This window comes from Arvicola amphibius, chromosome 2 (assembly GCF_903992535.2).
Source record: "Arvicola amphibius chromosome 2, mArvAmp1.2, whole genome shotgun sequence".
NCBI classification, from domain to species: Eukaryota; Metazoa; Chordata; class Mammalia; order Rodentia; family Cricetidae; genus Arvicola; species Arvicola amphibius.
The window spans coordinates 75,488,729-75,553,475 of NC_052048.2; the positions used below are offsets into that span (position 1 = coordinate 75,488,729).

General features: G+C 51.2%; 1 protein-coding gene across 1 annotated transcript; it reads left to right on the top strand.

The window, feature by feature from the left end:
* The first annotated feature begins 9,355 nt into the window (after positions 1 to 9,355).
* Atoh8 (atonal bHLH transcription factor 8) lies at positions 9,356 to 39,589 on the top strand. Its single transcript, XM_038318496.1, has 3 exons — positions 9,356 to 10,912; positions 20,461 to 20,652; positions 38,591 to 39,589. Exons 1-3 carry the CDS (start codon positions 10,148 to 10,150, stop codon positions 38,594 to 38,596), a joined length of 963 nt encoding a protein of 320 aa, XP_038174424.1. The 5' UTR covers positions 9,356 to 10,147; the 3' UTR covers positions 38,597 to 39,589.
* Positions 39,590 to 64,747: the final 25,158 nt, after the last annotated feature.

The window sequence follows — 64,747 nt, forward strand, 5'->3', positions numbered from 1 at the left end:
TGTGTGAAATCAGGTGAATTCTTTCCTTTCTCAGGTCCCGGGGTCCCCAGTTTCAAAAATGGAAAGTAGCCTGGTTAGTGTTTGTGCTGTGGCCGACTTCGGGTAGCGGAACTGATCAGCAGGTGTGGCAGGGCCAGGAAGGCTTGTCTAAGGAACCCAGTACACCACAGAAGGCCTCTCTGCCAAGAGACGCGAGGTCAGGCTTCAGAGAGAAGGAAATGAACTGGGTTGGCAGGGCTCGAGGAGATGGCACAGAAGAGGTGAGGTTGTGGGTAGAGCCGCTGGGCCAGCTCAGCCCAAATATGCTGGACAGTGATTCATCCTATGTGGGCAACTCCACTGACTATTTGGGGGATTTGATTGTCCTGTGCCCAAATATTTAGCTAATCTCACCCACAGGTCCTCTTCTGAGCAAACTGAGCACTAGTCTCAGGGTGACTGTGAAGGTCTGCCATGTCACCTGCTTCAGTTACGCCAACCGGCCAGTCCAAGGTGATAACTGCATCTATCAGCTGTCTTCAGGAAACGAGCCACTAACCCAGCTAACCCACACCAGTGGCTGCCTTGCTTCTTGGAAACTGCCCTTGGATCTGACACATACTGGGTGCCATTTAGCCAAAGCAACTGGCTTCCTGAGAAGACTGGGGAGGAACCCCTACACACGCCGGGCTCTGGGACTCAGTCTCCCCCATTGGTAATGGGGGAGGGCTGGACTACAGCAGGCGTGGCCAGCACGTGGTACCAAAAGCGCCACTCCTCGGCTTTCACCCACGGCAGACACCTGCCAATCAATTATAGCCCTCCTCCCCCCAGGGACCAAGATATCTCAGAATCGTTTCCAACACAGAGCTTCAGGCTACCCCTACCAATCAATTAGATCTGGCATGCATGATAAAAAGCGTTTGTCCTTGGGATATTAGACGATGGCCACGGATAAGCCTCGTTCGAGTTGTGGCGATCTAGGACGGTGGCTGATGGGGTACTCTGCAGACTCGGCCAGGGTGGAGACCACCGGCTCTCCCACTGTTCCTGGGGCTTCCCGGGCCAATGGAGTGGGCCTTACACTGCTGATCCTTATTAATTTTTCTTACTGCTCGTAACTGTAGATGGTGTCAGTTCTCTTCTGCCCCCTCACGTTCTCCGACTGCTGCCATCAGCAGAGACTTTTTTAGAAGTTTCACTGAAGGCACCGCCAAGCCCCCTCCCTTCTTTCTGAGAGACTCGGGAGATGGGTTTGGGAAGACTTCACAGTGGAGGAATGCATTCCACGGGGAGTTGGAAGTTGTTTTCCTTGAGAAAGGAGATGAAAAGGAAGGAGTCATCGTTGTAGTTTCCCATCCAGCCCTGAGCACAGCAGTGGGGACTGGGAACCAATCCCGGGAGGAAAGCGGCTGAAGCCTAGCCTTGTTAGGCTGCTGACAACTAGGCCCTGAAGCTCACAGCCTTAAGGAACCACTTGCTAGCTCCCTGGCTGCCTCCTTGGCTGATCTGCTCTATTTCCAAGGGGCCAGAGCCTTCCCTGCCATGGAGCGGTTACTTGGGCTTCTGTCTGCAGAGTGGAGGTTTTGCTTTCCCCAGTGCTGTGCTCTCGGGTGGGTGTATGTTTAGCACAGATCTGAATTTGCTGGATCTGGCAGTTTGAGGTCTGTGGTTCTGCATTCTCCTGCTTCTCAGTTTACAGATGAGCTGAGCCTTGCAGGGGGCCTGGGCAGGGTGCAGACCTGTCTTGGGAAGAGGATGCAGCTCAGAGCTGTAGGAAACTCAGACATTGTCCAAGCCCAGAGCCTCTTGGACTTTAATGACACCCATGAAAACAGTGTCCCAAACCCCTGGATTTGAATTAGACTTTTACTTCTTTTAAAAAGATTTTATTTAGAAATTATGTTTTAGGTTTAGGAGGTCACATTTATGTATTTTTCCCCAGTGTCTGTGCTACTGGTGTTATATTTAGGAAGTGGATTCCTGTACCCATGCAATGAAGGATACTTCCCACTTTCTCTTCTATAAGGTTCAGTGTGGTCAGATTTATATCGAGGTCTTTAATCCATTTGGACTTGAGTTTTGTGCATAGGGATGGATATGGATCTATTTTCATTCTTCTACAGGTTGACAACCAACTGATACCAACACCATTTGTTGAAGAGGCTTTCTTTTTTCCATTGTATAATTTTAACTTCTTTGTCAAAGTCAGGTATTCATAGGTGTGTGGATTAACATCAGGTCTTCGATTCAATTCCATTGGTCAACCTCTCTGTTTTTATGCCAATACCAGGATGTTTTCATTACCGTAGCTCTGTAATAGAGTTTAATGTCAGGTATGGTGATGCCTCTGGAAGTTCTTTTATTGTAGAGGATTGTTTTGGCTATCCTGGTTTTTTTGTTTTTGTTTTTCCATATGAAGTTGAGTATTGTGCTTTCAAGGTCTGCGAAGAACTGTGTTGGATTTTGATGGGGATTGCATTAAATCTATAAATTGCTTTTGGTAGGATTGCCATTTTTACTATGTTGATCCTATCTATCCAAGAGCATAGAAGATTTTTCCATTTTCTGGTAACTTCTTCAGTTTCTTTCTTCAAAGACTTAAAGTTCTTGCTGAACAGTCTTTCTTTCACTTCTTTAGTTAGTGTTACCCCAAGATATTTTATTTGTGGCTATTGTGAAGGGTGATGTTTCTATGATGTCTTTCTCAGCTTCTGTAAAGCAAAGGACATGGTCAATAAGATAAAAAAGGCAGCCTACTGAATGGGAAAAGATCTTCACCAACCTCACATCAGACAGGAGACTGATCTCCAAAATATATAAAAAAACTCAAGAAACTAGACAGCAAAATACCAAGTAATCAAATAAAAAATGCGTACAGATCTAAACAGAGAATTCTCAACAGAAGAATCTCAAATGGCTGAAAAACACTTAAGGAAATGTTCAACATCCTTAGCCATCAGGGAAATGCAAATCAAAATGACTCTTAGATACCACCTGTCAGAATGGCTAAGATCAAAAACACCAATGATAGCTTATGCTGGAGAGGATGTGGAATAAAGGGAACACTCATTCATTGCTGGTGGGAATGTAAACTGTACAACTGCTCTGGAAATCAGTATGGCAGTTTCTCAGAAAATTAGGAATCAACCTACCTCAAGACCCAGTGGTACCACTCTTGGGCATATACCCACAGGATACTCAATCATACTACAAGGACATTTGTTCAGTTATGTTCATAGCAGCATTATTTGTAAGAACCAGAACCTGGAAATAACCTAGATGCCCCTCAACTGAAGAATGGATAAAGAAAATGTGGTACATTTACACAATGGAGTATTACTCAGTGTTTAAAAAAATGACATCTTGAAATTTGCATGCAAATGGATGGAATTAGAAAAAAAGACATTCTGAGTGAGGTAACTCAGACCCTGAAAGATGAGCATGGTATGCACTCACTCATAGATGAATACTAGCTGTAATGCAAAGGATGACGAGCCTATAGTTCATGACCCTACAGAAGCTAAGTAACAAGGAGAACCCTAAAAGAAACATATATAGATCCCCCTGGGAAGGGAAAATGGACAAGATCTCCTGAGAAAATTGGGAGCTTTGGGATGGGGAAGAAGGGAGGTTAGAAGGGGAGGAGGAGGGGAGGGGAAGGAAAACTTGAGGGAACGGGATGGTCGAGATGGGGGAAGGACAGAAACGGAGGGCAATGAAAGAGATATCTTGATTGAGGGAGCCGTTATGGAGCTAGCAAGAAACCTGGCACTAGCTAATTCCCAGGAATCAACAAGGATGACCCCAGCTAAGTCCCTAAGCAACAATGGAGAGGGTGCCCGAACTGGCCTTGCCCTGTAATCAGATTGATGACTATCTTAATTGTCACCATGGAACCTTCATCCAGCAACTGATGGAAACAGAGGGAGAGACCTGCACCGGAGCACTTGACTGGGCTCTCAAAGTCCAGTCGTAGAGTGGGAGGACTGAGAATATGAACAAAGAGGTCAAGACCATGATGGGGACATCCACTGAAACAGCTTACCTGTGCTAATAGGAGCCCACCAGCTTGGGCTTGGGAAGGAATCAGCATAAGACCAAACTAGGCCCTCTGAATGTGGGTGATAGTTGTTTGGCTGGGGCAGGCTGAGGGGCCACTGCAGTAGGATCAGGATTTATCCCTACTGCTTGTACTGCCTTTTTGGAACCCATTTTCTCTGGAGGGATAGCTTGCTCAGCCTAGATACAGTATGTGTAGGTATGTACTGTATGTGTGCCTCATGCCCATGGATGCAGGAGAGTGAGAGAGCTGGGTCCTCTGGTACTAGAGCTACAGATGGATGTGAGTCACCACGAAGGTGCTGGAAACCCAGGACCACTTCATGAGCAGCAAGCGTTCGTAACCTCTGAGCCACCTCTCTAGTCCCTATTTTTAAAAATTATATTATGTTTATATGTGTGTGGGGAGCGCATGAGTGTAGCGGTCCGATTCCCTGAAGCTGCTGTGACCAGCGGTAGTGCTGAGATCTGAACCCAGGTCCTCTGCAAGCTCAGCATGTGCTCCTAACTGCTGAGCCATCTTCCCAGGTCTCACGTATTCCAGTTCGGCTTCCAGCGCCCTAGGTAGCTGAGAATGCCTTTGTGCTTTTGATCTTCCTCCGTCCACCTCCTGAGCTGGGATTACAGATGTGCACCCCCCTTGCCGAGTTTATGCAGTAAACTTTATTATTTTTCTAATGGGCTGGAACTAGGCGCTGCATGCACTAGAGGCTCTCTATCAGCTTAGCCAACCCCACCCCTGGATTGCATAGTCCGTCCTTCCTTCCTTGCTTGCTTGCTTGCTTGCTTCCTTGCTTCCTTCCTTCCTTTTTCTTTTCTTTCTCTCTTTCCTTTCCTTTTTTTTCTCTTAAAATATTTATTGCTTTACCTGTATGTGTACATGCCTGAGTATATGTATATATGCACTATATCTGTGCAGTTTCCTGAGATGACCAGAGAGGTCCTTGGATGCCCAGGAACTGGAATTGTAGGAGGTGCTGAACAACACAATGTGGGTGCTTAGAACTGAACATGGGTCCTCTGGAAGAGCAGCAAATGCTCTTAGCCACGGATCCAGCACCTCTCCAGCCCCCCTTTCTCTCTTATATAACCACAAACCCCCAAACAAACCAATATATGAACACAGGCATAGATGTTCAGTATTCCTACTGGCTGCATGAGTGACTACGGTAACTCATACCGACCATAGGCAAACACCTAGGGAGAGCAGACAGCCTTTCTGCCTGTGCCCCTCAGAGCTTCTCCATTGTTGGCCCCTAGAGAGACGAATGCAGAACGAGTCCTACACTTCAGCAATGAGGTCAGGAGAGGATGAGGGCAGGGCGTGCCAGGGAAACTGGGTGCCTGGAGACCTGGTGGCTCTCCATTCATCTGCCAAATGTCCTCTTGGCTGACAGTGTGTCAGCCTTGGACAAAGATCCCTGCAGCTGAAGCCATCCCATCACTTCTTAGCAAAGCTCTATTGTTCGAGTAGCACCATGCCACCTGCCTTGGAAGTTGTTGGCCCCAGACAGTGCTCCTATCTGCTTTTCCTACTGCTGACCAAGGGGTGCAGACGATGAAATGTGATGTAAAGGAAGAGCATGAGCTGAAGCAGGCTACAGGCTGAGCAGGGCCAGGGCTCCAGCGGCAAACAGAGAGGAAGCCTCTGCTCATGGGCTAGAACAGCACAGGCAGGAAGGATGAGAGGGAGCAGGCCAGGGGTATGGATCCTCTAGGCAAATCCTGCTGCCTTCCAGCCCGATTCAAATGTCCCTGAGTTGAAGAAGTGCCCCAGAGCTGCTCCACCATGCTCTATTTCCTGCACTCTTCTGGGAGCATGCCATTTTGCAGAAGGTCAAACTCAGCCTTTCTCCAGGACTCTGTAGTTCTACTGAGGTCAAGGGTTTGTCTCTATTCACTGCTGTATCCCCAGCCTTAGTCACAACATCCCAGGACTACAGATGCTCAGAGAAATGGATGGGAACTACCTGCCCTTAGGATGTTGACTCCCCATCAAATTCCTCCTGCTAGTCTGCGCCATCATGGCACCTGGCTGAATCTGTCCATGCTATGAATGGCCACTGATTTTCATCGTTGTCCCCTCCTCAACTTATCCCAGCAGGAGAACATCTCAGAGGCTCCACAGTTCCCCGCAACCCCCAGCAGAATCATAGGGGCCTCTACTAAAGGCTCCAACTGGCAGGAAGCTGACACAGCCAGTCCAGTCCCTGTAAAGCACACAGCCACTTCCAAGGCTACATCAGCAGCCCAGAGCCACTGCTCTCTCCACGGATACACAGAGAGACGGATTCCATGGAAGCCCTCAAGACACCGGAGCAAAGTGAAGTCACTGGCATGATGATACATGCTACCCCTCCTGCCTTTCCCTCACGCTAAGAATCAAACTCAGAGCCTTGTGCGTGCTAAACAGTCCCTCTGCTAAGAATGACACCCCACTCCTCTCGGTCCTCTTCTTTCCTCCTTTTCCTTTGAATTTGAGCGACAGGAGAAAGCCCTCCACCCCCACCCCACAGACAGTGCCCTTCTCCAGAGAGTCTGCTCTACTAAGGGCAGAGAACACTCAGGACAAAGCTAGACCCACAAAGTCTAAGAGAATGGCTCCTTTCCCCTCTCCTGAAGAGCCCCAGCACCCTGTCCTAGCCCCGAGACCCTCGGTTTTCTATGGCTGTATGACACTGTGGTGCAGCAAGGTAGAAAGAACATAGCTCATCCCTGGATCCAGTGTCCTATTGGTTAACAGTGGTTCCGGGGCTATGGCAGAGAGGGGCTTACATGGACCCAGGGTAATCTTGTTCTTGCTCTCCAGTCCCCGGCTGGTCCTAGGCAGGGCTGATATGAGACAAAGGGCACTATTCGCATTGAATTCTATTTGCACCTGGCTGTCTAATTCTCGCTCTTCCCCAATTTCTCTAACAGGCACTCTGGAACCATCTAAACAGCCAGAGATAGACTCCGTGTTGAGGAACGTAGAGCTTCGTGCAACAAGTATTTAAGATTCTTTCTCATCTGGCCAAGAAGACAGAAATCACGGAACCCCGTCATGAAGCACTATCCTGTCCTCACAGGCTGTGCTTGTGTGCCAAGGACCCTTGGGACAGGTTCCACTAGGCAGCACAGAGGACAGTAGTGTATGGCTATTATGATTCCAGGCTTTTTGAGCTGGAGACTCCCGACTGTCCAAGGTAGCCCTCATGCCATTTGACTCTGACCTGGAAGGAGCCAGGCAGACATCAGGTGGGGCTAAAGGAGACCTGTGGCTCCAGCTTCTACTCAGACTAGAAGCACAAGCTGAGATAGGTGGCTGTCAAAGAGACCAGTTCCACCGAGGGACCAGCCCCTCACTTCCAGGTGCTGGTCACAGGCTCTCAAGGGGCAGGGGATGTTCAGAGCGCAGGTTTCAGGGTCAGTTGGTCTGGATTCAATAGCCTTTCTCTCGCGCCCTTTCTGCTGGCGACTTCTTCCTCCAGAAGCCTTGTTTCTTGTGAGTAGAGTGGGTTTGCCCCCCTGTGCCGTGAAGAAGAGGGGCATAAAACCTATGCTCTTGCTCCCTACGTGGTGGTAATTATCAGCTAGCATGTGTCTCCTGTGGTGTAAGCCCTAAGCATTTTCCTTCCATTCCTTCTCCAGCTTCACTCCTGTGTCATGGAACAACCATTTAAAGGACATGGAACCTTCCAGAGGTACCGCTGCGTTCTTCCAGTGTAACCTCAAAAGCTTGTCTCAGCGGGGGGAGGTTTTACTAAAGGATATAGATTTTCTTGGAGGGTATCTGTGTCATTTCATATAAAGCGAGGATGGAGAACTGAGAGCCTCTTTATCTCCGCACCTCTTTGGATTTGTGAAATTCTGTCTTTACAGGGCCACTCTTCTTGAGAGCCTTCAGCAGTGTGGTGAGTCTTCTAAGTTTTACACCACCAGGGGGCGCTGTTCAGCTGGTTTCTGTCCAGCTTCTCAAGGAAGCCTATGGGAACTACGAGTACTGTGAGTACGTACTTACTGGGAAGGGACAGGTTTTCGCTCAGGGATGTGTGCAGCTGCCCTCATCCTGCAGTCTGTCCCCTGGTGGGCTGAGAAAGGCACTCTTGCCATCGGTTAGGTCACTTACATTTTCTCTTTTTCCTTCCAGTACCCTTCTATACTGTGACCGATGAGACAGTGTTAGCTAAGGAAGGGACACTTGCCTGTTGCCAACTCCAGATCCTCAAGTTGACCAGAAGGAGAGGTGGCAGAGTGAGGGGTGGAGGAGGAAAGATCTACCCAGCATTGCTGTCCTTCCTATCCTTCCATCCCAAAGGATGGCCGTGGTCTCTCCCTCCTCTTGGGGGACATCAGGAAAGGGCTAGGGGTTGAGCTTTCATGTAGCTCAACCAAAGATGTATGTTCCGTGAACACTAGCTGCCTCTTTAGGAATGATACCGTACCACATGGAAGCTTCCAACACACTCCAAACTGCCACGGGCAACCCATTCTGCAAGTCTGCCCAACTCTGGCTGGATCCTGAGATGGTTTCACCACACCAGTGAATCCCAGGCCACTATTCACTTGACTCTGGGCATCATTCAAGCTAGAGGCAAGCCTCCTCTAATCCCTTTAATGACAGCTTGCCTCAAGGAAGAAGGATGCCGGAAAGCTCGGTGAGGAGAGGAACCCTGTGTGTTAGACAGCACACGGAAAGAAGGCCTTTGGAGAGGACCCGTGAGAGCCTCCTAATTGGCCTCTTTTTTTTCTAGAAGGATCTCCAGTGGAATGGAGGACTGGGGATCTGGAGAGTGGATGCAGCCCCTTACCACTGACATTAGGGTCCAGATTATGGCCCCATCCTAGCCACAAGGAGAGGGAGGAGCAGAGGGGGTTACGTTACTGTGCCAAGATCATTCAGTAAAGTTTCAGCTGAGCTCTGAAACTAAGAACTTTGTCTTAGCTGTCCTGCCGTGGTCAACCAGCATCAGGACAGCTACTGTTGAACGGGCACCCATGCATCTGGGTCCCTAAGTCTTCACAGCCAGGCTGTGACAAGCATGGATGTTCTCCGGATTTCTCATTTCATAGATGAGTAAACCTGGGTTTAGCAGGGCGCCTCGGGTGAGATGACTTCACATCGTCACAGATGTTAGGTCTGCTAAATCAGAAACTTCCACCCTCCGCGGCCTCCCGTGTACTTTGGTGCCTCCGTTTCCTAATGTCAATGTGTCCTCTTCTGTTCCTGGGATCTTTGCTCCAGCTAGTGGGAGAAGGGAGAAGGCCTTGCAGTGGGATGACAATGTCCAGTCACTCTGGGGTTCTAGACTCCCACTTATCTTCCCCTCCCAGAAGAAGTCACAACTCTGAGATTTCTCCCTCTGTTGGATAGTTTGGGTGGGAGGTAGACAGGAAGGTTCTGGGTGGGGAAGGTTGGCGCTGCGTCACCCCCAGAACAAGAAGGCAGGGCAGTGAGGGGTCAGAGCGATCAACAGCCACGTGCTTAGGACAGTAGTGGAGAAAGCCGACAGTATTTGGGGAGAGGAGGCGCGCCCCTAACAAGAGTAGGGGGCGGGGAGGAAGAGCAGGAGGAGGCCGGTTCCGGCAGAAGGCATGGGGTAGGGGGAGGCCGAGAGCACGCGGACAAAGGAGGCGGCCCTCAACCCAGCTGTTTTGAAAAATGCTTCCTGTTTCTTTAAAGGCGCTCGCGGCTCGGGCTGCCTGGGCTAGGGAGGCGGCAGCGGCGGCGGCGGCTGCGGGAGCTGCCTCCTCTCCGGGCGGGCGGCGCTGAGTGATCTTGCGAACTGGGCTTCTGTGTAAACTGAGGCTAAACAAACACAGATGGAGCACAGCGGGCGTTCTGCTGAAATGCTGGCAGGGCGGCAGCGACTTCTGATGACACTCTGAGCTCTCACAGAGAGAACGGGCAGCCTCCGAGCCTTCACCCAGCCGGAGGCGCAGCTGCCCCGGGAGTGGGGGAGCGAGGGAGGGACCCGGGGAGGGAGGGTAGGAGGAGAGAACGAGGCGACAAGGCGGCGCTGAGCACCGCGGCCACCGGGCGCAGCCAGGCGCTCAGCGTGCAGAGCGATCGCAGCGGGCGCGCGTCCCTGGAAGTCCCACGCCCCTGCCTGGCTCCGTCCGCACCATGAAGCACATCCCGGTCCTCGAGGACGGGCCGTGGAAGACTGTGTGCGTGAAAGAGCTGAACGGCCTCAAGAAACTCAAGCGGAAAGGCAAGGAGCCGGTGCGGCGCGCGAACGGCTATAAAACTTTCCGATTGGACTTGGAAGCACCCGAGCCCGGCGCCACGGCCAGCGCCACCGCTGCCACCAACGGGCTCCGGGACAGGACACAGCCGTTCCCAATCGCAACCCCAGTGCCAGCCTCAGTGGCGCCGGCGGTTCTTCCAGGTGGGGGCACGGACACAGCCAAGGAGCTCAGGGGCATCCGAGCGCCTGAAGTCTCAGAGGCGCGCAAACGCGGTTTCGCCCTAGGCACAGTGGGACCGCGACTACCCACGCCGCCACCGTCGTCCCAGAGCTTGGCACTGGGGCGTCCCGAGGCGCAGCCCTACCGTGAGCCGTCTCTGCGTCCCCGCATCTTGCTGTGCGCCCCTCCCGCATGCCCCACGCCGTCTGTGCCTCCTGAACCCCCAGCGGCGCCACGAGAATCCCCAGTGAGCCCTGCGCCCCCCACGCGCTCGGGGGAAAGTTCCTACTCGTCAATTTCACACGTAATTTACAATAACCACCCGGATTCTTCTGCGTCGCCTAGGAAACGGCCAGGCGAAGCGACCGCCGCCTCCACGGAGATCAAAGCCCTGCAGCAGACCCGGAGGCTCCTGGCCAACGCCAGGGAGCGGACGCGGGTGCACACCATCAGCGCAGCCTTCGAGGCGCTCAGGAAGCAGGTATCCCCTCTCCGCCGCGGGGCAACAGTGGTAGGAGTGGGTGGATGAGTGGCCCTAGGATTGGAGTCAGGATAAAGGGGATCCTGCAACGCAGGCAGGTTTGCGTTATCAAACTGAGATTTGGCCACAGACCTTAGTTTGCAAAGTGGACCAAAGCTAAGGATCTCTAGCCCAGACGCATCCCGGTGTTCCCGAGGGCTAACCTTGTCCGCGGGTCTGACTTGTATGGCAGCGAGTATCTGTCTTCTGGAATTCCTTGGGCTGGGTGGGGAATACAGAGGGGAATATGGTAATCTTCCCCTGCGCCCCCCTCCCCAGCCCGGGAGAGGAGGAGAACATGACCTTTCAGCCCTGCGCACTTGGCATACTTGGGGTCTTGGCCCCTGTGGATGACACCCAAGAACCTCAACACTAGAAAGGTTTGTTCCTGCGGGGGTGTCCTGAAATACAAAGGGCCGTCAGGGGAGCTTGTCAGCCTCTCTTAGGTCCTGGCTTCCATGTTCATTCAGTTTGCTTGTGGGATCTCTGCGCTTGCCTGGTGTCTGGTGTCCCTAAGGACCCGCTGCAAGCTGTGGTCCCTCCAAGGACAGCTTCAGGAACTGATCTGTGGGAACTTTCCCAGGAGACCCTGCCCGCCACTGCCCTTCCTCTTCTGGTCACATCAGTCACCTCTGCCTAGGAGACTGCTGCTTCGGGCTTTCCCTCAAGGGAGGTCTGGAGAAGTCACAGGCTCCTCATGGGGTTGGGGAGGGGGAGGCGTTGGTGGGGACTGCTGTTACCTGGCAGCCCCTGTTGGGGAAGCAAAAGAATACTTAACTTGAGAATTACTCATGGAGGAGGGGGGCAGTTGACAATTCCATTTGGGATAAGCTTGGTACTCCCCTGGGACGCATCGTCTTAGGGAAGAGTGACTCTAAAAAGGGTGTGGCGCGGGCCTTCCCATCCAGGTCATATAAGGGGTTGGAGTCGGTGGTGGATGTAACAGCTTTAATGGATGAAGTTTTTGTTTGTTCTGCCACTGATTAGCTGTTTGTCTCCTGGAAAGTTACTCAACCTCTCTGGGCTTTGGCCAGTCACAAACCATTTCAGAAAACATCCTCTTTTTGGCTTATACTCTCGTTTTCCTTCTGTGGGTATGGTCAGGCAATGGAGACCTAGTCCATCACTGAACTGGACATGGAGCCCCTGGGAAGAAGTGGCCCTCGTGGCTTTTCAGCCTGAGGGTCTCATCTGAGTTTGGGAGCAATGTTTGATCAATGAGGTGAGGTGGCGGTCACTGCCTGCAAATGCATCCGCTGTCACCCTGGGCTGTGGAGCCACCATTCTGACCTAGCCAGCTGCTGTGTGCCTGCATGTCTGGGCAGTGACAGCCTGTGTGACCTCTCAGGACAGGAGGATGACGGAAGGGCGGGAATTGCCTGTGTGTCTGCTCCTCGTGTGGCGAGGTGAGTCTTTCCTGAACTGGGAAGTCACATGCCCAGAATCTCCCTTTGTCTGCATCCAGCCACCTTCCTCAGCCTTTCCCACAGAGAGCGTTCATTCCTGTGTCTTCGTCTGTGTCTCTCGTGTCCTGTGACTTTTGTGACTTTCAACAAGGAATCCTGTTCTACTTAGTCTTAATGTCCCAGTCAGGCAGGATTGGATAGACCCATTTTATAGTAAGCAATGCTGAGACCAGGAGAAGGTAGGAGACTTAGCCAAGATCGTCTTGTGGTAAGTGAGGGGTTAGATGGCAGCAGTTTCTGGAGAGTGTCTCTGACTAAAATCTTTCTGCTGGGTGGTACCGTTAGCAACTCTCACTGATGAGGGTGTTACTCCTGTCTCCTTTCTGTTATCTGTGAGACAGGTTCTGCACTAAAGAGTCTGTTCCATGTGTCTCTGCAGAGGGTGAGCCCATGCATTCTCAGAGAGGTGTGTGTGTGTGCACACATGCAGCTCAGTGCATGTCTGTATGTTCAGTGCATGAACCCAAAGAACACATGAACTCCCCCTCCCCCCGTTGCCTTTTCGTAGTCCTAGCCATCTGCCCTGTCCCTAGAAGGACTGCTGGGCTCTACTGCACACCCTACTTGTTGTGTGAGGACAGAAACATAGCCAGGGACTGAGACTGTACGTACCAGGTCCCTGCCACCATAGCACTTATGGTCTGTGTTGCCACAGGGATCGCCTTCCTCTTCTGGGCCTCAGCCTCCCACCTGTTGTACCTCACTGTCTTTCTGTATTGCTGTGGACAGTCCCCTGTCCTCTGTGGGCTTCAGCTGCTAAGGTTCATTGTGATGTTATCCCTGACCTCACAGGTACAAAGGGAACGAAGTAAGGCAGGGGCGGTAAGGAAGAGGAGCATTTTTCAACCATTGGTAGCGCCTCCGTCTCCGTAAGACGAGAGCATGGATTCCTTATTATTTTAACCGGCTCCCTGTTTTAGACAGGGTCTCTTTATGTAGCCGTGGTTGGCCTACATCTTGTTAGGCTAGCCTGGAATTTATAGAGATCTGCCTGCCTCTGCCCCCTAAGTGCATAAAGGCACACTCTCCAGCTCATTTGAAAATTTTAAGTTGTATTGGTGTGTGTGTGGTGTGTGTGTGTGTGCATGCATGTGTGAGCATGTGCTTGCGTGCGTGTAGGTTAGAGGACAACTGAGAAGTTGGTTCTCCCCGTCTACCCCATGGGCCTTGGGAATCCAACTCAGGCTGTTGGTCTTAACAGCAGGCACGCACTGAGCCATCTCACGAGTCCTTTTATCATTTGACAGTAAGCACAGAAAGTGCCAGGCTCTGTGCTTAGCATCGTCTGTGTTCTAGCTGGTTTTGTGAAGCAGGTGTTGTTGTCATAAGGTGATTCCAGGGTCTCAGGAAGCTCGTGTGAGCTGGCTGAGGTCCTGCAGCGTTGCTGGTGGCCTCACAGGCTTTGTGTGGCACCGTCTCCACGTGTCACTCTTCGGTTCCCAGGTTGGCAGTGTACCCATGGCTTTGTGCAGTGGCAGAGCTGTGTGGTCACCACAGAGCCTGGAATGAATCAGGGCTGGTGAGTCTTTCCAGTGGCCAGTGCTTAACGGCTTTGCTTCTTGGCTATCCACCCCAAGCACCAGGGAACCTGTCAGGCCTCTGACTGTTGCTGTGACCCTCCCAGCCAGGAAGAAGCAGCGGAGGGGGCTGTGTGGCTGCTGGCCCGGCTTCAGGTGGGACAGAGTCCCTCTGGTCTGAGGAGAGGGCTATGGGGCAGATGGTCAGGCTACCGCACTTGCCACCAGCCCAGCTGCACCCGAGCCCTCTTCGCTGCCTCATATGAAGGCCATGTGTGTGCAGCTGGGTCTGGCCACGTGCAGGCTGCTCCCTGCCAGGTGGGAGGGGTCCACAGGAAAGGCCAGCTGTGCTGGGGAGAGGACCGAAGGGCCTGAGCTGTGGGACTCCGTTTCCTGGCGGGACTCACCAGCTGTGCTCACCTTGAGGATGTCTAGCCTGTGGGTGGCTTTGTTTTCTCCCTGGAAGCCCCTTGATGTCCCTGGAGAAGTGGCAGCAGTGGGCCGTGTGGGGCCCTTAGAAGCTGCATCTCCCCCACAAAGGAGGCATTGAGCAAGTGGAGCCCAGGCTACCTACCCCAGTGTGTCTTGGGAGTCTCCAGGGGTCCCACCTGGTTAATCCAAAGTGATCCCAGAAGGGTATGGGGAGGATGGTCTCATCTTAGCCTCTCTTGGACTCCCAAATCCTCTGAGGTGATAGAGGCACAGGGGACCCCCAGCTGTGTCTGTGCATTCCCCCAGACGGTAATGTGTGGGGAGGGGGCAGCTGCTTACACTGGAAGCTCCACACAGCTGGAGAGGGTGACAGGACTCTCCCCTGCCCCCAAGCTCACACTTCCGAGGGAGACTGATTATTGAGATTCCTGTGACATGGATATATAGCTTTGGTCATAAGTTTGCAGGGCTACTTGTCATTGTACTGATAAGGACACTTACAGAAAGTGGTCAGGGTCTGTCCTCAGGTTTGTCAGACCCTGGGGTGAATGGTTGGTCTTGTTTCTGACTTTACTTTGTAGAGACTGTGGGTTTTAAAGGATATTTCTAAGTAGACCTGGCAGGGATGTTGAACAGGAGGTTTCAAGAATCCTCTCCCGTAGACACAGGAGAACAGCTTCATAGAGAAGGAAACTAGAACGTCACTGTATGCAGGGACATTGTGTGCTTGCAGCTCTGGAGGGGTCTCTAAGGACTGCCCCTGAGGGACCCACAGAGGGCAAAGGGCTTTAAAGGCTGTCCTGCATGTTCTGGTAGATTCCTGGTTTTGTTTTTGTTGTTTTTTTCTCCACTTATCCACTGTGACCCCATTTTGAGAAGCAGCTGTTGGAATGCCCACGTTTCTGGTGAAGAAACGGGTCCTGTTAGGCCAAGGACCTCCTTAAAGTTGGGAAGATGTCCAAGGGACAGCCAGGCCCTCAGGCTGCCCAGTCAGTATTTGCTGGAGCCAAGGGAGGGTCTGGCTTGGGCAGTGGAGGAGGAGTGGAATGTTTGGGGGCCTATAGGACCTTGTGAAAATGCGGAAAGCTGACTCTTTGAGAAGTTTAAAATCCAGGAGCAGGGGTGAGAGCTCAGTCAGTAAGATGCTTGCCATACAAACGTGAAGTCCTGAGTTCAAACCCCCACCTACAAAGGCAGGCATGCTGGCGCGTGTCTGTCATCTGGCACTGGGGAGGTAGAAACATGAGGCCCTCTGGGGCTTGCCAGCCTGTCCCGTTCTGCTGAACCAGTGAGCTCCAGGTTCGGGGGAGACTTTGTCTCAGAAGTCAAGATGGAGAGTGATGGAGGACAGCTGACATTGTTTCCTGCCTCCACGCGCATGCTCGAACACGTGTGTGTGCACCTGCACAGATGTGTGCAGGTACAGCCAGTCCGTATGGAGAAACACGAGGGAGGTCCCCCTTTCCATTCTAGAAGCTGGGAAGTGGAGATGAAGAGTGGGAGCCAAGTGGCCCTGCCTACTCCTTCAGCTCCAGGCTCCTGACCAGGATCCTGGGATCCTGTGCAGACAGTGGGGTGAATAGATGGGACCTGTGACTGGCTGTGGTTGCTCACAGAGGTAATGTGCAAGGGTGGGGTCTTCTGGGGTTTCCAGCCCAAAACTCTTTATCCAAAGCTATCCCCACCCTCACCTTAAGCTGAGTGAGAGGAGCAGAATCTTCTAGACTCTTACTCTTGTGGTAGCAGTCAGGCCAGGTTGTTGTTGAGGCTGAGCTGTTGAGGGCCAAAGGCTGCATAGGTACCAGGAAAATGCATGGTGGTGGTTTTATGGGTTTTGTTGTTGTGAATGGTATGTCTGTTCTATATGTTTGTAATGATGTCTAATGTACCCGAGGCTAACCTCAAACTTCTGATCCTCCTGCTTCTACCTCTCACGTGCTGGGATTACACAGGTGTGCACCCCTACTCCTGGCTTGTGCAGTGTGGGGGACTGAACCCAGGGTATCAAGGTATGCTAGGCCAACACTCTACCGCCTGAGTTATCTCTCTAGTTCAGGATAGCCTAGAAGGAGCCAGCTAATCCTGAGAGCCAGCCTTGCGGGAGGGGAGGAGAAAGGGCAAGTCACCTGACTGTTACTGTTGCCTCACGTGGCCACCTTGGTGGCAGAGGAGTGTCCTGTTGTATGTGACGAGCTGCTGGCTCCATCCAGGTCTCGGCTGGCCGATCTGAGGCTCAGAATGTCACCTGTTTTCCTCGTGTGTATGTGGGACATTCCTCTTTACTTGGGGCAGATTTCAGATAGGATAATGTCCATCAGATGGACGAGGGCTCAATCCATGGTTGGCTTTCAGTTTGACCAGGACGTTGACCCAAGCGATGGTACAAAGTGACAAGTCTAGGACAGACTGATCCAGAACCTGGCATGGTGTTCCTGGCTTGGCCTTGGCCTCACCTGTCGTTCTGGGTCCCAGCACAGAGACCTTTCTTGAAGTCTCGCTTCTTCCTAGAAGCCTGGCTATTTGGGGGCCCCGGTGTAGAGCTGGCCGTTGAAGGGAGACGTCCAGAGTGATCTGTAAGTGACAGTAGTCCCGGGTTCCCAGATTCCACCCTGCAGGCAAACATCACCTCCTGGGTCGAGGGGCAGGCAGAGGTGCTGGGCCTGCCCCTGAGACCCTCTTCTCTGGCCCAGACTGTGTTTATTTGTTCAAACTGATAAAAGTGTTTTCTGGACTGAGAAAGCAGGCACATCGCATTGTTCTGCCAGCTTTTCTTGGATGGGTCTGGTGATGTGGCCCTGGGGAGGATGGGTGTGCTGGTGGGGGCTGGGAGTTCAGGAGAGGTAGCGTGCGTTGTTGTCTTCCCTGCCCTTTTGCTCTGGTTTTCTAGTCTCTGGTTCCTGTAGGCTGAAAGGTGGTTAGCTACTGTGCCCAGGTTTCTCACCCTCTCTGGAGCCTGCCTTGGGACCTTCTGCAATACTGAATGTTGTCATTTATGTTGACCTTTGCTAGGTTTGCTGTGTACAGTGCCTATATCACCCACTGAATCCCTGTGAGGTCAGTCTTGTTCCTAGTACACAAAGGCACCAAGGTTCAGAGTGAGTATGGCATTCACTCGGTCTTATGTTGGGCAGTTGGAGCCAGGTGTTGAATCCGTGTGCATGTGTGTGTGTGTGTGTGTGTGTGTGCATGTGTGTGAGCGTGAGTGCATGTGTGTGCATAGGTATGTGTGTGTGTGGCACTCTGTGTGGAGGTCAGAGGACAGCTTCTGCTGGGCCTCTTTTTTAATGTTCTCTCCTCTTACTGGTCTGACTGTAGTCTAGGCAGGCCAGCCAACGAGCTCCACGATGCTCCTGATTCTGCCTTCCCAGTGCTGAGATTGCAAGCACATGCTGCCATGCTGGATGTTTTTAATATGTGTTCCAGGACATCATTTTTGCAAGGCATACTGATGAAACTATCTCCCAACCCAGATAAAGTTCTTTTTAGTTCTGTCTTTTTAGAAAAGACATGTTTGTTTTACGGATGTGAGCATTTTGCCTGCGTATGTGCCTGCACACCCCGTGAGTGCCAGGTACTGAAGAGGCTGAAAGGTTCCTGGAGCCCCTAGAACTGGAGTTTCGTGTGACTGTGAGCTGCTGCGTGGGTGCTCGGAGTCAGACCCAGGTCCTCTGGAGGAGCTGTCTCTCCAACCCCTTATCACTTCATTTTATTCTTCATTATGTGTCTGTGTGTCCGAGTGTGGGTTTGTACACAAGTGCAGTATCTGAGGAGACCAGAAGAGGTCTTGGCTTCCATGCTACTGGAGTTATAGACAGTTGTGAATTGCCCTGTTTGGCTGCTAGGAACCAAATTCTGGTTTTCTGGGAGATTAGTATACTGTTTTAACTGCGAACCTTCTCTCCAGCCTCCAACTAGTGTTTTTGAATTAGATTCAAGATATTTTGGAGCTAATTCACTCATTGCCTTATTTAGTCAGCCCCTTGGAAGTCTGCTCCGGGCAGAACTTGGAGAATACTCCACAGCTGGGAGCCTTCCCCCAGCATATGGGGACACTGGTCACTAAGGATGGGGGCCAAATGAGGACTTAAAGACAGAAAGGTTCCATTACAACACCATTAAGCAAGGCTGCCCCTTAGTATAAGGTAGGCATGAGAAATTAGAGAAGGTTCTAGATGAAGTGAGTGATATATTTAGGGGACAGTCAGAGGTCTTGCTCATACTTAGTTCTGGGGCGTCCAGTGGGGATTTTCATGTTTGGCATTGCTGAGCTTTGGGGCTGAGGAGTTCTTTGTTGTGGAGGGCACTGAGGATCCTGCACATGGTGTGAGCAGCACAAACCCTCCAAACTGCTGCTCCTCTGTTGTGACAACTAGGAATGTCCCCAGGCCTTGCCATCTGTCCCTTGAGGGATAAAATCATTCCTGGTTCAAAACTATTGACTTCAAAGAGCCGCTGCCCCCTAAATACTACAACAGCGGTTCTGTGTGGGTCCCATACTCGGTGGAGTAATGCGGATACAGATGCTGTGTTTAGATGCCAAAGAGTTATGGATAGTACCAGAGCCTTGGCTGCTGGTGGGACATTTCAACCGTTTGTGTGAACGGTGAAGAGGAGGGACAGGTCCATTGGTTAGTAGCTGTCGGGTAGATTCTGAGGAGTTACATCCATGTTACAATGCCATGTTCAGTTCCATGTCTGGTGGTCTGAGCTCTATGACAGCTCACATAGTACAAGTAGAGGGTGGAAGAAGTCAGAGGCTCCGCCCCCTCTCTTAGCACACACCCCTTTATAATTAGTGAGTGATTAGCTGCTGCTGAATCCCAGACTAATGAGTCAAGTCTGGTTGGGGCTGTTGGCATTTATTACGCACCTGTTGTGTGCTGTGCTTGGCAGTAACCCAGGTCCAGAGGGCATGGGAAAACTGAAGAAAGAAGAAAACACATCACAGTTTCGTGTCTGCGTATCTTCACTGTCCCCCTGAACATCTCCAGGGTCCCAGGAGAATGTATGATGTGTTTAAAATGTTATTTATTACGAAGTGTGCGCGTGAGTGGTGTGTGCATGTGGGCATATTGCCATGGCACACATGTGAGGGGCAGAAGACAGACAGCCTGGGTACATGGGGCCCCAGGATGGGCCTCTGGTCGGGAGGTTTGCATGGCTCCAGCTTTCATCTGTCTCCTTGGATCTAAATTCTTTGAAGGCAGGAGTTGAGGTTTGTCTATTTGCTTGTTTGTTTTCAGGCAGGATCTTGCTCTGGAGCCCTGGCTAGTCTGATACTCACTGTGTAGCCCAGGGCAGCTTCCAGCTCATAGTAGTCCTCCTGCCACAGCTTCCCAAATGCTGTGCACCTCCACACTTGGCTGGGAGTTGTGTGTTTCTTTTAAATTTATTTTTTTAAGTTGTTTTGAGACATGACCACTTGTGACTTTCTGTGAACTTATGGAGCAGGCTGATTTTGAATTCTTGATCCTCCTGCTTCTACCTCCCAAGTGCTGGGATCGTAGGCATACACTACCAGACCCACGGGAGTCGAGTTTTTGCAGAGCATGGTGGCACACGCCTTTAATGCCAGCACTCGGGAGGCAGAGGCAGGCGGATCTCTGTGAGTTGGAGGCCAGCCTGGTCTCCATCACAGGTCCAGCACACCCAGGACTGCATAGTGAGACTTTATCTTGAAATTTTTTTTTAGTTGTTGAGGCGTCAAGTGTCCAACAGAGTAAGTGTCAGTGGATGAGTGAGCATGTGAGAAAAAGCATTAGAAGTGGAAAGAATATCTGCCCCCTCAGAGGGAGGGTAGGATGGGGTTCTGTCAGGGCAGAAATCTGTGGTACTTCATCTGCGTTGGGCCTCATCGTCTTCCCCTGTCAAATGGGAATTCGGGCACACCCCGGAGTGTGGGAGTGGATGAGCTGGGATGTGGGAGTGTAAACTTCAGACACTTAGCACAGGTTGTAAATTCATGTGTCAGACCCGGACACGCAGTAGACAGGCTGCCTCTACCCCCTGCCAGCCTAGGGGCGTACTGAGGGGGGTGCACGTTCAGCAGAAGTCTTTGCAGCTGCTCCTGATGCCTCCCCCCTGCCATTCTCAGGTGCCATGCTACTCCTATGGGCAGAAGCTGTCCAAACTGGCCATCCTGAGGATCGCCTGTAACTACATCCTGTCCCTGGCACGGCTGGCTGACCTGGACTACAGCGCCGACCACAGCAACCTCAGCTTCTCCGAGTGTGTGCAGCGCTGCACCCGCACCCTGCAGGCAGAAGGACGTGCCAAGAAGCGCAAGGTATGCACCTGCACTCAGGCAGCAGCCTTAGGGGGGCGGGGACCGTGAGGTGGCAATACACTGTGTGTGCCCAGGATTCCCAAGCAGCTGGGGGAGATCAACCTCTTGGTATGTCCTGGTAGACACCTCGGACTCAAGAATCCCCACATCCCTGGGATCAGGGGTGGGATTGTGGGCTTAAAGCTGCTGGGTGACGTTGGATAGCCTGGAGTCCCTAGGTTTGGGTTTGCTTGTTGCTTAAGTAAAGACAGTGGTCCACCTTTGAAGCCCTTCCCGCCCTTGTGTGATCTGAGGCCGAATTATCCATATGGCCCGGACAGACGATGTATCAGGATGAGATTGTCCTGAATAGGCGGCAGCCCAGGAGATGCCTTCTGCGGGTTTGGGGAAGGTGATTTCGTCCAGGGAGTGGGATGAAACTGCGTGGGGGTTGATGATATCTGTTCATTCATTGATTTCATGTATTCTTCCTGGAGCGATTCACTGAGCAGCTTGGATAGGACTATGAACTCCCTATGCAGCGATGGGGTGGGTGGTCAGAGAGATAGATGTCCCTGGTGGAGAACAGACAGCATGGCCCATCCTGGGGCAGGGGAAGGCCAGATGGAAGAGTCGCAGAGTAACTCTCCTGTCCAAGAGAGCTGGGCAGACATCTTACAGGAAATGACATTTGAGCTGGGAACAGCAAAGAGGCCACCAGGCAGTTGACACAGTGGACAGCTCTGGAGGCAGAGTGGACAGCCTGTGCTAGACCTGATGCATTTAAGGAAATCTGTGGAGGAGGAAAAGGATTGGGCACAACCATAGCCCATGCTTGATGCTTCAGGACATCCAGTCAGGGGCTAGGATTTAGCAGAGTTTCTGTAGCTGCCTGGGTCTCTGGTCCCCTGTTGTGCATGGAGAAAGACAGAGAGTGGGACCCAGTCTGTCTGTGAGATGCCCTGGAGGTCCTGGGAACAGGAGCTGGGGACTCTGGTATCCTCATCCAATCCCCTGCTTCCATCCTCTTGGCATGCCCCTCCCCCAGGCTCTTTTTAGGTGGGGAACCTATAGCTTGCCCTGATTTCCCAAAGGCTGCAGAGGCCCCAGCCAGGGAGGCCCTCTTCAGGGGGTGCTACCAGCCCTAATTGTACATTGCATTCCTGGGAGTGATTTAGCAGGGCCAATTAGGAGAGGCCCTCATCAAGTGGGTGAGAGAGGAAGCCCCACTGGCCACTCTGGGGCCAGCTTTCCTGCCTTCCTCGGGAGAGTGACATGGGTAAATGAAGGTGTGATTGATGGCTCCATGCTGCGTGCTCGGTGATAAAGGAAGTTGGTAAACTCTTGGTGAACTCCTGTGGCATTCAGCTGTTGGTGTGTGTCCCTCGGTGGTGCAGATAGGCAGCCTGGGCAAGCTCCCTACTTTCCCCTCTCCTCTCTGACTCCTCCCTGCCTCTTTATACCCCCCCCCATTCCAAGCAGCACGAGCCCCCCCCCCCCCAGCCTTTTGATTGGAGTAGACAGTGCACTGCAACTCCAGCAAGGGGGAAAAGGCCAGTAGAGAGAGGATGCCCCTCCGAGCCTTGCTTTGGGAGTCCTGTGACATCACAGAGCCCTCCCTGCAGCACGGATGGGGAGATGAAGCGGTAGGTTATGGATGAGGAACACTTCAGCTTTGGCTATTACCTACATGCTGAGAGCTGTTTCCTAACCCCTCAAGTTTCTTGATATTTGGAACTAGTCACTCACTCAAAGATAAAATGTGTTCTCTCAAAAGAGAACGAGGAGACAGTCCTGCCTGCTTGGTGATTAGTTCAAGGATGCCTTCCCTATGTTCTGGAGTAGGGGATTTTTGTAGGAAGCACATATTTAGATATGTCCCATCCACTCAAAGTAGAGCCTGGACCTCACTGTTCCCCTTGGCTCTTGTAGCCTCCCAGGCCCTGTTTCTGCTCAGGGTTCTCCTTCTTATGTAGAGAACTACCTCTTTGAGAAGTCTCATGAGGCAAGAGGGGATGGAGGGTGTACTCTAGCTCCAGGGCTCAGCATTGCCATGGCACAGTCTGAGACACTGGCAGGGTCCAGATGACACCACCTCAGCAGGTGTCTGCCCCTTATAGGGCATGCGACCACTGCAGGAGTCCTTAAGCAGGTGATAGAAGGGGGTCTTGAAGTTCCCCTCTGTACACCTACTCCATGTATGGTACCCTCTTTGTGACAGCCATGAGGGTACAGATAAGAAACAGTTTGCCACGTTGTCCCTGCCACCTAGTGGCAACAGGACATTGTGGTTGGAGGATTTGGAAGCCAAGCATAATCAGAGCGGAAAAGACAAAATCTCATGAAGAATTCTTGTTCTTCACATGGGTCTGCAGCCACCAGAAGCCACCAGAAAGCCATGGATAGAGTCTGCTCTGCCGTTGGGAGGACCGGGCAGATTTTTCCAGAGCCCTGTTGGGCCCTAGAGAGTATAAAAAAGAAAGAACTAGAACCTTCCATGCAGGTGTCTACTTTGCACTTTCTGGGTCTAGAGTAGCTTGGTAGATCCATGCCCTGGGCTTGTCGTTAACAACACTCTCAAGGAGGCTCTGGAATAGGGCACATGGTTCTTAGCGAGCTCTGAATGACATCGTGAGTATGTGCCCTCCACTTGGCTTCTGAGCAACTCAGGAGCACTAGGGGCCCTGGCTGTTCTTCCATGGAAAATGGGATGACTGTCCCAGGCTATACTCACCTCCCTTCCTGGTTCCCCTCTGCCTTTGTTCCTTTCTGTCACTGTAACAGAATACCACAGCTTGGGTATTTTGTGAAGAACAGAGGTTTATTAACTCTTGGATCTGGGCTTGGCAGTAGTCCAGTGTGGGCTTCTGATAAGGGCTTTCTTTGCTTTATCTAACCTGGCCAAGGGCATCACACAGTCAGACAGCAAGCGTGCTAGCTCAGGTTTCTCTTTCACTGACAAAGCTAGTACTGTCGCACAGGGCCCCACCTTGGTGACCTCATCTCATGTAATTAACTCCTAGAAGTCCCTGCCCCCATGTTATTGACATCATGAGTTCTGGAGTTGAGTTTCCAATACATGTAATTAGGGCACGTGTGTTGTGAAATTGAAACCCCATTACAACTCATTTATATTAAAATTTTAATTCCTGGAGGCGGGTCGGGACGTGTGCCGAGCTTGTGGAGGTCATCAGAGGAAAACTTGTTGGTTCTCTCTTTTCTACCACGTAGGATCCAGGGATAACCTCAGTTCATCGGGCTTGGCGGATGGCATGTTTACACGCTGAGCCATCTCAAGGGCCACCTGACTCTGCTCATTTTAACGGAAGTTTAAAAACTTAAGCAGTGCCTAGTAAGATAGCTCATACCTGTAATTTCAGCATTCTGGGAGCTGAGGCAGGAAGATTGCCAAGAGTTCCAGGCCGGTTCTGGCTACAGAGCGAGCCCCTCTGAAAAGCCCTAAGTGGAAAGAGTAGTTCTGACTTGAGACCACCAGGAAGGGTGGCGAGAGGCTGGGGGCAAAGACTGCTGTCTATGAACAGATGTCTGCTCTGCCTCTGATGCTGGTGGTCCTGGCCACTGTGGTGACAGTTGAGCTGGCAGATTGCTGCATGAGCGACCATGTCCCGGAGAAGCTGGGTAACCCTCCTTCAGGATATCTGTTTGAGAGCCTGAGTCCAGTGACTCCTGACCCCTGACCCCGTGAGCCACCCTGCCCTTCAGGTCTGCACTAGGGAGAGTCAGCACTGAATTTGGTCCACCCCCAAGCCTCAGGTGCACCACTCTGCCCATCACAGCCCTTCATCAGCCACCCTCCTTTACTAGTTGTGAGTTTCCCCCGCTCATACGCACTAGCAATGCAGAGAGCCCCGTGAGAGGCCCCTCAGTAGTAGCAGGGCAGGACGGGAGGAGGGAAGGCCCCAGGGAGGGCTGGCCCAACTCTGTGTGCTGGAGAGAGAGCAGCTAAGCATCTGGCCCTGCACCTTGCTCCTGCAGCTTCAGCTTTTATGGTGGCGGCTGCTGGGAGCCTCTCAGAAGGAGGAGGAAGACAGAGAACCAGAAGGAGGACCGACCTGTTCCTTCATACCTGGGCTCTGTGCGACTTGCCCAACCTATGGAATAGGAGAGCTAGTACCCCCAGTCTAGAGCACCCCCTTCCAGGGATTTCAGGTAGCTCAGTTACTTCTCCTGCTGACATCAGTAGAGTTCTTTGAGTCTTGGGAATGGATGGTCATTAAGCCCCTGCTGTAGCTGCTCCCAGACAGTGGGGTGGGGTGGGAGGGCAGGATAAGCAGCAATCCATTGAGGAAGCCAGGGTACCAGCCTGCCTGTGTGGCCTGCGGGGCTAGGAAGTGAAGAAGCAGCCCCCCTTGGTGTGGGTGCCTGGGAGTCTGAGACCTCTCAGGCATGTGAAGCTTTTCAGACAGCCCTCTCTGTCTGCTGCCACCTGAGGGAGCTTTTTAAGGTGATGTCAGGCAGGTGGGATAACAGACCGTCAGTTCTGGCAATGGGACCAAAGGCAGACTGGTGTGGAGTGGTCGTCAGTGCTGGAGAGGGGAAAGTCAGTATGAGCTTTGGGTGTTCAGGGCTGCTTCCTATCTAGGTGGCTGAGCCCTGGACAGTCCTTCTGTGGGCTGCTTACAGAGCCTGGGTGCATGTGGCATAGTCTCAAGAGACCCTCACTGACAGGGTTCAACTCCCCCAACTCTGTGTGGGTCCAAGCATCCACTGAGGGCCCTGTCCTAGTCTTGGCCCCAGCCTGCCTCAGAAGTGGTCACTCCACAGTGCCTGACTCTACCCTTCTGTGAGGCCTGCCTCCAGGCACTGACTACTTCCCACGTGAAACTCAGGCAGGCCAGAGTGGCTCTCAAATCCAAATCCTCTAGGATAAGTCATTGAGTTAAATGAAGCCCGTGGAGCCCCTCTAGGCTGGGGAAAGGGGAGATGTGGGAAAGCACCCTCCAGTTCCCCTCCAGTCATAAAAATGGATGCAATTTATTTTTTCTGGCATTCCAATTACATAGATGTTTGTCGCCAGCTGTTCCAACACGGAGCGTTCTTTCAGCTGCCATTTCTTCTCTCACATTTGACACTGTCGGGCCACAAGTCTGGCAGGGCCCGGGTTAGAGGGATCGTTAGCTGGGGGGCCTCCCAGGTGAGCGGGGCTGGCTTTCCTTGCCGTGATCTGTGATGTTCCCTGGGTGGTCTTAGTGAAGCAGAGGCTGGGGTGCTGCTGTCCCAGCCCCGTGGATCAGAACTCTGCCTTTCACCCCGCTGTGTCGGATATGAGTGAAGACTCAGGAGGCTTGGTGTAGTGAGACGGCAGCAACTACCCCGCATGCGCAGACAGCATGCGCAGACATGAAAGCGGTCTCCGCTGTACGAACTCGCCACGCTTCGGACTTGGATACAGAAAGATGTCTGTAGAGCAGGGATGAGCCCCTGGAGCCCTACACCTCTCAGGAGTGCTGCCGTCCCCAGCATGTTTGTGTTTAACCGTGAAGTAAACAAAACGTAGGACTTGGGGGGCTAGACCAGGTTTTAAGCCCTGGAAGTGGCACTTCTTTCTTGGTGCCCCTGGAATTGTTACTTAACCTTTCTGATCCTGAGGTCTCTTCACCACGAAGCAAGAACAGCATAGCTTTCCTATTCTGATGGGAATAAACAAAGCTGTGTATCAGAAAGGAGCTGCCCTTGTCTCTAAAGGGGAATCTCTGAATTTAGAGCTACAGGGTGACAAGTTCATATCCAGCCCTAGGAAGGACCATCTCCGGAAAGGGCAGGACCCAGGGCCAGCAGATGAGGACTCGTCCCTTCGAGTTAGAGATTCTGCCTTCTCTAGCACTTGACGGAAACATTGGTTCTGTCCTTTAAAGTAAGGCCAGCAAGCAGTCAGTCCATAAATCCTAGATTTCAAAGGGCATGGATCTATACCAAGACACCTAGGCAACATTTGGTGCTGAAGAACGCCAATAAACAGACGACCATCAACAGACACCAGCCATATGGTGAGGACCACTGTGCACCAGGCACTGCACCTACCATTTCTACCCCTTGTTAATAATACTCGGAGTCAGGGGCATTGCCCCTACTGCACAGAGTGGAAACTGAGGCCAAGAGAACGCCCCTGGCCATCTGAGAAGTAGGTTTTCTTTCTTTGGTTGAAAACTGCAAGCTCTTTCACTCCTTAAGTTTTCCCAGGAGCATCAACTGCCCCCCCCCACCCCCATGTCCTGTGCCCTACCCACTTGGAGCCCTTGTGGAAATAGGCATCTGTAGCACGTGGAGGTTTCATTTAGCTACAGGGAGCCAATAGCCCGCTGGTGGTGGCAAGGAGTGGGGTGGGCCGGGAATCGGGGGCGGGGGGTGTCATCAGCTCCAAGCACCCCCAGGGCTGCGCCGCCAGTGAGGCCTGACACCGGGTTAAGTCGCCTGGCGGCCTTCGGCTGCAGCTGGGAGCGCCGCCTGGTTCCCATTCGGTGCTGTGGTTTTGATTAGCTGCTGGGAGAGGCGGGCCTGGCTGCAAGTCTATGGGAGCTCCGCAGGAACAGCGGGTCCCCCCCCAGGCCGCCCGCCCCCCCTCCTGGCAACCCCAGACTCCAGATGTTCCGAGCGCTCGCTGGGAAGGCCTGCTGGCGCCACGGAGGGCAGAGGGCAGGGAAAGCACGCGAGCTGGAAGCCCAAGAACTCAGTCACCGCAGGCCTTGGCAGCCCGCCCGGCCCTCCGCTGGCACATTCCCCAGCTCTCCCCTGGCCATCTGTTCCCAAAAAGCCCTTTCAGAACCTCATCATCACTCAGGATACAACAGCGCGAGCAGCTGGTTTGGAGGCAGCAGCGAAAACCGTGCAAAAGGTTCTTTGTGAGAGAGGAAACTCGCTTATGAATAACAGGGCTGGATGCCGTAAAAGTTGGCGGCTGCAGTCCGTGTTTCTCAGGCGCCGCTGTTTGCTCTTGACTTTTTATCTCTGGTTTTTATTCCTCCCCACCCCCACGCCCTTGTTTGCTTTCAGAGTTTTTCTTCCTTTTCTGACACCAGGTGTCAGTTCTTCCTCCTTGGAGTACCTGACGGCCACCTAATAAGTTCTTAGGATTCTGTCAACTGTTTTTGGTCTCAAAGCTGTTAACCCCCGAGGCTAGTGGGAAGTGACTGCTTTCCCCTGGCTAGGAAGAGACTGGCAAGCAAGAAGGTCAGGGTGTCTAATGGGAGGGTAGCAGCTGGAGAGACAGCTCAGAGGTCCAGAGTTCCCACCGCAGCATGGTCATTAAAAGCTGAGTGCGGCCACCATGCCGTGGTAAGGCTCAGGGAGAGACCCTGTCTCAAAAAAGAAAGGAAAATTATGTGCAGAAGTGGGGGACATGTCCTGATGTTAACCTTTGTCCTTCACGTCCCCACCATGGGTGAGTGCACACACACACCTGGATCAGCGTGGCTAGGTCCTGGCCTGTTCATAGCTGAGGTGTCTCAAGAAGTCCTGGTCCTAACTTGTCGTCCTTGGAGTTCTAACTAAACAGTGGCATTGAGGTGGAAAGTCATTCCATTGTCACCCCGACTGACCCCAGATTGGCCTGTGCCCGCAGGGGCTGAGTTGAGACCACCATGGGCTTGTCAGAAAGCAGCACAGAGGAGCCTTTGGGAGAACGGTGGTAGCCATAAACACCCCAGTGCCTGGGCCCCCACAGCTGACTGCAGTGTGACGTGAGGGCCTTTTTAAAGAACCGGCTGCTGCCACTGTCGTCGCCAAACGCTTCTGGGACATGTCTGCTCAGAATCTGGGCACCTTCTGGGAACAGTCACCAGGTGGCCTGTCCTGGCGGTGGGGTCCTGGGCAGGGCTGGCAGCTGGGATGAAAAGAGAGAAGAGCAGTACTTGTCTCCCTGGCACCCCTTGGGACAGGGACCCGGTCAAGGCTGCCGGGTGGGGGTGGAGCCAGGGACTTCTGGTGTCAGTGCAGTGATGGGGTGGGGGGAGGGCAGGGCTGGAGTTCCCTTTGCTTCCTCAGTTCCTGACTGCTTCCCTGCTTCAAGAGCTCAGAACCTGTCAGCCCCTCACTCAGCGGCATGAAGTGATTGCCTGTGGCCTGTTTCCCCAAGTCCAGCATTCAGGTCTTCGGAGAGCCTGTTGTGTTTCTTCTGAGCTTTCTTCAGACCTCTCACCTCTTTCCTCCTGCCTTACCCTCTGCTTTCCTCCCACCTACAGTGGGGCAGATAGGGCAGGACCAAAGGTTTATTTTATCATAATTTCTGGACCATTAATCTCATGTCCAGAGGGGCTTGGCGCCAGCCGTTGGTCCTCCCTGTGTGGCCACTATGGGGGTGGGGTGTCTGAGTCTTCAGTCTGGACTCGTCTTAGTGGTGCTTTGGGGACCATGAGACCTTGTTCAAGAGTCTCAGGCTTGACTGGAAAGAGGGTTCAGAGGTTAAGAGTGCTGGCTCATCCTCCAAAGAACCAGGATTCAATTCTCAGCACCCAGGTTCCGAGCTCACAACTGTCTGTAATACTCCAGTCCCAGGGGTTCCACAGCCCTCTTCTGGCCTCTGGGTGCACTTCACACATGTGGTGCACAGACGTACATAAGACAAACATTTAAAAAAAATGTCTGTGGCTCATGCTGGGAGATGCTCCAGGGGCTGACCAGGGATGGACAGTTGAAAGGATATAAATTTGGCTTGTAAATTCTGTTCCTCCCCCACATTTTCCACATGAGGATTCAGTTTTCCTGCGGCCAAAGGTATGGAGGACCTAGGACAGAAGAGTGACTGCTCATCTTATGTCCCTGGGGAAAAGGTGGCACTGGCCCCGTGACCAGGAATTGATTTCAGTTCTAGCTTTTCCAGAGGACAAGGTTTGGGGAGGGTTTCCTGCTCATTGCATAGTCCTGATGGCCCTCAGTGGAGGCCTAGGGAAGGGCGGGTTGACTGGCACTGGCCCTGGTTGCCCCCTTAAATCCACCCCAGGCATGATAAGAGATTCTAGGAGAAAACACAAGCCCTTCCCTCCTTGATTTCCCGGTATAAGTGTTTCTAAATGACAAAGCTAGGAGCCAGTCCCTCCTTGAAGACACTATGCATGGCTGCCCCAATCCTGGGCCAGCAGTCCAACAGCTCCAACTCCAACAGACTCCTCATGAGCCCACCCCAGACATTCTGCTGGAGGCTTACCAGTTCAGGGTTCCCAGGCATTCTCCACAGGAAAGACAATGTCAGACTCAGCAGGACTCCTGACTGTCCCCTACTGCCACCCCTACCCCTGATGACCCAGCCCCAGTTTGCTAGGAGCTCCTGGACTGCTCTGTGTATATGCTAACCTTGTGTAACCTTCCCAGCCATCTGATCTAGCTCTGCCTCCCTCCCACTTCCTCCAGGAAACCCTCCTGGATTCCTACTCTGGTTTACTCATGGGGCCTGTAGGACAGCTTTGGGGATCCAGGCTTCTTTTTCTCTCTTCCTCATGACTATACCGGGGCTGCCATAGGGCCGAATACTTCAGCCTCAAAGTACATCCAGAATCTGGGTGAGGACAAGACCAAGATGAAGGCTTCTTTGCAGTGGGTTCTGCCTAGTTACTGCCTACCTCCCTGAGGAGTGGCTCTCCTTGAACCTGAGAAAACCATCAGGGCCTGTCCAGGGAGCAGGGAGTAGCTCCTCCACAGGTCAACCCAGCAGAGTTGACCCCAACTGGGACAGGGCTGGTGTTCTGTCCTTGACCACCGGGGCAGAAATCTGTTTCCCTAGCTTACCTAATACTAACCACATCCTTACAAAGCTGGTGCCCCACGTCGGCGGCCAGCTCCTCAGTGCCCTTACACCTCCGTACAGTTACTAGGTGTTCTGTGGTTCACAGAATCTCTCACATGATTTCCGGATCCCACAACCTTTGGGGATCTCTGTTATTTAGGAGTATGAGACGGCACAGGCCAGAGCAAGGCAGGACTGGGCAGAACCCATCAGGCTATGACCACTGCCCTTTGGCAAACCCCTCCCTTTGGGCTCTGGGGACGGGAGTCTGCACTTCAGCACAGCTTGGGTATTGCCTTCAGCAAGCAGAATCTTCCTCCTGAGATGGGGGTAGGGGCTGGAGGGTACAGTGGCTATAAAAAGGTTTTCTCAACTGCAAGTCAGAAGGGGTCCTGGAGGACAGGGCTGGCTCATCTGAAAAGTGACCAGGAGAAGCCAAGTGTCATCCTAGCCTGGGGTGTTCCCAAGAATTGACTCTAATGCAGGGAGAGAACTCAAGTCTGTTGAGTGTATGTGTGTGTGTATGTGTGTGCGCGCACGCGTGTAGGCGTGTACACTGTGCACATCTGTCGGGATCAGATGGAGGTCTCCTGCAGATTATACCATTTTTTAAAGGTGGGAACAAGGTTCATTTCAGAATGCAGTTAGTTAATGGTTTGAAACACTGCCTTCAGAGATCAGGAGTCACTAGAGGTGGCCCTGTGGTGGCAGGGAAGGCAGAGACAGCTGGGCCCGTGGAGCTGCTCAGAGCCCACCAAGAAAGGGGGTGGGGTGATAGGCATTTCTGGGAATCAGCTTCCCATCACAGTAGCAAAACTCCACACCTCCCTTTCCTGTTCTCCTACTCCTAAAACCTTGAACAGGAAGGACACGAATAGGCACCAAAAGGTTATTTACAAAAGGTGGGCCACTTTGTACCTTCCCCAACATACATACATTAACCTTTATATATATATATATATACACACACACACATACATACATTAACCTTTATATATACACTACACACATACATGCATGCACATACATATATTTTTGGTCCATGTAACTCAAGATGTCTCTAAACTTCTATCTAGTAGAGTATAACCTTGAACTTTTGCTCCTCCTGCCTCTGTCTCCCCAGAGCTGAGATTACAGACATGCTCCATCCCAGCCGCTTCCTCAGTGCTGGGATAGGACCAGGGCTTTGTGCATGCGAGGCAAGCGCTGTGCCACCTGAACTACACCCCCCCAGTCCATAAAATTGTACTTCTTCGGTCTTTTTCGATCCCTGAGTAGAAGATGATGAAGATGACCCAAAGGGCCCTGCACTTTTATTGAAGACTAAGTGAGTCTCAGGCTCACTCAGGCTTCGTCCTAGGTCCTAATATTACTTCAAAGAATAAAACAGAGGCCTCACCCTGGAGATCAGAGCTAAACGACACCAACGTGATAACTGAAAATGCAGAGAGGGCCCTGTGAGGACAGGAGTAGGCCATACTTAATGTGAGTGTGGCCCTTAACACTTTGACTCCCAGGTGCCCGGGGTCTGAGTAGCCAAACAGAAACAACCTGTTGGAGCAAGGCTATCTCTGGGAGCCGGTGCAGAGCTGGCCAGTGGTCACAACACCGGGGAGAAGCAGAAAGGTAACGGTGAAGAGCCCAGAAGCAGAAGCCATTTCGTGCTGGAGCAAAGGGCTCTGTGAGTGGCAGGGGCCATGAGTGGCAGGGGCCCAGGGACTTGTGCAGCAGGTGATTCTCCTGGGCTTGACCCTCTTATCCAGGAAGAAGTTAACTGATGCTCAGGTCATACAGCTAGATCTCAGACTCAGAACGCAGACGCCCTGACGCCATGGGTTGGCACCTTTAATCGCTATACTGGATTGCTTGCTGGGCGGGTGGCACTCCATGTGTGGACGTCTATGAAAGGAAGGAAAGAGTCATTTCCCTCAGCTCATTCTTAGCCTTTCCTTAGCATAGCTAGAACCTCCTTTTATGGTGTAATTGATAGGGTGTCAGGGAATAATGAGCCCTGAAGAAATGTCCCCACCTGTACCCACATCCTACAGTGCTCCAGATTCTAGCTAAGGCATGGGCTTAAGGATATTAGAAGAGACAAGGGAAGCAGGTCTCTCCCTCATGTTAAAACTGCATTTGCAGGCTAGGGATAGTTCAGTTGGTAATGCTTGCCTAATGTGTGAAGCCCTGAATTTGACCCCAGTATCCCATAAACCACAAGTATTGACTTATGCCTTCAACCCCAGCATTTAGGAGGTAGAGGCAGGAGAAACAGAAGTTCAGGGTTATTCTCTAGTATATAGCAAGTTTGAGACTACCCTAGGCTACTAGTGAGATCTTATTCTCAATAAGTAAGTAAATAAATAAGGAAACAAAACAAAACTCCATGTTTTTGTGGAGCTCTAACTGGCTTTTGCTGAAATCACTTATTTGGGCTACACACACGCACGCACGCACGGTCCACTCATGTCAGGCTCTCTTGTGTCTTCTGGGTACAGATAGGAATATTTACAAGGGCCTCCTGTTCAGCACAACAGGTTTATCTGTGTTGCCCGGCTTTGCCCCCAGCTGTCACTTTGCTGGAAGGATTGGGAAGGGAGGTGGTGCTGAGATGCAGAAAAACAGAGTAGCTGCCCTCTCGGGACAGATCGCTCAGGGTCTTGAAGTCCTGGCCACTCTAGAAGAGGTGAGCATCTGAAGGTCAAAGCCGGGGTCTGCCTTGCTCTGCTGTTCTCTAGAAATGTGTGAAGCAAGAGCCGTAGCCAGCCTGGCGAGGATGGGTGTCTCCAGGGAGATGCTGTGCCCCTCCCTTTGTCTGTCAGATTATTTAAGCACTGAGCCCCGAGAGATTGGAATTTCCCCAGGGACAGGGTGTGTACACACATAGGGTGTCTCTGAGGTCAGGTCCACTTGGGAAGACGGAGGAGTGGGGCTTTTCTACTTGGCTGGCTCTGTCCACCCAGCCTGGTGCTGCAGAGTAAAGTCCTTTGGGGGGCTGTTGGGAGTGAGCCCGCAGGATTGGAGGCAGCCGGGAAGCTGTGGCTACTGTGCCCTATAGCACTGCCTGGGCCAGCCCTGCCCTTACAGGGCGTCCGACCAAGAAAGACAGATAGACTGACAGACCCAGAGAGACAAACACAGAAGAGGCCAAGAAAGAGTTGGCTCGGGGAGATATCAGCAGAGCTCTGAGAAACAGATCGGCAGCCAGAGAGAAGGCGTCAGCATGGCGTGGCAGTCCCCTGCAGACCCTGGGGGCTCCTTGTAGGCTGCGGTCCTAGCCGTGGGCGTGCCAGGTCTCCTGCCATCAGCCAGGAGAAGGAAAAGGCTGAAGCCTTGTCTCCCAGGAAGAGATTTCACACAGCTTGTCAGACCACTTCTCAGGAGAGACCAGAGCTGAGGTGGTGATGAAGGGCTGGACCACACCTTAACAGAACTGCTGGTATACTTACCTCCGGTCCTCTCTGTTTAATAGATTTGGGGGTCCCTGGACCTCTTTCTTCGTTCCTCTTCCTACCCTGGCCACATTTAATAAGTTGTTCTCTGTTCTTCACGGTCACTATCTGTTTAATTGGCCCAGTGATGGCAGACAGCGGGAGTTAGTTTGTTGGGACTGCCAGGGTCCAGGCTCTGCCCGCAGCAGCTCCAGCAACAGGGTGGTGATGCAGGACTCCACAGTAATACCCACTTCCCAAGGGTTGTCTCAGTCAGTGTGGTCCAGGACTGAAACGAGAGGCTCCTGGCACGTGGCCATGCTTCTAAAAAGATAGCACTGATTCCCAGTCCCTCACTTCCCTGCCTGGCCATGGGAAGATCAGGGTGCCTAGGGCCATGCCCATTGGGAGTTCAGTGGAGGGGTGGGCAGAGTGAGCAGCTCCACTAACAGTATCGTGGGCTACAGAAAAATGGAGGGACTGGGAAGTAAAGGGCTTTGGGGGTTGGGAGCAACATCTCATTCTTTCCGAGTGGGAACTGGTGGGCATGAGGGGGTGATTTGAGCAGACCCCCAATATCCTCTCCAGGGCAGTGCCAGCAAAAACACAAGCCATAGTCCCCACTGGAGTTGGCATGTCTATGGGTAGGATATTCCCACCAGTCTCCAGAGCCAGTGGTCAGAGTGCTGGTCCAGGTCACCTGGGACTCAGCTCTACCTCTGACACATCAGCACGGTGAGGGATCTTATGCCCACCTGCTCTCAGCTTCCAGCACTGGTTTAACAACTGTTGCTCCTTACTGATGGGAAAGTCCACCTCTCTACCGTTCCCTGGCCTGAGTCATTGGCTTCAGCAAAGGAAGGGTTTGGCTTGTTGGATCCAGTAGTCTCGGTCTCGGGACCTAGGACCTGTGGGTCACATACACTAGCTTCACAGACAGTCCTGGACAATGTCTTCCCCGGGGAATAGAGGGTACTGAACAGGGTTGACAGCTCTTCTGTGAGGAGAGACAGGAAGCAGGGCAGGGCCTCCGACTCAGTGTCTGTCACCAGGCTACCATGCGGCAGCAACTCAGTACAACTGGTTGAATGAATACATTCCTCGTGAGCCTGACTCTCCTGGCTCATAGAGGCTTTTTCTGTGGCTCCCAGGAGATCTGAGGGTCCTCCCAGCCAAGACATAGGGTGGGCCATAGATTCCTCTCATGTCCCTGTCGTATCTGTGTCCTCAATAAACGGTGGCTAACTGCAACTGCTCCCAAATTCCCTGCTTGCCACACGGTGTCCAAGTCAGGTGGGACAGCAGTGGATAGAGATATGTGGACTCTGCCTATGGGCTCAGAACAAAGCTGCAGTTCCAGCTCAGAAAAGATGTGAAAACAGACCTGGGCTGATAGGGGGCTGGTGCATCAGCAGTTAGTCTCTGGCTTCTGTGCAGACACACACACACCCACACACACTAAAGATAGAGGGAATGAGGGGCTGGGGAGGTGGCTCAGCAGTCACAGGTGAGATGCCGCGAAGCCCGAAGACCTGAGTTGCACTCCAGGAGGAAGGAGAGAACCAACTCCTGCAAGCTGTCTCCTGGCTGCCACGTGAGCCCTGTGGCCTGTGCATCCACACACGCACACACACACGCACATGCATGCACACGCACACACCTAGGCTTACCTGGAGGCCCCACAGCTGACTGCCTTTGTGCAGCAGCCAATGGGGAAGATAAAGGATGGCAGCAATGCGATCGATGGAGAATTCGTCCTCCTCCCTACGTTCCTATTGCACTGTAGCTTTTTAAGGTGCTTAAAATCTGCTTGCTCTTTTTAGGACATAATTTTTTTTTTTTTTTTAAAAAAAACCTCTCCAGATTTCAAACTCACTGGATTTTTTTTTTTTTTTACACACGTGGAAGATTGTATCCGAATTGCTTATCTGTAGAAAAATGCATAATTTGAAAATGGTGGGAAAATGGTTAAGTAGGTAATTGGACATTTTAGACAAAGTTTTAAAACTTAGATGGGAGATGGAGACTGGAGAGGTGGCTCAGTGGTCAAGGGAACTGGTGACTGTCATGGAGGACCTGGGTTTGGTGCTTAGTCCCCATGTGGTGGCTCACACAGTCTATAACTCAAGTTCCAGGCGATCCGATGCGTCCTCCTGGCCTCTGTGAGCACCAGGCGTGCATGTGGTGCACACACACGTAAGCAGACAGAATATTCATATATACAAATAACTTATAACTTTTTATACACATGCACACATATGCGTGTATGTGCAGCGGTACAAAACTTGTGAATGTCGCTTTCCTCTGTCCCCCACTCAGTCTCTGGGGTGGATGTAGGCTGGTCACCAGCTTGGTGGCAAGCGCTTTTCCCCCTCGTGTCACCTCACAGGCCTGAAATCAGTGTTTAATGTTCCCAGAGTGATTCAGTCACCCTGCATGACACAGGTCATCAAGAGAAGAAAGCAAAGGACTTAAGGCCAGAGATGCCCAGTAAGCAGAGAGAGAAGGAGAGCAAACTGAGATGACAGGTGAGCTGGCTGAGGTCGCTCTAGGTCACAGGAAAATATTCGGCAAGGGACAGTCATAGTTACGCGAGTACAGGATGCTCCACCTGAGAAGGAACATCCTGTGGTACGAGAGAGCTCACTAATACACTGAGGCCTGCGGCTGAGAGGAGTCGTGCTTGTTCTACACGATTTTACAGAGATGGTGCCAGCAGCTGGAGTTGTGCTGGGCACAGGGCTACCTCAGTCCACAGAGCTGTTCACTGGCCCCCTTGGAGCTGCTGTTCTGACCCCCGGATGAGTAGTCAGGGGAAACGTGTTTGCGATGATCTCATCCGTCTCCATACTGACCGGATGGTAGCCATCAAATCAGGCATTCTGGAATAGCCCAAAGCAGCAGTGTGCAACTGTGCTTGCTTCCTTGCCCTCTGCCCCAGCTGGTGGGTCCAGAGGAAGCAACCGACTGAATGAAGACTGAAGCTAGCCCAGTCAGCTCCCTTTGCTGGTCTGGGGTAGGATGCTCAGAGCTGGGTATCTATCGTCAGCTCAGCCTGAGAGCTAGCAGGGCTTACAGCTGGAGCCAGGCTGCCCTGGCCACCTTCGCAGTGTGGCTAGGAGAATGGTTCCAGCCCTCCGCTCCTTCTCCAGACCACAGTCAGGCTGGATGAGAAGGGGCTCCAGGCCCAGTCCATGGCAGGGCCCGCCCAGGCAGCCAGTGCCTGGATGACGTGGCCATAAACCATGCTGTGGACCACAGACCCTGTGCCATCCCCATGGGTTTCCTTTCCGCTACTTAATTCTTCTCCTCAGACTCGGTAACAAAAAGCAGATCTCTGTTGGGGCCAGCCGTGCTCAATGGGCTGGGAGAATGCAAGCCTGGGATTTACCACATCAAGACCCTGCCGGCCTCTCACTTTTCCTTTTCCCCGGCTTACCCACTATTAGCTGGACAGCCTTCCTCCCCCATGGCCTGGCTCACTCACCCTCCTTGGACCCTGCATCCAGCATGGCTCCAACCTCTTGGTTTGGATCTTGGACCACGTCTTGGCTATGTTCCTACCAGTGTTCTGGGGCCTCCAAGGCAAGACATACAAGGGTCTGTGGTTAGCAGCTCTCCAGCTCCATGGTTTGACTCCTTACTGCTTGCTCTCCAAAGACAGGCTTCAGTAGGAGCAGCTTCTGTTGGGAGGAGAAACAGGGCCCATCTGGGTTCAAATCCCGTCACTGCTGGCCACACTCTTCGTGGCCCACCCTTGACTCAGGATGTGAGGAGGACCCGAACATGCCAGCGCTGCTGGATAGATGGTTTGCTGGACCTTCAGCATGCGCTGCTTGTTCAGGATTCTTGCAGAACAGGGAGCTGCACCAAGGTCTCTGGGCGTTTTTCCTGTATTCTGGGTGGGTTCTTGAAACCCTCATGAACTTCTGTGGTCATTCTCTCTCTCTCTCTCTCTCTCTCTCTCTCTCTCTCTCTCTCTCTCTCTCTCTCTCTCTCTCTCTCTCTCTCTCTCTCTCTCACACACACACACACACACACAGGCTGATGCCCCCAGTGTATTCTTGGCTTGTCGTCCTCTTCTGTTCCTTCCTGGAAGGTTAGAACTTGGAGATGGCCTGACCCAGTAATTCATGGGTCGCAAGATGTCCCAGGTTCCTCACTCTTGGGCCCTCTGTGTCTTATTTCATGATGTTCAGAATCACAGACCTCTGTTGGTTTTTTTTTTCTGGGTTAGGATTCTACAGGTCCATTCTCATTTCCACTTAGAAGGAAACAGAGGGAACGAATTATTGATGTCCCTCAGTTGAGTCATCTGTCAGAGGTGGGAACCTAGAACTGGAGAAGTGACTCTTCCGATCACCCGGGTGGCGGGTGGCGGGCCTCATGACTTGTGCCATGCTCTTGTCTAAACAGAGCGGGAAGTCATGGACAGACAGTTATTTCCACAGGAACCAGGGAGGCCCATCGTCCACATTCCAACATTCTGTAGTAGCAGGACTGACTCTCATGTCCCCGAAAGGTGTGAATCTTGGGTTCATAATGTCAGCACCAGGTGTCCCTGAGCTTACAAGGCTTGACGTCCTCGGTGTAGCAGTCCATGGAGGCGGAGAGAGGAGGAGCAGTGTGTGCTTTGGGGACAGCTAGTCTTGGATCAAATCTGGCCCTAGTATTTAACTGAAACACTACCTGGGCAGGATGGGCTTAATGTCTCCAGAGTGTTCCATGAGTGTCAGCATCCAGCTTCAGGGTGAGTAGGGAATGTTCCTGATAAATGTTTTCTTTTGTTTTTCAGGAGTGACTGGCCACAGACTAGACCACAGATACTGCTGTGGGTCTCTTCCCAGTCGGGCCTGAGGAGAAAGAAGCCGAGGCCACCAATACAGCCAGCCTCATTTCCTGCCTTCTCCAAGATGCTACCAGATCCTCAGCCCACTTACTGCCTCTCAGGTTCACCAAGGACCAGGACAAGGGCAGCCTGCCTCCTCTCCGTCTCCTGCTGTCCTCTAGACATTCAGGGTTACTTCAGATTTTGCCTTCTGACTGGTGGTGCAGACTATTGCCAAAGATTCTACAAAGATTGTCCAAGAAAACTACGGGATGAAACCCCAACAGCGCAAAGCCACACCATTGCTGCCTGAACAAGTCCACCTCAAGCCAAAGATGGATTAGCACTTCTGCCAGGAACTCATGCAAGGAGTGGACATTTGGTGACCTTCAGAAGCACTTAACCCTCTGAGCCAGTGCTCTATCTGTGCTGAACCCCAAGCTGGCTGGGTACAAGACAGGCTTTCTAGGGCTGTGACAGACAGGCTGGGTGCCTTGGTGTGGTGGAAGGTGGGGTCTGAGATCTTGTTTCTTCCCATTAGCCATCCAGGCCTCTGACACTATGCCTAATATTCTTTGGGTCCTGGCTCCTTCCTGGACTCCAGGCCTCCTGAGAAGGGAAGAAGGGGAGAATGAAGAAGCAATATTGCCCCATACCCCACCCAGGACATGCCCCAAGACAACCTGTCTGATGGTCTTTGCTTCCAGAGCCTGCTCCGCCAGGTGCTCACCAGTGGCCAGTCTCAGGCTAGCACACGAGACAGCATCCTGCTGTAGGTCAGCTGCCTTTGAACAGGCCAGGCAGGAGGACTTAGGGAGGAAGGGACCAGGGGAATGGGCCAGTATGTGGGGAGGGGGCATGTTCAAAGCCAGTGCCTGCTCCATGTGCTACAGAGGCCAAAGCTGTTCACATCTGTGTGCAACCATCTGCTTCAAATTGAAGTAAAAGCTGCAACATATAAAGAAAGTATTGGTGTGTGTTGAGTGGACTCGGGGGCGGGAGAGCAGGGCATTGGGTATTCGTTATCTGGGGAGTGTGAGGGAGGGTTGGCCTTAGGCTAGACTGTGCTCACAAGGGCTGGCCAGGTCATGTGAGAAGCCCTCTCTACTTCACCCTGCACTTAGCCCCTCACCACAAGATTTGTGAGACCAGGCTCAGTAACGCCAGTTTCCAAATGAGGAAAACAAGGTCCCAGGAGACAGGGCCAGTCATCAACAGAGACAGTCCTTGAATCAGGATGGCCTGGCTCCACACCCCGGGCTCTCAAGCCTTTTCCAGTCCAGCACACCACTTTTGGGGGGCCTTGTTGCTTTGCGGGTCATTTTGGGATAGAGATGGGATGGGGAAGACGGTAAGGAATGTTGGGTGCCAGGGACTAGATGTGTGTGTGTGTCTGTGTGTGTGTGGTGGCTTCCAGGGACTGTAGTGTGCCTGACACGGTTTTCTCCTTGGTTTCACTCTGTGTCACACTCACCTCCATGTCCAGGGACCAGACAGTAACAGTCGCGCCTCGAGCCACACTTGCTGCTGCAGGAGAACACAGTCCAGACACTGGCCTGCGGTCCTGGGCAGGGATGGTGCGACTGCTTAGGTTAGAACAGGCCAGCAGGGCTTGGGGAGAGATGGCTGCATGACAAAGAGCACCTGATCTAGCTGAGGACCCACACTGGGCAGCTCACAGCAGCCTGTAACTTCAGGGAACCTGAGGTCTCTGCAGGCACCATATTCACATGCACGCAGACACATCATTAGAAAGAAAAGAAATCTGTCAAAAAAGAAGCAAGAGAGCAGGCATGCTGCAGACCGTTCCAACATCTCTGAAATCTGTAGCCTCTACTCAACTTATTTCAGCTCCCGTCCTGGCTGGGGCGCCGAGTCCCATCCCAAGACCATCCGTCCTTCTTTCTTGAGTCCCTGTTTCCTTTTCTGTGGTTTCCCACGGCACGGGTTTCTTTTCTGGAGCCTTGTGCTTGCAACAGGGGAAAGAGCTCCTTTGAGTTCTAACTCTGAGCACCGTCTGCTGCCGGGTCTCTGGCCCCCCTGGGAATTCTAGTTCTTGTGAGTCAGACCCTGGGGCTGATGGGGAGGTCGGACTCATTCAGCAGCAATGACCTAGGTTCACGCCCTTCTAGCATGGGCCACAATTTTCCTTTCACATACAGATAAAAACCTCACCCCACCCTGTGTCCCAGGGAAGCAGGCAGAGCCCACTCACATCCCAGATCCCTGACAATTCTCAGGGGACTGATATCCCCAAATCTCTGCCTTTGGTCTCTTGGGTCAGCTCCCTGTGGCCATGTCTTCAGCTACCTTTCCTGGCCAATTCCTTCCCTACCCTATCTATGTCCCTGAAATGGGGCCACACAAGGCAGCGGTGTAGAGAGCGGTTAGTTTTTGCCATTTGTGATGGAGCTTACAACATACGGATCACAGGGAGCAGGGCATTGCCTGACGTCCCCATTTATGGAACACTTCTCGTCGCATTTCTAGAGTCGTAATTCCCCCATGCGCTGCATTTCTGGGCCGTGACTCACCCTGAGCCTGTCCTACAGCTGCAGCTCAAATCTGCTCGACACAGAACTATAATGTATGGTGACCAGTGGATAGGCCATGAGGCAGGGGAGTAGCTAGCATGGTTTCTTTTCTGGAGCCCTGTGCTTGCGACAGTGGAAAGAGGGTCTTGGTCTTGTCTCCAGGAGGATTGAGGCTCCCCTGGAACCAGACACGTTCCCACTCCCAGGTGCTGTCCCAAAGATTTGTTCAGAAGCAGCAGATGGACCACAGAGGGAAAGAGGGACAGGGTAAAGGATGCCCCTCCCCGACACGCAGGAGCAGTCAAGACCATGGCCTAGACCGTCTCCAAAGCCATCTGGTGCACAGACTGCATGCCTTCATCCTCTGGGACTGCATTTCCAGCCTTACAACCAAAAGTTCCCAGAAAATTCCCTTACATACACACACAGGCATATAATATGCACCACACACACTTGTGTGGTGTGTTCATGTGTACCTGTGTATACGTGTGCCTGTGTCTATATATGTGTGTGCATGTATGTATGCATACACAGTGTGTGTGCACATGTCTATGTGGGAGGCCTGGAGAAAGTGTTGCATATTCTCCTATACCACTGTCCACCTTGTTTCTTTGATGCGGGGTCTCCAACTGACCCTGGAACATTCAGCCCCAATGTCTTCCTGTCTCTGCCTCACTTAGTGCTGGGGTTCAACACATGCCAGATAATGCCCAGAATTTTTATGTGAGTTCTGGGGTCCTAATTCCAGTCCTATGCTTGTAGAACAAGCCTTCCTAGCCACCAAGATATCTCTCCAGCCTCCACACATAGTTTTTAAGAAATACTAAAGACCTCTGAATCTGGGAGTGAGCTCAGTGGGTAGAGTGCTTGCCTAGCATGCATGTATATATATATATACATATATATATATATATATATACATATATATATATACATATATATGCATGTGTTGAACCCCAACACTAAGTGAGGCAGAGACAGGAAGACATTGGGGCTGAATGTTCCAGGGTCAGTTGGAGACCCCGCATCAAAGAAACAAGGTGGACAGTGGTATAGGAGAATATGCAACACTTTCTCCAGGCCTCCCACATAGAACATGCCTGTGTTCATCCTTCCCAGGGCCACAGGCTGATCTCCAGGCCTATCTTCTCTCATAACTCTACCTCCTTCTGCCACGTGGGTTGGCTGTTTTCATCACGGCCCTTCCCTCCACAGGTGCCCACTCTTCCTCCATCTGGAACCATTTTACCTTCTTTGGGTCCTGCTCCCAGCCCGGTCTCCTAAGTGCGTCAGTGTTGGTGGCTGCATGTTGTCCTGGGTGTCAGAGGCCTGGTGTGGTTCCCAGCCCTCTTCTGATTGGGTGACCCTGAGCAAATGAGTCCCCCTCTGAGCCTCGGTTTCTCCCTCGGGAAACAGGACGATAAAGTCTCGCTCCATAATTCTATCGCACTAGACAGTTATCTGCCGACTCCCTGGCAGTTAAATGCAGGTAGCCTCGCCTCTGAGTTCACCACGCTGCGCCTGCCCTGCTGGGCACTCCATCGAGGGGAAGGAAGAAGCGTTTTGCTCCGTCTGCTTTTCCACTCAACGTGGCCTCATCTGGTCTGGCCTCTCCCTGGCCCCTCCCAGGGCCATGTCCTTCCTCTGGCCCAACTCTTAAGTCAGGGGACATCTTCCTCTTTGGAGCCCCAGCACTATTTCCAGGAGCCGGTGCTTGAACTACTCGCCTGCCTGCTTCCCCTGGGACAGAGCCTCGGTCAGTGAGCGCTGCTGTGCTGTGATGGAGACTTAACGAAGGGACCTGCTTTGTCCTGGCCCTGGGTGAGAGGCTCTGGAACACAAGGGAAGGACACAGGGCATCCCATTGTTCTAGAGAAACAGCTGCCTGGGTGCAGCTGCTCAAGGCTCTGTCACCTGCTGCCCTCTTGCTCTCAGAGTCCTTTCCTCTAGGGAAGCACACAGTGCCCACCCACAGCAGTGGAAGTTCTCCCCACCAGGCCCCTCCCACCCTCTCCTCTTCAGATGTTCATTTGCAGTGTTCAGGGCACAGTCGCTAGTCCTTGTCAAACACATCCCTCCCCGAAGCCCCATTAACTTGGCTCCATGTCCCATCCCAGACACTGTCTGGTTCTAGTCACAGAAAAGCTGAGTTTTCGCTGTCACCTCCAAGGCCCTATGCCATTTGCCCATTGTCCCTCCTTGAACTTACCATCTGCCAATACTATCATCCATACCCCCCTCCCCATGTGTGTGTGGTTAATACTGCCATCCATACCCATGTTTGTGTGTGTGTGTGGCGAATACCCCATCCATACTCTTGTGTGTGTGTGTGTCTAATACCGCTATCCATACCCGTGTGTCCATGTGTGTGGCTAATACCCCCATCCACCCTCATCTGTGTGTGTGTGTGTGTGTGTGTTTATGAAGGTCTCATGTAACCCAGGCTGGCCCTGAACTCCATATATATCCAAGGATGACCTTGAATTTCGGATTCTCTTGTCTACCTGCCAAGTGCTGACATTACAGGTTTCTCCACTCCACCCAGTTGATACGGTGCTGGGAATCTGACATAGGTCTCTATGCACGCTAGGCAAGTGCTCTGTCAACTGAGCTCCAGTCTCCACCGTGTGGTTTGCTGACACACCAGACTCAGCATGCCTCTAAGCTTTTGCATTGGCTGTTCTTATTGCTTGGGATGCTCTGTGCTGGTCAGTTTCATGTTGGTTCAGCACAGGCTAGAGTCATCTGGGAAGAGGGTCTCTCCGTGGAGAGAATGCCTCCATCAGACTGGCTGCAGGCAAGTCTGTCGTGCAAGCTCCTAAGACTGACTATTGGTGCAGGAGAGCTCTCACGGCGAGCAATGCTGCTCCTGGGCTGGTGACCCTGGGGTTAAAAGACAGTAGGCTGAACAAGCCATGGGAGCAAATCAGGAAGCAGCACCCCTCCGCATCTTCTGCTCAGCTCCTGCCTCTAGGTTCCTGCCCTTATTTCCCCCAGACACAGAGTATGAGCTGAGAATTGTAAACTGGAATAGACCCTTTTCTCCCCAGGTTGTTTGTGGTCATTGGTATTTCATCATAGCGATAGAAACTCTAACCAAGACAGCCTCAGATGTCCCCATGGCTAGTTCTCTCATCTTCTATTCTTCAATGAAATGCTATTTGTGATGTTGAGTCTTGCCAAGCAGATGGGATTTAGAACCATATCTCTGGAAGACCCACCTTGAGTGTGGGTGGCGGCATCCATGGGCTGGGATGCTGACATGGATAAAGAGGACAAACTGGGCTAACACCGGCATCCCTAGCCCTGATTGCTGAGTGTGAATTCAGTGTGATCGGCTGCCTCACATCCCTGCCTGCACGCTTTCGTCATCATGATGGATTGTCCCCTCAAATAATGGCCCAAAAATAAACCCTCCCTTCCTGTCCAAATTTGCTTTCTGTTTCTGTGATAAACACCATGACCAAAAGCAACTTGGGGAGGAAATGGTTTATTTCATATTAGAAGTTACAGTCCATCACGGAAGGGAGCCAGGACGGGAGTCTGGAGCAGAGACCACTGAGGAACCCTGCTTCGGGTCCACAATCAGCTTTCTTTCTTACACAGCCTAGCCCCCCACCCCCCGCACCTATGAATAGTAATACCCACGGTGGACTGGGCCTCCCTACATCAATTAGCCATCAAGAAAATGCCCCCACAGGCCAGTCTGGTAGAGGCAGTTCTCTAGCTGAGGTCCCCTCTTTCCTGGTGACCCTAAATTCATGTCAAGTTGATGCTGACATGGCCCTTTCTTGAGTTGTGTTTGTCATAGCAACAAGAAGAGTAGCTAACATATGGGTCTTCTCCAGGAAGCCTTCCCTCACACACTTAAACCCTGCCCTCATCCACGCCCATGGTTGACCAGCATCTTCTCTTAGTAGGTAAACTTATCAGGAGGCAGGATTTGGGTTTGTTTTGTGTGCTGCTGTATTTCTGGTATCCAAACAGCGGGTGGCCCATAGTGAATGATTAACAGATACCCACCGATTAAATGAAGGGGTGCTTCAGTACAGATCCTGCGTCTTCATGTTCTGGGGTTTGGAACTGGAAGTGGGGCAGTTCTGTGACTGTCCTTTCAGAGTGTGCTAAATGTTCGTCAACAACTCCAGATGACTTTTCTAAGAGTTACATCCATCCGTGCCCATTCCCTTGCCTGACAGAGACCTTATCACACTTGAATGTTTGCCAACCTTCGGGGGAAGGAGGGCATCTCACTGTTTTAACTCTCGTTTTTCTGAGCAACAGAAGAGAACATCTCTCATGCTTGTTGGGCACTTCAACCTCTGGTTCTGGTGATGGCCTTGCTCATGCCGTTTGCCTGCTCTCTTGAAGGAGGGAGTGACTTTTAAAATGGGATAACAGATAATTTTGACATTTCAGGAAAGTTCCAGAACTGTTGCTCTAGTAGGAGACCCCTCCTGTTTCTCTATTGACTGACAAGCTGTGGAGGCCCTGATGGACTTTAGGATGAAATGTGTCTTCAAGTTTTTAAAATAAGTCTTATTAATTTTTATCTTTTTTTGTTTCGACAATTCACATAGCTCGGATTGTTCTTGAACTTACCGTGCAGTCAAGGATGACTTTGAACTCTCAACTTTCTGCCTCTATCTCCTGAGTACCAGGGTTACAGGTATATGCCACCATGCTTGGTTTATGAGGTGCTAGTGATCAAACCCAGGACTTCATGCACGCTGGGTAAACACTGTACCAAATGAGCAGCTTCCCCAACTTTTAACGTGTATTTTTTCTTTTATTAGTTCTCTATAATGAGATTGTGTTACTTAAAAAAAAAATCACATTAAGAAACAATCGTAGGAAAGTCCTGTACTGCCATGCCAAGTGGAAAAAGCATTTACACTTAGGACATACCTTTTGATTACAACTGCATAAAAAAAGCTCCTGTGTATAGAAAGCCTAGTGGTGGGTCAGCCAAAATGTGAAGGGTGGAGTTGTAGACAATTTTTCCTTACTATGGGGACGTCCAAGTGGGGGAAGAGGAGAGGAGGGTGAGCCGCTAGTGGGGAAGGAAGAACTCCAGGAGTGGCGTGCTTGGTCGTCACATCCTCCTCCCATACCCTTGCAGACATCACTAGCCAATCACTTAATCTTTTAATCTTTGTTTTTTGAGACTGAGTCTTTCCTATCCCAGGCCAGCCTTCAACTTGTACGTGGCCAAAATGACCTTGAACTTCTGATCTGTCTTCACCTTGTGAATGCTGGGTTTGGCACTTTATTTGGTACTTGGAATCTAATTTAGGAATTCATATATGGTAGGTAAATACTCTGCTGAATAAGCTGCACCCCAACCCTCAACCCTTTACCATTCCTTCCTGACTAGGAGAGTGTGGTCAGCATCTGTCTGCACTTGATTTCACTGCTGAGCTGAGAGCACTTCCTGAAATCCCTTCTCCCCTCCAGGCCTTATGGACCCTTGGCATCAGGACTATAACCCTTAGCCTGGATGCTTAGATTAAGCCTTCCCCGGCCCCAGTCCATGCCTTTGGACTACACTAGTGAGTCCACACTAGACTCACTCTGCTTTTAAAATTTCTTTTATCTTTTATGTATATTGATGGGTGGTTTGCCCACAGAGGCCAAAAGAAGGCATTAGATCCCCTGGAGCTGGACCTACTGGTGGTTGTGAGCCACCTGATGTGGGTGCTAGAGACCAAATTCCAGTTCTCTGAAAGAGCAGCAAGTGCTCTTAACCTCTGAGCAATCTCTCAAGCTCCCAGCTGTAATTTCATGCCTTGCTACTCTGTCTGCTGGCTTAGCCTGTCTAACCAGGCCCTGGCCTGCCCCTCCCCTTCTGCCTCCCTTGCACTTGGCATGCCTCAGAGCTAGCAAGTTCATAGTCATAGAAATGAATATAGGACAGTTATCTATTGCATGGTGTAAGCCCAGCTAAAAATGTGTTGCCATGAGAGAAAATGAGACATGACTATAGTTTCTTCCAGAAGAAGAAGACGAAGATGAAGAAGACAAAGAAGATGAAGAAGATGAAGAAGAGGAGGAGGAGGAGGGAAGGAAGAGGAGGAAGAGGGAAGGAAGAGGAGGAGGGAAGGAAGAAGAGGAGGAAGAAGAATACAGCTGCACTATGAGGGTGGGGGAAAGGGGAGGTGGAAGAGGAGACTATAATTTACCTTCTAGGAGACTGTCTTAGTCATTGTTCTAGCTGTGGAAAGACACCATGACCAAGGCAACTTGCTAAAGGAAGCATTTAACCGGGGGCTTGCTTACAGGTTCAGAGGGTGAGTCCATGACCATCATGGTCGGGGAGCATGGCAACAGGCAGGCAGGTGTGACGCTGGAGCAGTAACTAAGAGCTCACATCTGATCCACTAGGAACCAAAAGTTCAAATATATGAGCTCGTGGGGGCTGTTCTCATTCAAATCACCACAGAGATCCAAACATATTTTCATCTCCTGATATTCTTTGGGGATCCTCATAGAGTGTGGCTGATGAAAAATGCAGCTGGATAGCATCACGATTGTGGCAGCTGACAGTCACCTGGAAAGAGCCATTTTCCAAGTCCTGAATGCCATGAAGCAGTCTTATTGAATGGCCCTTGAGCAAGGGATTGAGGTTTTTCTGCTCGAGTCAGCCACTGTAGAAGCAAACCTCACACCCATCTAAGCCTTCCAAAGTCTGCCATCCTTTACAATGCCTTGTCCACAGCTTTCGAATTCCTGACCCACAGAAACCGAGGTAACAAGTGCTTATTGTTTGTAGCAAGTACACTTTGCTGTTATTTGATATAATAAGACAACTGATGTGTTGTGGGATTGCCCTCTGTGTGCTGTGAATATGTTTTATTACCACTGGTTAATGAATTAAGCTGTTTTGGCCAATGGCTTAGTAGAGCAAAGCCAGGTGGGATATCAGAACAGAGATATAGAGAGAAAGCAGGTGGAGTCAGAGAGATACCACGTAGCTGCCAAAGGAGAAAGACACCAGAACAGAACCTTATCTGGTAAGCCACAGCCTTGTGATGATACACAGAATAATAGAAATGGGTTAATTTAAGATGTAAGAGTTAGTTAATAAGAAGCCTGAGCTAATAGTGTCTTTCAGCCATTTTAGATTCTTATGTTGAGAGTTCTCTGTCTAGGTCTGTACCCCATTTTTCATTGGATTATTTGTTCTTTTGATGATCAATTTTTTGAGTTCTTTGTCTATTTTGGAGATTAACCCTCTGTCTGATGTGGGGTTGGTAAAGATCTTTTCCCATTCTGTAGGTTGTTGTTTTGTGTTGTTAACCGTGTTCTTTGCTTTACAGAAGCTTCTCAGTTTCCGGAGGTACCATTTATTAATTGTTTCTCTAAGTGTCTGTGCTACTAGTATTATATTTAGGAAATGTTCTCCTGTGGACCAAGGCAACACTTATAAAAGATTTGAAACTTACCTACACTTTCAGTGGGTTGGTGCATGGTCATCACTGTGGGATGCAAACAGGCATGACACCAGAGCAGTAGCTGAGAACTTTACATCCTGAACCACAGACAGCAGGTGGGGGTGGGCGGGCTTGGTGTGGGCTTTTGAGACCTCAAAGGAACACACCTCCTTCAACAAGGCCATAACTCCTAATTCTCTCCAAACAGTTCTATTACCTGAGGATCAAGCATTCAGATATATGAGACTCTGGGGTCATTATCATTCAAACCATCACACTTGAATTATCTGGGAGGCAAAACCCCAACTGAGAAACTGCCTCCATCATATTAGCCTATGGACAAGTCTGTAGGGTATTTTCCTGATTAATGATTTATAGGGGCTGGGAGGCCATTGTGGGCAGTGCCATCCCCTAAGCAGGTGGTCCTGGGGGGGGTAAGAAAGAAGGCTGAGCAAGCTATGGGGACCCTCCATGGTTTCAGCTTCAGAGCCTGCCTCCAGGTGGCCGCCTTGAGTTCCTGCCCTGACTTCCCTTAGTGATGAACTATTAAAAAAATCAAACACGACCTGGAGAGATGGCTCAGCAATTAAGAGCACTGGCTGCTTTTCCAGAGGACCTGGGTTCAATTCCCAGCACCCATTTGACAGTCTATAACTCAGGTTGCAGGGGATCCAGCACCCTCACACAGATGTACATGCAGGCAAAACACCAATGTACATAAAATACAAATAAATATTTTAAAACAAACAAAACAAATGCTTTCCTTCCCAGTTATCTTAGTCATGGTCTTTCTCACAGCAGTTGAAAACAGACAGGAAAACTTGTGGTTTGAATAAGAATGGCCCCCATAGACTCATTTAGGCTCTTGTAGACCAGGCTGGTCTTGAACTCACAGAGATCTGCCTGCCTTTGCCTCCTAAGTGCTGAGATTAAAGGCGTGCGCCACCACCACCCTCCAAAGGCTCATATGCTTGAATACTTGATCCCCAGTTGGTGGATCTGTTTGGGAAGGATTAGGAGGATTTGGTTAGGGTTTCTATCGCTGCAATGAAGCACCATGATCAAGAAGCAAGTTGGGGAGAAAAAGGTTTATTTGGCTTACACTTCTACATTGCTGTTCATCACCAAAGGAAGTCAGGACAGCAACTCAAACAGGGCAGGAACCTGGAGGCAGGAGCTGATGCAGAGGACATGGAGGGGTGCTGCTTATTGGCTTTCTTCCCCTGGTTTGCTCACTCTGCTTTCTTATAGAATCCTGGACCACCAACCCAGAGATGGCACTACCCTCAGTTGGTTAGACCCTCCCCCGTTGATCACTAACTGATCCACTTACAGCTGGATCTTATAGAGACATTTTCTCAGTTGAAGTTCCTTCCTCTCTAATGACTCTAGATGACATTAGACAAATCAGTACAGGAGATGTGGCCTTGTTGAAGGAACTGTGGTACTGGGGTTGGCCTTGGGGTTTCAAAAGCCCACACCAGTTTCACTTAGCTCTCTCTCTCTCTCTCTCTCTCTCTCTCTCTCTCTCTCTCTCTCTCTCTCTCTCTCTCTCTTTCTCTGCCATGATAGTCGTGGACTTTAAACTTATAGAACAACGAGCCCCAAATTAAATGCTTTATTTTATAAGTTGACTTAGTCATGATGTTTTTTCCTAGTAGTAGAAAAGTAAGAGAAGAGTTATGAAACATGGAATTGCTTTTCCTCTTTCCTGGGTCCCCTATATGTGGCCTGTCTGATATGCAATGCCCAGGAGGGTGTTCCATTCTCTGGCCTAGCATTAGATGGGAACCTCTGGGCTAAGCAACACTTGCCACTTAGGGAAGTGGATTTTCCTAGTGACCAGTCTGGTTGAATGGTGACATTACCCCATCTGGTGATCCCAGTGAGAACAGAATAGGGACCCAAGCCAGCTTGCACTGTGCCAGGGAGACACAGGAGGCATCACCCTGTGCTCCTGACATGCATTGCTAATCCAGAGACAGGTCCAATTGGTGAATGTAGCCTGGTTCCCCTGCTCACACCTCCTTCCTTCTCCTCTCCACCAACACACACATGAATACATGCATATAAATACAATTCTAAGGATGGAAATAATCAGCAAAGGACTCTGTTAGAAAGGGTCAAGGGCAAACATATGTGTAGAATTGTTAAGTGCTAGCTATACCATGGTACTCAGGAGAATTCCACAGTTCAAAGACAGCCTGAGCTACACAGCAAGTTCCAGACCAAGACTACATAGTGAGAACATCAAGAAAAACTCCTTCCCCCGCTCTAATCCAACTGATCCAATAGATCTATTTATCATCTATTTATCTCTCTCTCTATCTCTCTCTCTCTATCTATCTGTCTGTCTATCTATCTATCTATCTATCTATCTATCTATCTATCTATCTATCTATCGTCATCTTGACACAGGTAAGTTCATCTGGAAAAAGGACATCTCAGTTGAGAAAATGTCTCATCAGATTGCCTGTAGGCAAGTGTGTGGGGGCATTTTCTTGATTAGTGATTGATGTGGGGGGGTCCAGCCCGAGGAGGCAGTGACACCCCTAGGGTGAAGAAAGAAGAAAAGTGAACAAGCCATGAGGAGCAGATCAGTAAGCAGTGCTCCTCCTGGCCTCCACTGCAGTTCCTGCCTTGAGTTCCTGCCTCAACTTCCCTCAGTGATGGACTGTGAGCGGGAACTGTAGGCCAAATAAAGCCTTTCCTCCCCAAGCTGCTGTTGGTCGTGGTCTTTCTCACACAATAGAAGGCAGACTAGGGCACATGGCAGTGGCAGACACTGAGAGCAGCTAGGGGAAGAGTGCTGGACTCCCCTGTACTTTGCACTTTTCTATAAATTTCTAATTATTTCAAAATAAGGCAATAAAAACAAAAATCCCTTTAGCCCTCCTCCCTCAAAGAGGTATGCCTGAGGACCATTCTGTGCACAGGGGTTCATGTATGGAGGCCCACATCAGTCCTTTGAGACACTCTGGAGATGGTTGTCTCCGGAAATGGGCTGAGGGGCTACCCTACGCACAGTGGCTGTAGAACACCGAGAAAGCCACCCTGCACATGGTGAGGGATTTTTTTCTGGTCACAGTTTCCTATGAGGAGCTTTTGGGGACAAGGACGTTAGAAGTTTGGTTTGGCTAAGGAAGGGTAGAAAAATCCTGTGATGTCATTGTTGTGTATTAGATCACCTGTTTCGTCCCAGCCTGGGGACAGCCCTGGTAGCAGAGGTGTCACAGATGCCGGTTTCCAGGCAGTGGGGTACCGGTGCACTGCAATGTGTCACTTGGAAGTCACCAGTGAGTTCTGCTGAGGTCAGCTTCAGCTTCAGCTTCAGCTCCAGCCACCACACATTTGCATACATGCACACATGCACAATGCATACATGCACACATTCACACATGCACATATTCACACATGCACACATGCACATATTCACACATGCACACATGCTTGGTTTTCAGGGCCTCTGGACTTTAAAGGAGCAGAGCAGAATGCATGGTACGTCTACTGTGGAGGTCCGGCCCTGCCTGATCTGAACTGGGTATGGTGCTCAGAGCATGAGCGCCCTGGAAGATATGGGGTCAGTCTCCTGAGAGTGGTGCGTCCAGAGCTGCCACACTGACCCCTTCACACCCAGGAAGTGTCTAGTCCTCCTTCCTCCATCAGAGCTGACACACCTTGCCTGTGACCCTGGCTTATGTCAAGGGTGGCTGGAAGACACAACCCGCTACTGCCGCCAGTAGCCTGAATGCACCCCTCCCAAGTGTGTGTGTGTGTGTGTGTGTGTGTGTGTGTATCTGTGCTAAGCTAAAGTGGGATCCTTGACTGCACCACAGAAAAAAATTTCAAGGCAATTCAGAGTGAATCGGTGAGCATATTAAAAAGGAGTTAAGAGGTAATACATTAAGACTGACTAGGTGGAGGAGGAGGGAAGGAGGGGAGGGAGGGTAGGAGAGAGAGAGACTCTGAATGGCCATTAGGAAAAGCAAGTCCACACCTAAGATTCTCAGAGTGGGTTTTCTAGAGGAAGTCGCACTACCGCTTCAGGACAGTGGCCTAATGTACAATCCTGCGGGCTCCTAAATTATGCCGTTCAAGGGAGGCCGCTCACCACAAGCCTTAAAGATTAAGCAGGGTTTAAAACTTAAGTAAGGTTTAAGATGGGTGTGGTGGCTCATGTCCCCTGTAATCGCAACACTTGGGGGGGGGGGGGTGGAGGCAGGAAGATCAGGAGTTCAAGGTCGCCCTCAATTCCACGGAGAGTTCTCAGCCAGCCTGGTGTCCTGGCGTCATTCTCCACCACCATCACTTTAAAAAGCGAAGTCGGAAAAAGTGGCTTACTTCGGGGACTGCCTTTGGTGAATGAGTTTTGAGGTGGTTTTGTGAGGCGCGTTCAGGTTAGGGATGAGGGAAAACGCAGATCCAGTTAACGGGAAGGCCACAGGCCTCTACCCTAAGTGCTCACCATTTGTGTCTCCATCACTCCTGCTTGCCACGGATGCAGGAAGACAAGCCCAACCTCAGCTGGCAGTTCTGGCTCTATCGATTGTGTTGCAGTTTCTGCACTCAGCCAGCAGGCCCGGCACACTGAATCCCAGACTGAGGGACATTAATTTTTCTGTCTCTGTCCTGCCTCACACATTCATATGCTGGAACTAGAGCTGTAGATAGGAGTTGACACACACACAGACACACACACAGACACACACACAGACACACACACAGACACACACAGAGACACACACAGAGACACACACAGACACACACACAGACACACACAGAGACACACACAGAGACACACACAGACACACACAGACACACACAGACACACACAGAGACACACAGACACACACACAGACACACACAGACACACACAGACACACACAGACACACACACAGACACACACAGACACACACAGACACACACAGAGACACACACAGACACACACAGACACACACAGAGACACACAGACACACACACAGAGACACAGACACACAGAGACACACACAGAGACAGACACACAGAGACACAGACACACACACAGACACACAGAGACACACACAGACACACAGAGACAGACACACAGGCACACACAGAGACACACAGAGACACACAGAGACACACAGAGACACACACAGACACACACAGACACACTCAGACACACACACAGACACACAGAGACACACACACAGACACACACAGAGACACACACACAGATACACACACAGACACACACACACAGACACAGACACACAGAGACACACACAGAGACAGACACACAGGCACACACACAGACACACACAGACACACACAGAGACACACACACAGACACACACAGAGACACACACACACACAGACACACACAGAGACACACAGAGACACACAGACACACACAGACACACACAGACACACTCAGACACACACACAGACACACACACAGAGACACACAGAGACACACACACAGACACACACAGAGACACACACAGACACACAGACAGACAGACACACACCCCTTTGGGCTTTACAGAGGACAGAACCTCAACTCAGAGAGGGTTAGTGAGCTGTGCAGACTCACACAGCTCAAGGACAAGGTGTTTTCACGCTGGAGGTGGGGGGTGGTACTTAAAAGTCAGAGACCAGTAGTGCCCTTAGCACCCACCTCTGGAGACACCAGGTCTATCCTCCCAGTCACAAGGAACCTTCTCTCTCCAGCTCCTACCACTGTCCCGAAGAGCATGGGAAAGCTTCCCGGGCTCTGGGGGAAGAAAGGGGTCACGCAATTACGCCTTCGCCTCACCCCATGAGTGCACCCCAGCCCCTGAGGTTTGCTCAGAGGCAGATCAGCCAAGCTCCTGGCAGGCTGGGCGATTTGCGTGTGGGCGCTTCAGAGTCCCCTTCCCGCCCGCGTCCCCTTGCCCCCGCAGCTGGCGCCTTCTCCGTGCTTCCACCCACCCCCCAGCAGCTTTCCTCCCGCCATCCGCCCCTCCTTGCATGGTCCCCCCACCCCACCCCAGGCGCCCTGGTCCCTGTGTGGGCTTTGACTCAGCGCCGGGAGCCTGGCTTAGGCAAACCACGCCGCACTGGACGCCGTTCAAGCTTTTACAGGCCCTCAAATTGGGGCTGGAGCCGGAGAGGAAATACTAAAATCCTGGGTACACAACTTCTGTCTGTGCGCGCCCGGGTTCCAGGAGAATCCAGGGACACATTTGCGCTCTGTGTAAGGGCTCCTTCCCCGCCCCAGCTTTTAACAGGAGAACCAGGACTCCTGGGTGTGGGGGAAGGGAGGGTCAGCAGAACTGATGAGCCAGCAGATTGGGGTAAGGAGCGCTGATGTCCACGTGTCCTGTTCCAAACTTCCAGAGCCATCAGCCAGAGACCTGCATGGCCCAGGCCCATTCCCCAATGGGTCTTTGGAAGCTGGGAGGTAAATAAACCGCTCATCACCTTGGCCCTCTGTGACTGGGGCAAGGACCTCTACTTGCTTATCTGTAACACTGGGACAAAATGGTAAGCCAAATATTTACATTTGTTCCCATAGATCAGTACGGCTCTCAGCCTTGGCCAGAGAAGCTTCTGCCCTGGGTGGAGACGAATCTGGAGACTTAGAACTGGTCAAAGGGCTGAGACTAAGTGACGATCGAGGACTCAATCCTAAATAGGCCCATCACATCAACCTCCTCCCCAAGGCTCAGAGGACATGACAGAAGAAGGGGAGGAAAGAACGTGAGGCTGAGGGCTGGAGGAGGGCTGGGAGGTGCTGGCTTCTGGAACCAGGGGTTGGCTCGGGGTTCCCTGAACAAGACCAAGCCAACAAGACCAGCCAGTATTCCAGCAGGCAGCACTAATTAAACTCAGTGGGTTACAAATTAATAATACCAATTTGAACATTTGAGAGGACATGAAGATGGGAGGCAGTGATTGGATACATTGTATACATGTGTGAAATTGTCAAAGAATAAATAAAAAGTATTTTTTAAAATGGTCAGCAACCTTAGGGTTGCCTGTGAGGGTCTGAGATGACCCAGGTAGGAAAACAGCTGGGGTCTGGACGGAACAAGTGCTCATTAAATGGCAGTGTTGTGATTTATATGAAACTGACCCCTATGAACCGGTTCTGTATACTGAGTGTGGGCTAAAAAGCTGCCTGTAGTGCAGTTAATCCTCATAGCAGCCTAGTGAATAACCCGTTAGCACCAATATAGAAAAACTAGGATCTCTGGGAACAGAATGACTCACCCAAGGCCACCCAATGGCTGGGCGACCAACTGAATAGTTGTACCCATGCAGTCCTTCACAGTCCAGATGTGTTTGGACACCATGAAACTGTAAGCCACGAGGAGCTAATGGTTAGAGATGCTGAGCAGGCACATAGCCCCCACACCTGGGCCCCACCCCACCATCTCCCCACCTCACCATCCCCCACACCTGGCCCCATCCAGCTTCATCCTGGCTATGTGTTCCCCAGTATCTCTCCTTCCCCCACCCCCCGAGGCCACAGCTGGGGCTGCTGGGAGGTACCCACCCTGCTACCCTCTCCAGACAGTATCTTCCTCCTCCCAGCTGCTCAAGACTCTTGGCTCCCTGTACCTTCTCTCTCATCCTCTTGACCTTGACCAGGATAAGTTATTCTCATCATTCTGACTTCTCCTCTGGACTCCTGCAGACTCTGTCCAGTCTCTCACACAAAACCCTGCCTGTCTTCTGAAAATGGGTTTTGTCTGGTGGTGAATCTGGGGGATTGTTAACATTACTCTGTCTGCTGATCCCAGTCAGAAGAAAAGAAAAGGGACCAAAGCCAGCTTGTACCTTGTAAGGGAGACACAGGGGACATCAGCACATGCCCCCCATACCTGCTGTCAACCCCAGGAACTGGTCCAGTCAGTGAGTGCGGATGGCTCCCTTGACAGTCCCTCCTTTCCTTCCCTTCCTCCTTAATTGTCCCCTGATCAGGACCTGCCAGGGGGCTGTGTTTAGTCATAGGTAAAGGCTGACACCTCCCGGGGTATCTGCATGCCTTCTGGTAAGCCACCCATCCTGGAATTAGAGGAACTCCTGTCCATGCCTACACAACACTCATATGATCTGTACCCCTGGACCCAGTCTGTGCCTTCACAGTGGCTCTCCTAGACTTCTGGATGGCAGGAGCTGCTATCCTGTTCTCCCAATGGCCTGAAACCTAGAAATTCACTGCCAAGAGGCTCACTGGAGTTCAGTTATAGGCTGTCACTTCTGGCACTGTGGATCACTGAGGTCTTGGGTGACTCACTTCTCTCTCCTCAGTTTCCCCACACAGTTGCTGTGTCGACCTCAGTTCCTCAGGGCTGAGAGGCGTGAGGTATTTGGAGCTGTAGGCACACACAGGGAACTGCAGAGCTTGTTTTTGTAGCAGCCGCAGTTGGGATGACTGTACCAAGCCTACCAACAAGGCCGAGTAGCTGAGCTTGACCGGATGACTGACCCTGAGGTTGGAGGAATCAGCAGCATTGGGGAGGTTGGTGTGCCTTGATTTGCAGGATTTGTAGCTTGCTGGCCCTCACCTCTACCCTGACCATTCTGTAGCTTTGACATTCTGGAGAGCAGTCCATACCCAGGAAAAGGTTTTCTAAGCCTAGCATATCCTGTTGAGGACACCCCTGATGCCTACCTAACAGAACTACAGACGTGCCTTGTGGATCCACGGGGCTTCCCAGACTCCCAGAAGGGCCCAGCGCCGAGGACCTGTTGCTTGGGAGCCCAGGGGTACAGAGAACCTTGGAATATGACGCTGGTGTTCACACATTGGTGACCCAAGACTGCCGGTTCTACTGGGAAGGAGGGACAGCTGCCAGACACCATGTCTGAGTTAATAACCTTCAAGTTAGTGGTCTTAGAGCGGGGAAAGTCTTCATGGTGTGGCAGTGCCATCTGCTGCCCAGGATGGGAAGTGCAGGAGACGTGCTACAGGAGGAGGTGATCTTAATGACATACTCTTGTCAGGGCAGTACCTGCTTAGCCTTCACCCGTTGGGATCCTCCAGCTCTCCTGAACTCTGGAAAGACCTGGCAGGTTGAAAATTCTCTCTCACTTTACAAACAAGATGTTTGGATAAGCACAGAAAAGTAATGGAAGCCACTCAGGACTACTCAGTCTTCAGATGGCCAAGCCAGACCTGGCTTTGTAATGCTTCTCAGAACTCCACATAGGATTGTCTTGTGAAGGACTGGGGATGTGGTAGATTGCCTGCCTAGTACTCATGGGTTCTATCCCCAGCACTGTGTGAACGGGGTGTGATAGTGCAACTTGGAATCAGTATTCAGAAAGAGGGGCTGGGAGTGGTTAATGGTGACGCAGGTCATCATTAGTTTCTTAGGCTGGACTAAGGCATGAGACTCGCTCATGTGTGTGTGTGTTTGTGTGTGTGTGTGTGTGTGTGTGTGTGTGTGTGTGAGAGAGAGAGAGAGAGAGAGAGAGAGAGAGAGAGAGAGAGAGAGAGAGAGAGAGAGAGCTTGTGAGAATGTAATAGGACACTTAGCACTTAAAATTTCATTAAAATCACAGTATGGTGATGCATGTCTTTAATCCCAGCACTTGGGAGAAAGAAAGAGTCAGGTGGATCTGTGTGAGTCTGAAGTGGTCAGCCTGGTATATAAAGCAAGTTCCAGGACAGCCAGGGCTCAAAAAAGAAAGGAAAGAAGGGAAAGAGGGAGGGAGGGAGGGAGGGAGGGAGGGAGGGAGGGAGGGAGGGAGGGACGGAGGGAGGGAAGAGGAGTTAAAACCTAATTCAATCTGACTCACTGCACTGGGCCTTTCTTACTAGCTTTGAGAGGTGGGAATATATGGGCTCTTTTCCCCAGGCTGTGGAGTACCCAAGATCCTGAGGTGACACAGGGAATAAGGTGAAGAGGTGTGTTTAAGTCTTCACAGGGGTCACTGTAAGCTCAGGGAGGGTGCTTCCTGTAGTGATTGACAGCCTGAGGCCTGGCCCATGCCCACTGCTGCCCTTGCTGCCCCCACCCTGCCCCCCAGAGCTGTTGCCTGTGGCTACTAAATGAGTGGCTTTCTCCTTTTCCAATCCCCTTGAGGTTCTGGGAAATGAAATCAGGAAAGGAATATTGACCAGGGGAAGGAAAATGGGTGAGGACCAAAGCCAAGCGGTCACCCCAGGAGAAGCTCCTGCTCCGGGCGGGGTTACAGCATGAGCCTCTGGAATAGCATGTGTGCAGGAGTGACCCTACGTGGGAGCTGAAGCTGGGACACACACCTCTGACAAACCAGTGCTCACCTCCTTCTGAAGACACTTAGATCTGGATAAGGATTGTGACATTCTGTTGTTAGATTCTGGCCCTAGAATCTCCTAATAAGCTGGGCTTGGCCACCTGCCTTTAACAGGCTAATTTATCAGATAAGTAACAGGGGAAGAGGAAACAGGTGATATATTCAGTATAGCCACATCGGGAAGAGGAACAAAGAGCTCCAGTGGTACCTACACCCCTCCCAACTCCACCTTTAGGGTCCCAAGGTTGAGGTTTCAATAGGAAAGCAAGAGGTGTGTCTAACTAAGCAGTCTTGGTCAAATTCCAGTCCCCATATCATCACCACCCAGTCCCCGCATCATCACCTCCCAGTCCCCACATTATTACCTCCCAGTCCTGCATCATCACCACCCAGTCCCCACATCATCACCTCCCAGTTATCTCATCATCACCTCCCAGTTCCCGCATCATCACCTCCCAGTCCCGCATCATCACCTCCCAGTCCCGCATCATCACCACCCAGTCCCCACATCATCACCTCCCAGTTATCTCATCATCACCTCCCAGTTCCCGCATCATCACCTCCCAGTCCCCACATCATCACCTCCCAGTTCTCTCATCATTGCCTCCCAGTCCCTGCATCATCACCTCCCAGTCCTGCATCATCACTGCCCAGTCCTCTCATCATTGCCTCCCAGTCCTGCATCATCACCACCCAGTCCCCACATCTTCACCACCCAGTCTCCGCATCCACCACCACCCAGTCCCCACATCATCGCCTCCCAGTCCTCTCATCATCACCACCCAGTCCCTGCATCATCACCTCCCAGTCCCTGCATCATCACCTCCCAGTTCCGCATCATCACCTCCCAGTCCTCTAATCATCACCTCCCAGTCTTCTCATCATTGCCTCCCAGTCCTCTCATCATCACCTCCCAGTCCTCTCATCATCACTACCCAGTCCCCACATCATCACCTCCCAGTCCTGCATCATCACCACCCAGTCCCCGCATCATCACCTCCCAGTCCCCACATCATCGCCTCCAAGTCCTCTCATCATCACCTCCCAGCCCCACATCATCACCTCCCAGTCCTCTCATCATCACCACCCAGTCCCCGTATCATCACCACTCAGTCCCCACATCATCACCTCCCAGTTCTCTCATCATTACCTCCCAGCCCCACATCATCGCCTCCCAGTCCTCTCATCATCACCTCTCAGTCCTCTCATCATCACCTCCCAGTGCTGCATCATCACCACCCAGTCCTCTCATCATCACTTCCCAGTCCTCTCATCATCACTTCCCAGTTCTCTCATCATCACTTCCCAGTCCTCTCATCATCACTTCCCAGTCCTCTCATCATCACCTCCCAGCCCCACATCATCACTTCCCAGTCCTCTCATCATCACCTCCCAGTCTCCGCATCATCACTGCCCCATCCTCCTCTTCAAGGTGGCCTGTGGAGTTGGTTGTCTCCTACCTTTTGGCGGGTTGTGGAGATTGTACTCAGGTCGCCAGGCTTGTCTCAGGCTTGTGAGGCAAGCGCCATATCCACTGGGCCACCTCACCAGCCCAAAGTGGCCAGACAGGTTGTTAGCGTGGGAAATCTCCCCTGGGATTGCTATCAAGGGCCCAACATGAGACTCCTGAGGAAACTCCCCTCCCTGTGGAGCAGTGTCTCAATCGTCTGATGCCGGCGGGAGGGACACAACAGATTCTTTAGAATATTTTCATTCCTGTCAGGATGGTTATAGTGTGAGCCTCCCTAATGAGCAAGGGTTATGTGCCCAGGAAGTCAGGGTCACAGCGCTGATCTTGTCTGCCCTCTAATTGTAACTACACAGAGAATCTGGCGGGTCCTTCTGGTCACTGTGGCAGCCAGGTTAACAAATCCTGGATTTTGACTCTCTGACCAAGGGCACTGCAGGGTGACGAGATGCACTGTGTGTCCAAGGTCAGCAGTCCCCAGGCCTCTTGGCCTGCTGGAGGCAGTTCATGGTGTCTTTGAGAGCCCTCTTCTCCCCTAGGGAAGCTTAACTGTGCCAGCTGTGAACAAGCTAAGCCCTCGACAACCAAAACTTTCCACGTTAGGTTTGGGGGAGATCTCTGTGTTAAAATACTGTTCACAGCATATTAAGGATGGACCGATTGCTGATACCTCTAGTTTTTAATAAGTTAATGTGTGTGCATGTCTGTGTGTGTGTGCGTGTGTGCACACGCGCATGTGCACATACAGGTACACACGTAGAGGCCAGAGGATACAGGGTCTCTCACTAGCCTGGAACTCACCAAGTAGGCACTACTGGCTGACAAGTGACCCCCAGGGACCCACCTGTCTCCATCCTTCCATTGCTGGGAAGTCAAGAGTTATCACATCAAGCTTCTTAAAAGTGTGGACTCTGGGGGGCAGAACTCAGGTCCCCTTGCTTGCAGGGCAAGGTCTTTACTGACCGAGTCATCTTCCCCGCTCTCATTCTTCTTGATTCAAATGGAAATACAATTTAGACTTGTAATTTTGAGCGGAAGAGAAAGAAAACTTGACTTAATTTTGCACCTCTCCTTGGACTTTTGAAGAAAACTGGTCCTTCACTGTAGCCATAAGTTTTGCTTCCTAGGTTTCCAGCTGAATGCTTGAAGGGCTTTGCTTGCTAAGGTCATGGTTTTGCTTTGTTTGACAACTGACATACTTGCGAGAGAGAGGCAGCGTGCTAAATTTATAATGCAGTTCAAAGTGTTTAAGGGAATTAAATGTAATTCATTAAATTTGCAAATGATCTCTAAGGGATGCCCGTGTCTTCAAGGCAAGCTAATTGCTCATTAGCTGGAGAACATTGAAGCACATTGTTCTTATAGTTCTGATTATAAACAGAACAAGGTTTGCAGAGAGAACACAGCAACTTGAGGAGAACTGGGTCACGTCTATCTTAATGAATGAATCATTAACGGAAGACCTAGTCCTTTCTGGACTCGCCTTGGACGTAAGAAACCAATTCCCGGTGGCAGCTATGAAGACTAATGTCTATCCTGGCGAAGCACTTCACCCTGAAGATCTCATTTCACCCTGTGTACAGCAGAGAAACTCAGGAGCTTAGGGACTTGCACAGCTGGGCAGATACTCAAGCTGGACATGAGCTTGGATCCTTGACCCCAGATTGTCTACGGGTTTTGTTTCTTGACCACATTGGAGATCCCTGGAGAAGAGGCTGACTTCCAAACATCTGTACTCTTTGGTACCCTCAGGGGATTGGTTCCTGGATCCTGGAAGATGCTGAAGTCTACACTCAAGTTCCTTAAATAAAATATGTACTATTTGCATATAACCGATGCATGTCCTCATATGTGTGTTTATTTTATTATTTACTATTATTTTTATTTTATTCTATGCGTATGAATGTTTTGCCTGTGTGTGTGTGTGTGTGTGTGTGTGTGTGTGTGTGTGTGTGTGTGTGAACCCTCTTCTGGCCTGCTCAGGTCCCAAAAATCAGATCCTCTGGAACTGGAGCTACAGATGATATGCGCCACCAACCATGTGGGGTGCTAGGAATTGAACCCAGGCCCTCTGGAAGAGCAATCAGTACTCCTAACTACTGAACCATCTTTCCAGCCCCGTATCTTACTATATTTTTGAGAAATTTCTTACTCTGTAGCCCAGGTTGGCCTGGGACTCACTATGTAGCCAGGGCTGCCTTGAACTTACATTGATCCTCCTGCCTTAGCCTCCTAAGTGCTGGAACTAAAGATATGAACCACTATGCCTGGCTCCTCGTGTATGTAATGACCCTCATGTATCAGTATTACATAGCTAGTTGATGTTCTGTGTTGCTTATGTAATAATGAGGCATGGCCTCTACATGGTGAGTACCCATACAATCATAGTAGGCCTACATGAACAACGCGCCAACATGACTCAAGGCAAACGATGCTAAAACAGGACTGCTGGAGAGAGATGGAGAAATGGGGGTTCTGTGAGATGGCAGGAAGTTCCAGCAGCATTTGCCTAACTTGCTGTATGAGTTAGGATTTTAACATGGTTGGTTGTCGTGGAGACAGTCTCATGCATCCCAGGCTGGCCTCCATCTCATTGAAGATGAGCTCTGTTCGTCCTGCCTTCACCTTCCAAGCATTGAGATGACCATTTTGGCCACCATGTGTAGCTCATAAGGATTTTTGAGAACACAAAAGTTGAGGTCATTCACCTGACTCTGCTTAGCGACAGTTGGTTCTTCTACCTGTGGCCTCTCTTACAAACCAGTCACTTGGGGCAGGATTCCTCTTAGGTATCCAAATACTTGGATTTGCGCTTTTGCTCTTACTCAAGTGCATCTTATTTTATTTATATTTCCTGTACCTACATTTATGACCTCATTCCTACTTCTTCTCTCTCCCATTGTTACGCTTTGTAAAAATGTCCTGCATTTATTTGTGTTGTATACGTGAGAGAACAGGTACACAGGAGCCAGTAGGAGTCAGTTCTCTTCTTCCACCATGGTGAGGGTCCCAGGGATCAAACCCTGCTCAGCAGACTTGGCAGCAAGTGCCTTTACCCATGAGCCATTTGCCTGTCTAAGGTTGTCATGGTTTCTAAGCTGTTACTTCTTTTAGGACCTGTACTTGTACATCCTTATGCCATTTAACAGCATCCCTGCTACCGTCCTGATCTGAGCCCATGTCCAGAGCCTGCTATCCTTGGGTGTCAACTTCCAGGGCCAGGTACCATCCTACAGGTGGGCACTCCCCCTCTCGAATTCACTAATGGTGTCAATTTGAAGGGTTGGGTAATAGAATTTGCCACGGACCGGCTCAGGAGAGCCACTCAGACCGTGGGAGAAGCAGGGTCTTGGTAACAGGAAGGCACAAGTTCAGCGAATGATAGACAGACACAACACACAAGAGAGTGGTTGGAATCTGCTGCGATTTTACTGAATTCATGTTTTCATTATATAGTATTCAAACAAAGAGCAAATCAGAAGGTCATGTATCATTGGTTGGCACAGTATGAAAGCTTCTTTTAGTCACATCAGCAATATTTAAGAAAAGTATATTATCAGGAACAGGTGTTAGACATAAAGCATCCTTAGAAGAGGAAATCTTGTCCTTGGGAACGTAAACCTCAGACAAGTGGTTTCATCTTGTGAATAGAAAGTTTCTGTCTCATTATCGCTATCATGGCCCTTTCTTTATCTCATCCAGTGACCAAATATGCCTACTCAGCTCTCTGCACCTATTGAAATATACTTTTTAGTACCTTCTTATGCAGCAGACACCATGGGGGTTGGGATCTAGCAAGCCTATCCATAAAGTTCCAAGTATAACATAACAGTCTTTGTCCATCGACATTACCCATCTCTTCCCTTTCTCATCATACTCCCCGTGCATGACAAAGGTTCTGCTGTAGTCTTATACATTCCCATACTGTGCTTCCCTATCTCAAAGCTGTTCCTGAAGAGAATGATCCTTGTCTTGTATATATAAAGACTATCATTATTATGAAAGAAATTGTGCAAAGCTCATATCCCGCATAGCCAGCTAATCGAGAAACCTGTCTATGCCCCAAGGGCAGCCAATACCGGGCTGTCTGCCATTGACCTCCAGGAAGCCTAGTCCTATGGGACACATAGCTTCCATCCGGCATAATGACATATGTCATGTCACACAGACAACACTGGAGTTGGTGTGGCAAGAATTCAATCATCAGGTGTGATGGGATGGCCAACTTGAGGGTGAGAGAACTGGGGACTGGACGCACGTCTTGGGTCTCGCTGCAGAGAAGCCTCAGTGAGTTGCCTTCTTGCTGGGGACTTAATTATTTCACCTGGGAACTGAGTTGTCCTGAGCTTTTAGAGTTTTATTGTAATGTGTTACAAAGTATCTGGTAGAGGTGTTGTGGCTTACAAGCTGCTGTGTGACACCATGTCTGGAGAG

Bases quoted from the DNA above. Each gene is read 5' to 3' on its own strand.
- Atoh8 (XM_038318496.1), top strand. From the start codon at position 10,148: ATGAAGCACATCCCGGTCCTCGAGGACGGGCCGTGGAAGACTGTGTGC. The intron at 10,913-20,460 runs GTATCCCCTCTC...TGCCATTCTCAG, and splicing joins TCGAGGCGCTCAGGAAGCAG to GTGCCATGCTACTCCTATGG.